At 33.3% G+C, this 72089-nt stretch overlaps 1 protein-coding gene across 2 annotated transcripts; it reads right to left on the bottom strand.

Annotated features, from left to right (window-relative positions):
* Nucleotides 1–16290: 16290 nt before the first annotated feature.
* OSTM1 (osteoclastogenesis associated transmembrane protein 1) lies at nt 16291–39868 on the bottom strand. Of its 2 annotated transcripts, XR_004233639.1 has the most exons (7): nt 39313–39868; nt 33110–33224; nt 31693–31790; nt 26486–26653; nt 24951–25116; nt 19917–20057; nt 16291–16417 (listed from the first exon to the last, which is right to left on the bottom strand). XR_004233639.1 is itself a non-coding variant. In XM_031964458.1 (6 exons), exons 1-6 carry the CDS (start codon nt 39733–39735, stop codon nt 20002–20004), a joined length of 1026 nt encoding a protein of 341 aa, XP_031820318.1. In that variant the 5' UTR covers nt 39736–39868; the 3' UTR covers nt 17938–20001. The 2 variants fall into 2 exon arrangements, 1 of the variants encoding a protein (XP_031820318.1); XM_031964458.1 differs by lacking the exon at nt 16291–16417 and having other exon boundaries at nt 17938–20057.
* Between the last annotated feature and the right edge of the window lie 32221 nt (nt 39869–72089).

The following is a 72089-nucleotide window of genomic DNA, read 5'->3' as shown; positions in this document are numbered from 1 at the left end:
AAAACAAATCCCCATGTTGGCCATATCCAAAAGTGTATGTCTTGTTCAGCATTTTAATTCCATCTCCTTTCTGGTAGGAGGTGGGAACCGTGCTTCATCTTGGACCCTCTGGAATCCTAGTTTGCCATTGCATCATAATTCTACCATCTTTCAAGGTTGTTTTTCTTTATAATTTTGTTTTCATATAAATTATTCTCCTAGTGCTCATTTCCTTCCGCATCAGAAAGGTCTTCCTACTTTGCCCTGAAACTGCAAGTGTTTCTTATGCCTGCATTTTGCTGACTAAGCTGCTAGAAAAATGGTAGATATGGCTTCTCACTTAAAGAAATTCTAACCCAAGAGGTTAATGCTTAAGTCTTATTTCAAAAACAATGAATAAACTCACCATTGGCTCTCCAAAAGAAATATATAGCCCATTTGTCTAGGACCAAAGCATGGGTTTAGATGGACTGGGTTAAAATTAGGAAGCTTTGCATAAATAATTCTCTTTGTCTCCTCTCCCACTCTCTAGGAACATAAGAATTTATTTCATGTCTAGGTCTCTACAATGAAAGAAAGTGGATCCTCAGTTTTTATGCAAGCACTCAGGCTAATAAGACTTTTAAATATGTGATAAGCTTTATTTCATCTGTCAGAAAATGAAAAGAACACATTCTCAAGCTCTTAAATCATGAAGACAACTTTTCTTCCTCCTCTTGGGGGGTGGGGAGTGGGGCTCTACTTTCTTCTCCACCAGGTAAGTTTTCCAATTTACATATGGATCATAGGATTGAGCAGTAGCTAGAGTCAATACCTCTCCTGGTGAATTTCAATTTTTCCAGGGACCTCTAAATTCATATTCAGGATTGTATGATTTCCATAGTTCGGGACCTAGTCTCTCACCAAGGCCAACAGAAAGTCAAACATCCTGCTTGCTAGTGAGCTCAGCTTCTCCAGGGACCTATATAATAATTTCAGACTTATAGCACTATCCTGAATCTAGAACCATCCCCTAGTATCAGTATTCAATCTCCCTTCTGGACCTGTATTGTCCTCATAGACTTATGATACCAATGAGAAATAAAATCCAAATTTACTTGTGGACAATACTGAATAGGGGAGAAAGAGGGAAGGAATATGGTTTTTAAAAATATAGATTGCTATAGTTACCCAGTGATTGTGGGGTGTAATGGGCTGAGGCTTGAGTTGATGCACTGAGGTCCCAAGCACGTGAGGCTAAATAGTAATTGGACTGTATTAATATACATGCTTGGAGAAAGAATGGCCCCTGCCCACTCTCTGTGCAAGTCCTGAAGTGTTGTATAGGAAATGACGGTTTTGGTGGGTGGAGGCAGGGAGACAGGAAGAGAGGCTGAGAGAGATTGCTGCCTGGGTTGGGTTCTGGTAGCTGCTGGTTTCGTGGCTTCTAGTCTTGCTAGCTTCTTGACTCAGCTGCTGACATTGCTATTGCCGATTTCCTTCTACCTCTGACCTTTCTTCATTTCTGCTAAGAATAAAGATTGACGATTTTCCCCTAACCTGAATTCCTGACTCCGGCTGATTTTAAAATACGTGGTCATCACAGTGGGGGAAAGATAACTGGGGAAAACAAATTCACTCTTCCCTTTATTGAAACAAAACTGGAACATAATTTTTAAAACTATTAATTTTTATTTAATTCAAATTAGAATTCAAATTAAATACAGTGTCCCTAATCACAAAGGATTAATTCCATTGAGAAATGAATAGTAGAGTCTCACATTTGAACAAGGGAAGAATTGGCTTTCTGTTTATTGGTGAATGGTCTAGTAAATTTGTGTTTTTCTCAGGACATGGAATATTGCACATGCATGAATAGGGAGCTCTAGTTTCCTCTGAGTTCATACATATCAAAAAATGTTCTTGGCAAATTTTTGATTGTGTTCATTTTTTTAAAAAAGTCTATTGGAATGCAAAAATTATATATATATATATATATACACATATACATATATACATACACATATATATACACATATACATATACATATGTACACACACACACACACATATATTATCTGGTTTGTTCCCCAACACCCAATACTGTGGCCCTGTATCTTATTTTCCATGATTCTGGCTCCTGCTTAATCCTATGTGCCATTAAGATTAAGAACAGGTGAGGCTTGACTAACTTAATTTCCTTTTTGACATGACTTGAGTGTAAGATAAGAGAGATTACTAAATAGTAGATCAGGGAAATGCCACAGATACAGTTTACCTGTTTATTAGCAAAGCATTTAACAAAACCTTTCACACTATTCTTATGGAACAGATAACCATACCCTGCTGAACTGAAATCTTTCAGATTTGGAACTCCCACCCTGGGACTTCCAGAATTTGATTGATGAGGGAGGGCTAACCACACTTCCCTTTACTTCAGCAAAGTCTTTTTACAGACCTTGCTTCTAGTTGTCTTATCTAACTCCAAGCAACCAATTTCATCCAGTTCTGGAGCCACAATTACATCAATAATGCCATTGCTACTAGAAAAGGCTTGTCATTCTATTGCTTCACACAATGGCTTCACTCAAAATCCCTAAAAATTTCCAAACTAAAATAAGCCTTCTAAAGCAATACTCCTTTATATCTGTATGTATCAGAATGAAAGATCTTTGAAGATAAGGACTGTTTTTGTTTTTGTTTTGTATTTCCTACACTTAGCTTACACCTTAGCATGAAGTAAGCCCTTAACAATTTTTTCTGTTTTTTTAATCATTCATTCATTAATGACTTTTTTACATCTATTTATATAATCAATTATATGATACATTAAGTTTTTTTAGCTAATATGCTATTATTATTCTGATAGTTTTTCTGTTATCAAACTAGCCTTATTTGCCTGAAATAAAGCCTTTTTATTTAGATGAATATTTTTCTTTCAGTATTAATGTTCTATTGATTATTATCTATAGTATTTTTGCATCTAGATCTAATAGAAAAAATATCATTTTTGTGTTATCTTTGGTTTTAAAAATAAATGCCACTAAATATATGACTTTTTTCTTTATTTATGAACAATTTAGGTAATAAGACTGAAAAGATTAAAATGAAAGAATTCCACAATAAATTCATTTAAACAAAGTGGGGATTTTTTTTTTGTTTGCTTTGAAAGAAAAAAGGGTAATTCTACAATGTTTTATTTTGCCCTTTAGTATTAGTCTCTTTAAATTAATTATTCATTTCCTTTTGTGTCAGTTTTAGCTGTTTTTAATTATGTAGATAGATACTCTATTTCAAATTCTTAATAATATGTTTTAATATGTATTGATGTTCCAATTTTCCCACATTCCCTCCAACATTTATCACTATCTTTTTCTTAGCCAATCTTAGTCATCTTTAGCCAATCTGAAAGGTGTGAAGTGGTGTCTCAGTATTGTCTTAATTTGTATTTTCCTAATCAATAGTGTTTTAGAGCATTTTTTCATGGTTTTAATTTTTTCATCTGAAAAATTGTCTATTCATATCTTTTGACTATTTATCAATTGGGGAATGGCTTGCATTCTTATAAATGTGAATCAATTCTCTATATATTTCAGAAATGAGGCCTTTATCAGAACCCTTGGATGTAAAATTTTTTCCCCAGCTTTTGACTTTTCTTCTAATCTTGGCTGCATTGGTTTTATTTGTACAAAATCTTTTTAATTTAATGTAATTAAATTTATCCATTTTGCATTTCATAATGTTGTAATTATGGCCATAAATTTCTCCCTATTCCACAGGTCTGAGAGGTAGACTATCCCTTGTTCTCCAAATAAGCTTGTAATATCACTCTATATGTCTAAATCATGAAGCCATTTCAACCTTTTCTTGGTATATGGTGTTAGATGTTGCTTGGTGCTTAGTTTCTGCCATAATATTTTCCAGTTTTCCCAGCAATTTTTGTCAAATAGTGAGTTTTTATCCCAGAAGCAGGAGTCTTTGGGTTTATCAAACACTAGACTATGATAATCATTGTCTATTGTGTCTTCTGTTCCTAAACTATTCCATTATTCCACTACTCTATTTCCTAACCAATACCAAATGGTTTTCAAGAGATCATTATATACGTCAACAACGATACTGTATGAAGATGTAATCTGATGGAAGTGGATTTCTTTGACAAAGAGACCTAATTCAGTTTCAACTGATCAATGATGGACAGAAGCAGCTACACCCAAAGAAAAAACACGGGGAAATGAATGTAAACTGCTTGCATTTTTGTTTTTCTTCCCGGGTTATTTTTACCTTCTGAATCCAATTCTCCCTGTGCAACAAGAAAACTGGATCTGCACACATACATTGTATCTAGGATATACTAGGACATATTCAACATATATAGGACTGCTTGCCATCTAGGAGAGGGGGTGGAGGGTGGGAGGGAAAAATCGGAACAGAAGTGAGTGCAAGGGATAATGTTGTAAAAAAAAAAAAATTACCCTGGCATGGATTCTGTCAATAAAAAGTTACTATAATAATAAAAATTAAAAAAAATAAAAAAAAATACCAAATGGTTTTGATGATCACTGCTTATAAGAAAGTTTTAGGTATAGTATGCTAGGTCCCCTTCCTTCACATTTTTTCCCATTAATTCCCTTGAAATTCTTCACCTTTTGTTCTTCCAGATGAATTTTGTTATTATTTTTTCTAGCTGTATAAAGTAATTTTTTGGTATGGCACTGAATAAGTAGATTAATTTAGGTAGAATTGTCATTTTTATTATAGTAACTAGCCTATCCATGAGCACTTGTTTGGATATTTTGGATATTTGGATATTTTTCCACTTGTTTAGATCTAATTTTATTTGTGTGAAAAATGTTTGTACTTGTGTTCATATAGTCCCTGGCTTTGTCTTGGTAGGCAGACTTCCAAATATTTTATATTATCTATAGTTATTTTAAATGGAATTTCTCTTTCTATCTCTTGCCGCTGCACTTTGTTGGTAACATATGGAAATGGTGATGATTTATGTGGGTTTATTTTGTATCCTGCACTTTGCTAAAGTTGCTCCTTGTTTCTAGTAGTTTTTAAATTGATTTTCTAGGATTCTTTAAGAATACCATTATATCATCTGCAAAGAGTGATCCTTTTGTTTCCTCATTGCCTACTCTAATTCCTTCAGCTTCTTTTTCTTCTCTTTTTGCTAAAGGTAACATGTCTAATAGTAATGGTGATAGTGGGTAACTTTGTTTCACCCCTGATATCATTAGGAATGCTTCTAGTTTATCCCTGTTACATATAATGTTTGCTGATGGTTTTAGATTGATGCTATTTATCATTTTAAGGAAAACTTCATTTATTCCTTTGGTATCTAATGTTTTTAAATAGGAATGGGTATTTTGTCAAATATTTTTTCTGCATCTATTGATATAATCATATGATTTCTGTTAGTTTGATTATTGATATGGTCAAGTATGCTGATAGTTTTCCTGATATTGAATCAGCCATCCATTCCTGGTATAAATCCCACTTGGTCATAATGTATTATCCTGGTGATAAATTGGTATAATGTCTTTGCTAATATGTTATTTAATATTTTTACACCAATATTATTTAGGGAAATTGGTCTATAATTTTCTTTCTTTGTTTTGGCCCTTTGTGGTTTAGGTATCAGCATATCTCCCATAAAAGGAATTTGGTAGGATTCCTTCTTCCCCTATTTTTCCAAATAGTTTATATAGTATCGGAATTCATTGTTCTTTAAATCTTTGATAGAATTCACTTGTAAATCTATCTGGCTCTGGAAATTTTTTCTTAGGGAGTTCACTAATGGCTTGTTCAATTTCTTTTTCTAAAATGGTACTATTTAAGTAACTGATTTTCTCTTCTGTTAATCTGAGTAATCTATATTTTTCTAAGTATTCATTCAATTCACTTAGATTATCAGTTTTATTGGCACAAAATTAGGCAAAATGGCTCCTAATTATTGCTTTGATTTTCGCTGAGAAAAGGGTATATTCCTTTCTATCCCCATTCAATTGTCTACAAAAGTCTATCATACCTAACTTTTCTAAATTCACTCTTTTCATTTTTGGTAATGGTAATTTGGTTTTCTTCTTTCCTTTCTCTAATCATTTAACCAAAGATGTATCTATTTTGTTGTTTTTCTTTTCATAAAAATCAACTCTTAGTTTTATTAGTTCAATATTTTTCCTTCTTTCAATTTTATTAACTTCTCCTTTGATTTTCAGAATTTCTAATTTAATTTGTTGTTTTTCTAGCTTTTCTAGTTACATGCCAAATTCATTGATTTTCTTTCTCTATTTTATTCATATAAGCATCTAGAGATATGAAATTTCCCCTAAGAACTGCTTTGGCTACATCCCATAAGTTTTGGTATATTGTCTCATTATTGTCACTCTCTTGGATGAGATTATTGATTGTTTCTATGATTTGTTGTTAGACCTATTCATTCTTTAGGATTAGATTATTTAGTTTCCAATTAATTTTTGGTCTATTTTTCTATGGCTCTTTACTACCCATAATTTTTATTGCATCATGATCTAAAAAGTGCGCATTTATTATTGTGAAGTTTTTACACTCTAATACATGGTTAATTTTTGTGTAGGTGCCACATACTGCTGAGAAAAAGGTATATTCCTTTCTATCCCCATTCAATTGTCTACAAAGGTCTATCACACTTAACTTTTCTAAAATTCTATTCACCTGCTTAATTTTTTTCTTATTTTATGGTTATATTTATCCAGTTCTGAAAGAGGGAGGTTAAGATCCCCCACTAGTGTAGTTTTGTTGTCTATTTCTTCTTTTAACTCATTTAACTTTTCCTCTAAGAATTTGGATGTTATAGCACCTAGTATAAACGTGTTTAGTATTGATATTTCTTCATTATATATGGTACCCTTTAGGAAAATGTAGTTTCTTTTCTTATCTCTTTTAATTAGATCTATTTTTGCTTTTGTTTGATCTGAGATTAGGATTGCTACCCCTACTTCTTACTTCAGTAGAAGCATAATAGATTCTGCTCCAATCTTTTACCTTTACTCTATATGTATCTGCTTCAAATGTGTTTCTTGTAAAGAACATATTGTAGAATTATGGCTTTTTTTTTTTATTCTTAAATTTTCTTCTTTAATTTTTCCAAATGGTTTACATAGTAATAGCATTAATTGTTTTTTTTTTAAATAGCCTTTTATTTACAGGATATATGCATGGGTAACTTTACAGCATTAACAATTGCCAAACCTCTTGTTCCAATTTTTCACCTCTTACCCCCCCCCCCCCCCCCCCCCAAGGTGGCCAGTAGATGTTTAATATATTAAAATATAAATTAGATACACAATAAGTATACATGACCAAAATGTTATTTTGCTGTACAAAAAGAATCAGACTCTGAAATATTGCACAATTAGCTTGTGAAGGAAATCAAAAATGCAGGTGTGCATAAATATAGGGATTGGGAATTCAATGTAATGGTTTTTAGTCATCTCCGAGAGTTCTTTTTCTGGGCATAGCTGGTTCAGTTCATTACTGCTCCATTGGAAATGATTTAGTTGATCTCGTTGCTGAGGATGGCCTGGTCCATCAGAACTGGTCATCATATAGTATTGTTGTTGAAGTATATAATGATCTCCTGGTCCTGCTCATTTCACTCAGCATCAGTGAATTATGGCTTTTAATATAGTCTGCTATTCACTTCTTTTTTATGAGAATCCATCCCATTCACATTCACAATTAAGATTACTGTGTATTTCCAATCATCCTTTTTTTCCTGTTATATTTTTCCTTTTCTTTTCACCTTTTCCCTCCTCACCAGTGTTTTTCTTCTGACCATCATCTTCCTCAATCTGTCCTCCCTTTTTTTCAGCTCCCCCTTTCTTATCCCTTTCCTCTCTACTTCTGCCCTCCCTCCTATTAGCTTTTTTTTTTTTTCCTTTCTCCTTTCCCCTCCTACTACTCTACAGGATGAGACAAATTTCTATACCAAACTAAGTAGAAATGCTATTCCCTCTCTGAGTCAAATCAAACAAGATTTAGGTTCAAACAATGTTTACCCCCTCTCTTCTTTTCCTCAACTGTATTAGATCTTTTGTACCTCTTCATGTGATGTAATTTACCTCATTTTACCTCCCCTTTCCTCTTCTCCCAGTACAATTCCTTTCACTCCAATTTCTTTTTTATATCATCACATTAAAGTCAATTTTACACCTAAACCCTCTAAGTATACCCTTTCTAACTACTGTGACAAAGATACAATTCTCAAGAGTTATACATATCATCTTCCCATGTAGGAATGTAAACATTTTTACCTTTAAAAAACATAGTTTTTTTTCTTCCCTTTACCTTTTTATATTTCTCTTGAGTCCTGTATTTGGAGATCAAATTCTCTGTTCCACTCTGATCTTTTCATTAGGAATGATTGAAAATCCTCTATATTTCCCCTTTATTTTCTTCTGAAAAGATAATTTTGCTGGATAGTTGATTCTTGGTTGTAGTCCTAGCTCCTTTGTCTTTTGGAATATATTCCAGGCCCTCTGATCCTTTAATGTGGAAGCTCTTAGGTAATTTTGGGTAATCCTAATTGTAGCTCTTTGATATTTCAATTATTTCTTTCTGGCTGCTTGCAGTATTTTCTCCTTGATCTGATAAATCTGGAATTTAGCTATAATATTCTTTGGCATTTTCATTTTGGGGATCTCTTTCAGGAGGAATTCAGTAGATTCATTCAATAACTATTTTGCCCTCTAGGGTAGTTTTCCTTGATGATTTCTTAAAACATGTTGTCCAGGCTCTTTTTTTTTTTTTTTATCAGGCTTTCAGATCATCTAATAATTCTTAGATTCTTTCTCCTGGATCTATTTTCCAGGTCAGCTGTTTTTCTAATGAGGTGTCTTACAATTTCTTCTATTTTTTTCATTATTTAAAAATTTTGTTTGACTGATTCTTTTTATCTCATTGAATCATTCAATTCCATTTTTCTGATTCTAATTTTTAATTATTTTCTTCAGTTTTTTTAAATCTCTTTTTGCATTTGGCCAATTGTACTTTAAAGGACTTGTTTTGTTCAATGGATTTTTTTTTGGTTCATCAATTCTATTTTTTAAAGAATTGTTTTCTTTTTCCATTTTGTTAAATTTATTTTTTTAAGGAGTTGTTCTCTTCATTCAATTTCTGTGCTTTCTTTTCCAAGGTGTTGACTTTTCCCCAAAACTTTTATAATTCTCCTGCGAAGCTCTCATTTCTTTTCCCCATTTTTCTTCTATCTCTCTTTTGAGATTCTTTTTGAAATGGAGAGCCTTTTGAACTGGAGACCAATTCACATCCCACTTTGAGACTTCACCTGAAGGCATTTTGCTTTTGCTATCCTCTTCTAGGTTTGTGTTCTGATCTTTCCCATCTCCATAATAATTCTCTATGGTCAGAGTTCTTTTTGCTTTTTGTTCATTTTTAAAGCTTGAGGTCTGCTGTTAGGACAAAAGGAAGATTGTCTAGAGCTTTTTCTGGAGAGCTGCAGGGGCTTCTCATTAATTGCACTGGGAGGGGCAGCTAGATGTCGAAGTAGATAGAGCACCAGTCCTGAAGTCAGGAGGACCTTAGTTCAAATCCAACTTTAGATACTCTCCACTCACTGGCTGTATGACCCTGAGCAAATCACTTAATCCCAATTGCCTCATAAAAAAAAAAATTGCCCTGGGGTTAGTACTGTAGGCTTTCCCACTGCAGTTGAATGGCTGAATGGCCAACAACCACCTCTTATCTTGGGGTTCAGGAGTTCACAATTTGCTTTGAACCAGGAAAGAGTAGCTAATGCTGCTGTGGTTTGGCTGAGGGCTTCCCACTAGATTCCCTGCACTGGGCCTCCCTAGCTGAGCCTGCCTGCACTGCACTTGTGTTGGGCCACGTTCCTCCCTGCCTAATTAAGATAGACTTTTCCTGAGGTCCTTCCAAGATATCTTAAGCTAGAAAATTATTACACTTTGAATGTTTGAGGGTTCTGTCACTCCAAAATCCATTCAGAGGCTTGATCTGATATTGATTCTGAGGAAAGCTGTGAAGAGCTCAGGCAATGAACTATCTACTCATCACCATCTTGGCTTCATCTCATCCTAGAGATTTTAAAACATAATATTGTAACTATTGTTTTTTAAATACTCCATAATTTTTTCTCTCATTTCTTCTCTAATTCAGCCATTATTGAACAGATTATTTTTAGGTTTCCAAGTAATTTTGTAACTTTTGAAAATATGACCATTGTTGAATTGTAATTTTATTACTGAAACTGAAAGGGAGTGGAGTGTCTAGAGAGAGTTGCTGTTAATGCCAGGAAGATCCAGTTTTAAGTTTTAACTCATATATTATGACTAATATAAGCTGCAGAGTAAGTGCTAAGAGATGCAAAGGTATTTTCTTTATCTGGATGTCCCTTAGGTAATGAAATCATAGGCTTGCCTATTCTTTATGATCCAGTTCAATATAATTAGTTATTAGATTTTAAAATTTTTATTTTATAATTAGTTATTAGATTTTTAAAACTAATATAATTGTACTATTGTACAATTAGTATAATTTCTACCTTTTTGAATTTATGTAATTTTTCTATAACTAAGTTTGGTAAATTAAGTGAGTTTTATCCCAACTTAGTCTCAAGGATATCTGGAATTTGTGTCCTTGTATTAGGACAACTAGATGGATATTTATCTAGTGGATAGAGTGCTAGGCTTTGGAGTCAGGAAGAATCAACTTAAGGAATTAAAATCTCATCTCAGACACTTTTTAGTTGTATAGCCCTGGGCAAGCCACTTAACCCTGTTTGCCTCAGTTTCCTCAACTGTAAAATTAGCTGGACCAAAAAAAAAAAAAAAATGGTAAACTAATACAATACCTCTACAAAGTCCCAAATGGGTCATGAAAAGTCAGATATGATTGAATAACAAACAACAGTTGGGACTATTAGTTAACCTTGTACAAAGTCAGACTTTGTAATTTGTATATAGACATCTAAGACCAATGGATTTTATTACCAGTTTTCCTCAGTGAATTTCTGGCCCTTGACACTGATTTTTTTGTATATTGTACATTCTTCACTTTGTGATGCCCAGTTTGCCAGAAATATTTGGGCAGTTTCTTTCTTTCCTATTTCAGATTAAAACATCTTTGTTCACATCTGCAAAATTTCAGACATATACATTTTTACTAGCCTTTGTCAAGAGGCCATTATTCCTAGATTTTATGAGGTTTGTGGCCTTTTATTTTCCATATACAAATAAGAAAAAGAAATAAGCAATTGTATAGGACTATGTTCCAGAAGTCATGTTAAACACTTTAAAAATGTTTCATTTGATCTTCGCAACAACTCTGTGAGCTAGCTGCTATTATCCCCATTTTTACAGTTGAGGAAAATGAGAGAGAAGTTAAGCTATTTACCTAGGATCGTACAGTTAGTCCTGCCAAAGCCAAATTTGAAATCGGGTCTTTCTGAGTCCAGACCTAGTATTCTACCCTCTATACTATTTAACCGCCCATCTCTTCTTTGTTATTAATTATGTTGTTATGTTCTTAATTATGTTTTGTTATTAATACATTCATATTAATCGTGTCCTACTCTTTGTGACCCAATTTGGGTTTTTTTTGGCCATAATACTGAGTGGTTTTCCATTTTCCCCTCCAATTCTTTTTATAGATGAGGAAACTGAGGCAAACAGGGTTAAGTGATTTGCGCAGGACCACACAGCTAGTGTCTGAGTAGATTTGAACTCGTTTCCAACTCCAGACTCAGTGCTCTATCCACTGTGTCACCTCCATCTCCTGTCTACCTCATCTACCAATATAATATTTGATCCTAGTGGTCCTTATGCCTTTCTTCTGTGAAAGAGTAGCTATCGTTCACTCTCTTTTCAAGAATGATCATTAATTTTGACATCATTCAGCATTGGACTACCTTTTACTGATCTTGTCATTGCCACCAGTATAGTTTTTGTTCTCTTGGTTCTACTTATCTCTCTGCCCACTTTAGATAAATCTTACATGTCTCTAAATTCATATTAATGATTTTTTGTTACAAAATAATATTCAATTACATTCACTTACTAGTTATTTTCAGTCACTCATCAATTAATGGGTTACAACTTTGTTCCAGCTCTTTGGTTACCACAAAGAGTGCTAACATGACTATTTTGCTATATATTGAACTTTTGTTTTTAAATCTTTGGCTTCCTAACAGTATATCCCCAGTTGCTAGGTCATTTAAATGGTTTTGCAGTAATTCTTTGATAATCTGCTAACTCTTTAGATCCTAAAAAACTGCTTTTCTTCGAAAGAAATTTAAGGGAATATTTCTAAATTTCTAAATAAATTTATCTCTGATAAAATGCCTTACAGTTCAATATATACAGATCTCTCTAGGCTCTGTCCCAGTTTGACACTGAATTGTCCCTGATGTAAGTATAGATCTACAATTTAGTATTGACATTTGCTCTAGAGATATCCAATTATCTGCTTTTTTCTCTTATATTTGCATGCCACTACTACATTTTGATGTACTGCAAGTTTGAAAAAATGTATTTTTAAAATAAACAAGAAAAATAGCATTTGGATAAACCAGTTCTTCTAGAATAATTTGACAAAAGTAAATATTACACATCTGGATACCTTTTAACTATGGTACCAGAAATAACTTTATATACTTTAAAGTAACATAATGCAAATAAATATTTACTTCAATATTGTTAAGTACTCATGATTTTATGAAAATTTTCCCATCATCATAGTTTATAAACACCTTTTTTGTTTTCTGGAGGTGCTAGACTGAAAAAAACAAACCCTCTTTTCTATTCTTAAAAGATTACAGACTTGGAGCTGAAAAGGATCTTAGAGGTCATCCAGCCCAACCCTTTCTTTTTTCTATGTCCCAGAGAAATTAAATGACTTTACTGAAGTGCTCAGAGAAAACGCAGTTTATTACTGAGATGATAACTGAAACTTTTCCTGTTTAGTAGTATCTAAGAAACTTTATACACCACTGACATAGACTGAAAGAACATGAGTTACCTCTTATGAAAACAGCATTATTGTAGGGGTTTAGTGGAAGATACAATACACAGTGATGAGCAAATAAATGCTGGATAAAAGATTAAACAATTTATAATATGAATTTTTAAATTAAATACAATAGTGATAATAAAAAAAAATATGTGCACTATAGAGCCCTCACTTTTCTTTTGATATCTTTCATGGGGCTTGATATGTCATTTTCTGATAATCTTCCTCCCCTTCCTCATGTTCCCATAGACCTTTTTTTTTTTTTACAATAATTTTTTACTTTAAAAATACATGCAAAGATAGTTTTCATCAGTCACCCTTGCAAAACTTTGTGATCCAAATTTTTCTTCCTCCCCTCTCCCCATGCTACTTCCCTAGACAATTCAATACATGTTAAACATGTTCAATTCTTCTATACATATTTCCATACTTATGCTGCACAAAAAAAAAATCAAATCAAAAAAAAAAATCAAGCAAACAACAATTTTTAAAAAGTTGAAAATACTTTTTGTGATCCACATTCAGTCCCCATAGTTCTCTCTCTGGATGCAGATGGCTCTTTGCATCACAAGTCTATAGAAATTGGCCTTAATTACCTTTGTGGAAAAGAGCCATGTCCATCAGAATTGATCATCTTATAATTTTGTTGTACAATGTTCTCACTTAACTTAGCATAAGTCTTTCCAGGCCTCTCTGAAATCATCCTGCTGATGGTTTCTTATAGAACAATAATATCCCATAATATTCATAAACCAAAACTTATTCAGCCATTCTCCAACTGAGGGGCATCACTCAGTTTCCGGTGTCTAGCCACTACAAAAAGGGCTGCCACAAACATTTTTGTACATACGGGTCCTTTTCCCTTCTTTAAGATCTCTTTGGGATACAGGCACAATAGAGACAACGCTGAATCAATGGATGTGCACAGTTTGATAGGCCTTTGGGCATAGTTCCAAATTACTTTCCAGAATGGTTAGATCAGTTCACAACTCCACCAACAATGTATCAGTGTCCCAGTTTTCCCACATTCCCTCCAACATTCATCATTATCTTTTCCTGTCATCTTAGACAATCTGAGAAGGGTGTAGTGGTACCTCAAGAGTGTCTTAATTTGCATTTCTCTAATCAATAATGAGAGCATTTTTTTCATATGAATAGAACTGGCTTTAATTTCATCTGAAAATTGTCTCTTCATATCCCTTTGACCATTTATCAATTAGGGAATGATTTGTATTCTTATAAATTTGAGTCAAAAATCTCCATATATTTTAGAAATGAAGCCTTTATCAGAACCCTTGGATGTAAAAATTTTCCCCTAGTTTTCTGTTCCCCTTCTAATCTTTTCTGCATTAGTTTTGTTTGTACAAATTTTTTTTATTTAATCAAATTTATCCATTTTGCATTTCATAATGTTCTCTAGTTTTCTTTAGCCACATGAACCCATTTTGACCTGTTAATATAGGGTATTAGGTGTTGATCAATGCCTAGTTTCTGCCATACTATTTTCCTATTTTCCCAGCAATTTTTGTCAAATAGTGAGTTCTTATTCCAGAAGCTGAAGTCTTTGTATTTATTAAACAGTAGATTACTATAGCCATTGACTATTGTGTCTTATGAACCTAACCTATTCCACTGATTAATTATTTCTTAGCCAGTACTAAATGGTTTCAATGATTACCTTTTTATAATTTTAGGTCTGGTATAGGTAGGTGACCTTCATTTGCATTTTTTCATTAATTGTCTTGAAATTCTTGATCTTTTTTTCCAAATGAATATTTTATTTCTTGGCAATTTAATTTGTATAGCATTGAATAAACAAATTTAGATGGAATGGTTATTTTTACTACATTAGCTTGGCCTATCTATGAACACTTGATATTCTTCCAGTTGTTTAGGTCTAACTTTGTGTGGAAAGTGTTTTGTAATTTGTGTTTATATAGTTCCTGGCTTTGTTTGAAAGACTCCCAAATAATATATCTAATTATTTTAAATGTAATTTCTCTGTGTCTCTTGTTGCTGGATTTTGTTGTAACATAGCCACAGACCTTCTTTTAACAAAGAAAACTATGTAAGATGACAGTATAACAAAATATGACACCCAAAGACCTTCCCTTTATTGAGATTGGTGGTATTTATCTACTTTCCAGAACTAAAACTCTCCTGACCTGAGTTTTATCTTTTAGTGATGCTCTTTTATATTATTGTAGTTTTGTGTACATTATTTCCTAGTTCTTCTGCATCACTCCCAATATTTCTAATGAATTACTCACTTATTCTTTACAAAATATTTCATTTATACACTTCTCCCATGCACATTCATATGGCTTTTTTTTTGCTATGTTAGAAAAAATAAGAGAAACAAAACTGTTCCACCAAATATGCACAGTCAAAACAAATTATCATTATTGGCTATATCCAGAAATGTATGCCTTGTTCTGTACATTTAGCACATTTCTGTGTCAGGAGATAGCTCATCATCAATCCTCTGAAATCATGCATGGATCAGAGTTCTTAAGTTTTTCAAAATTGTTCTTTTTTGCAATGTTGTAATTGTATAAATTGTTATCTGGACTCTATCAATTCACTTTGATTCAGTTCATACAAGTTTCATCATTTCTAAGAGCACAGAAATATTCAGTGACATTCACATATCATCATTTGTTCAGTCAATTCATACCCTCTTGACTTCTAGGTTTTTTTTGCCACCACAAAAAGAAGTACTATAAATATTTTTAAGATATGAGTCCCTTTTCTCTTTTAGTTCTTTAGGGTATAGGCCTGGTGATGATATTGTTGATTCAAGTTGTTTTCCAGAATGATTGGACTAATTAATTTATAGCTCTACCAGCAAAATATTAATATGTGCCTGGGTTCCTACCTCCAACACTCCAACACCTCCAACAATAACTGAATCTGTTTTTTATTTGTTTTTCTGATCATCTTTGACAATTTGATCAGCCTCTTTTTCCAAGTTTCCCATTTCAAATTAAAATTCAACAACTATCAATCATAGTATATAACAGAAATAAATTCAGTGTAGACCTGTTTTTAATCAATTTACTGTCTAAAAGTGAGGGTAAGCCTGAGACAGGGTAGTGTAATAGAAAGGACTCTTATCTATAGTCAAAACATCTGCATTAAAGTCTTGATTATTTCCTATGTGGGGAAAAAAAGACAATCTCACCAGAAGTGTTTTCTCATCCATAAAATGAGCTAAATCTTGGTTCTAAATACACAAATGACTATGACATAAGAAGAAGTGAAATGTATGAAGGAGAGGTGAAGAAAGTACTTCATAAATCTGAGGAAGGAAAAAGCATTTTTAATTGCAAGTAGTGAGGGGAAAGGTAGAAAAAGTTACAGAAGACTCTATGGATGAAATGACTCCTGAATTCAGCCTTGGACAAAGAGGCCAGACAATTAGGACCTAGAAATGAATATTAAAAGAAAATAGAATTCAGATCAAATACAAATTTTTGTTGGTTCCAGATCATTGATGTTAAAGCACATTTCTTTCCCTTATAGTAAGAGTAAAACACATTTCTTCTCTAAGAAGAAAAAATAAACTAAATGCAGAATGTTACATGTTCTATTTTTCACAATCACTATATGAGTTTTGCTTAACTTTTTTTTTTTCTCCAGGCAAAGACTTATGTGGGAGGAGGTAGTGGGATGGGATCATTGTGGCAAAACAAAATATATTAATAAATTTTAAAAAATAAGATGTGATGGCCCATCTAAGTCCTTTGTCCCACTCCACCCCCACAAAACCTTACAAATTCTAAGCCAACAGAAATTGTTAAACATTTATTATAGCTATCATATTAGTTTTAGATACATCACATTTATGATACAATTGTCTTTCTAATATGGTACATATACAATTCAGTGTAATATTGACGCTCCTTGATTTATCTCTGTTTATTAAAACATACATATTGGGGCAGCTAGGTGGCACAGGGGATAGAGTACCAGCCTTGAAGTTCAACTTGAACAATCTGAGTTCAAATCTGGTCTCAGACACTTAACACTTCCTAGCTGTGTGACCCTGGGTAAGTCACTTAACCCCAATTGCCTCAGAAAAAAGAGACAACAACAACAAAAAAAAAAAACAACAAACAACAACAACAACAAAAACCATATATGTAACTGGCAGTATGGTATAGTGAGCTTAATGTGCCCTTAGGCAAAGTCGTCTTTCTTATCCCTCTGGGCCTAATTTTTTCTTCTGTAAAATGAGGGGGTTAGTTCAGTTAATCTCTAAAATTCATTGCAATCCTTAAATTCTATAACTTGGAGCATAATTTTATTATGTTCTTAAAGATATTTGCTATTGTTATTATCTGCTCTACTGACATATTGTTCATCATGTATGATCCTTGGCCTGGAACAGGACTAGCAATTTTAATGTTATTCCTAGGGAAAATGGATTAAGGATGATGGAATGAGAAGGGACTTCTGAGGTGATCTTGTCAAAGTTTCTATTTATAGAAAGAAATTAAGTATTTGTCTAAGGTCGTACAGGTAGTATTTGCAATTTAGCAGAGCCAGAATTTGAGTCCAGCATCTCTGTTCACTCAGCATTGTTCCATGTAGTTTTAAGAAGTATAATAGGAAATGTAAACTGCCCATATGCTAATACAAAAACATTGGTTCTATTAGAATTAAGTTACTAAACAGAGATCAGATTCAGCAGAAATAAGTTACTAAACAGAGATCAGATTCAGCTACATTGATATGCATAATATTTCAGTTTTACATATAATTTTATCTTATTTATATTTGGGTTAAAATGTTAACCCAAAATTTAAATGCCTTTTATTTTAGTTGGAATACAAATAATTAATATTCAAAGAAGGCTCTGAAAAGTCAATAAGGTACATTATGAAATTACAACCTGGAAAAATGGTATTTTTTTAAAAAATCAAAAGCAATACTAAAATTTTCTTAAGGTAATTTATTTTTAAACCTACTACGTTAAAACAAATTAATATATTTTAGGAGCACATATGTATATTATGTTTCCAGAATATAGAACTATGCAATGATTATACAATAATTAAATATTTAAACAGGATTATTTTTGGTTTGTTGCAAATGCCATTTCGAAACTCACATGAGTCAGTCAAAAGAAAAATGAAGGCTGTTCTTTCATTTTTAAAGTGCTTATTTACCATATCCAAAAGTAATGACTTTCATGACTACTTAGCTCGGAAGCCACTACTTAGAGTATCAAAGCTGTCATTCTCTAACTTTGGAAATGTAAACTGGTTTTATTAGGATTAATAAAAGATGCTTTCAACAGTGTTCAATCATATGATTCTTCAAATCAAGATAATGCTATTAGGAACAGCATGGAAGGTGGCAGCTGAACAAATCCAGAAAGTTTAGGAATAGAGCCCAGGCAAGAACAAATACTTGTTTTCTGTTCAACAGCCAAGAATCAGCCTTCTCTCATATACCATACATATAACTTAGACATGAAAATGAAATTTCTTACTGTTTTACCAAAAATGAATTTCTACAAAGAACAATTATTTTCATATTTTCTTAAGTCAAACAATAGCAAAATTTTAAAAAAGCATTAATAAAATACTCTAACTCTAAAAAGCTGAGAATAGCTGCCAAATACTAACACTGAACTATTTTTTTTTAATTAAACTGAACATTAGAAAATAGGATTAAAATTAAACTTGGTGAGAATGTCTAACTTCATTTCAATCACATCATATACATTTAAACAGAATTATGAAAATTAAAGTATTATGTTAATATACTACTTGTTTTGAGTCATTTAGTTTTGTGCCATCAAGCATTAGTTGTTTAATAACAGAGTAAATTAAATATTCCTACTGAGTCACTAAAGTGGCTTGGATTTCCCTTGTCTTATTACCTTCTCCTCTCCAAACCCTGAACATACATCTATCTACTAGTCTGGATGTAAAGCTACAATTTTTAGAACATAATAATTATGGTTTTTATTTGAATTAATGCTGTAATAAATCAATAAGGTGACAGACAGTAAAATTTGATTAAAAATACAGTTGCCTTATAGCAAAGAACTTCTTTTTGCCCTGGATTATTAAAACTTAAATTACAGTAGTTGGGCAATACCAATTTGTTTTAAAATAAAGACAAAAACACAACATTAATACTATTTTTAAAAGGCAAGTAAGAACAAGGCAATTACCATAAATCTTTTCCTTGATTTACATACTAATATGACTTATTGTCTTTTATAAATTATTGGAAAAGCTTAAAGTTAAGAAGTTTCAAAAATTACTTTAATAAAAATAGAAATTTTAATTAAATATTGTATGCAGATGTCCAAGAAATTAGATATATCTTAGTAAATGTTGAATAGTACTACAGTGGAGGGTACTTAAATCTTTTGCTGAATTCCATTACAGTAAATGTGAAATAGTGGGAACACTTATTCTTCTTAGTGTTTAACTGAAGGAATTCTTAATCCTTATATTAAAAGGGAGCATATTTCCTTTTCTAAATCTTGGATACAAATCATTAAGATCAACAAATAAAAGATTTGCTAATTATAAATCAAATATCTAGATTTTAAAATTGTTTGTTTTCCTGTTTGAGATATTTGGCCTATAAAAGGTTAAGTAGGAACCATCTGCCTTTAAACAAAGACTACTTTTACATTTTATTTATGTTACTTTGCAAAAACATTGTAAGGTAGATAACCATTGCCACATATGTAAATACAAAAATCTTAACCCAAAAAAGAGACTCCAAAATAAATACCAAAAACTATGGGAAGAATTTAGTCTCATTTTAAAATGAGCTTAAAATCCCCATATAGCTCCACAGTCAAGAATTTGACCTATTAGAACTTTTAGCTAATTCATTTGGCAGTCAATAATAGTTCAATAATGGTTCAATAGTTAATAATGGTTCAAACATACATGGACTTGTTATCTTCTTTCTGCGTGGGTTGTTTCCTCTTCTACTTACTCATGGGATATAATTTCAGTTCCACTTTTTTTGGTTTTAGTTTGAATTTTCTTGAAAGGTAACAAAGCTGGAACTGGATTTAAGACGCTTAGCTAAAAGAATTAAAAAATAAAAGTTAAAGTCTATTCAATCTGATTACCAAATACATTTAAGAAAATGTCTATACTTTAAATTGGAATGCAAATACTGCAAGTTCAAAAATGCATAATGAATCTAATTTCTTCATCCTCATCAACTTCTAAAAACATTTAACTGTCAATGCCTTGCTAGAAACAAAAAAACCAAGACAAATAAAAACAAAAAATGAATTAAGCAGGCACAATTTCTGTCTTCATGGATCATACAATGAAAGACAGTCATACCAACATCACCAAATACTTCAAAACTCATAGAACTGTTATTTCATTACATGGGTACTACTTCCAAGCAGAATGTTCATCTTTCCCATCTCTGTTTGTCTTCTCTAACTTCATTTCTGCTAATAAACTCTTCCCAAAGGTCTAACCAAATGTGCAAAGTGTCTCTTCCTATATCTCCTAACATTACATATATACTAGGCCATCAGTCTATGTATCCCTTGCTCTCTCTGACTAGTCTACCTTTTTTTTTTTTTTGATACATCTCTTTAATAGTATTTTTATGTCTTTTGCATATATTCTTAACCAATAATGCTATAACCTATTCATTCCTATCATATCTCTCCATTGATTTTTTTTTTAACTGGCTAACTGATTTCTTGAACTCCTTGAATTTGTACCCATATAATATCATCAGATCAAAAGGATTTGTTTTTCAGAAAAATTGTAGAACAATTGAAAAGTGTTAAACAAGTTGCTCAATGCTCTCTTCCTCTTATTTAATTCTGGGCTCATCAATTATCTCATCAAGATATATTCATGGATAACTCTGTATAGTTCATCCAACTATTGTGGAGTTAGGCCAAAATCTTTAAATTAATTAGGGTCTCATTTAGGAAGTTCTACAATGTTGAGTGTTTTCAAATCCAGTTCAGCTGCAAACATGAGCATCTAGAAGTCTGTATCATTGAAAGGAAATCACTCTTCCATCTAGAATCTGCGTTGATATCATCTATGGCTACTATGATTATGACAAACATTTTTAATGAGTATCTATCTCATTTTATGCCCTACTTGGCATTAATAAAAAATTAACCAAAGTTTTCTCTGGCACCAGTCACTATGTATTAGGCACTGTACTCAATACTGGAACACACAAAAAAAAAAAAAGCAAAAGAGAGCTTTCTCAAGGAGCTCACTGTCTAATGGGGAAGACAACATGCAAATAATTATATACAAACTAACTATATACAGGATAAAATGGAAATAATTATTAGAAAAAAACATTCAAATAAGGCAGATCAGAAAAAGTTTCCTGTAGAAGGTAAGATTTTAGTTGGTACTTGAAGGAAGCCAGAGAAACCAAAAGAATAAACAAGGGGGAAAACCTTTCCAGGGATGGGGGGTAGCCAATAAAAATACAGAGTCGAAAGGACTTTTTTTTTAGAACAGCAAGAAGGCCAAAATCAGTGAATTATAAATATGTGGAAGAATATAAAATTTTAAGAAGACTGGAAAGTTTGGGGAAAGAAGGAGGACTTGAAAAATCAAAGAAATCTTGTAAGATGCTAATACACACACACACACACACACACACATATATATACACATATGCACACACATATATACATTCAGATTTATATATTTTATGTATGCATATAAATGAGAGACAGAGTGGAAGGCTACATTTGCTTTATTGAATTGAATGCTTATTTAGTCAATAAATAGTAAATACAATTGGATTTTATATTCTCTACATCTTTTAGTCAATGAAATGACTATAAAAACATGATCTACGATAGAATGCCATTTGTGAAAGCCTGCTTATTTGTTTGCTCCTTCTATTTTTATCAAGGATGTCCTGGACTCTCATATAAATTGATTAGAAAAAAAGATTTTGCAAAAAAAAAAAAGTAGGCATACGGTTCAAAAGTTATTCACATCTCAAATTTTTTGGTACTAATTTGTGTTTATTTTTCCAAATAAGTATGTCTTTCAAATATTTCTCAGAATCAATGCCCCAATGCCCACAAAATTCTGTTATCTCCAGCACAGAACTAAATTGTTTATATTTAACCCTATTCTAGGCTTTTTCCATATTTGAGAAAATATAACCCTAATATCTAGGGGGGAAAAAAAAATATATATATATATATAGCATATTGCAAAAGAGGTTAAATGTAATTCCTTCACTGTAATTAATGAAAAAAAATTGCTAGAAAAATTATGGCAGATATTTTCCATTTATCAACTATTATCCTCCTTTTAATTTCATCCTCAAATGCTCTTGAAAATGTCTAGATTAACTGGAATTTGTATAAAGCTTTCTGTAAACTTACTGCTTCTCACAATTTAATGAAGGAGCACCACTCATAATCTTTCCCATCCTTCCTTATATAATTTTGTCAATAAGTTTATGGTGGAAAATAGGTATGGCCCTTGGTTGCCATATCTCTAGCAGATCAGGAAATCAACTAGCTGAAGTGATTTTTCTCTCTTCAATAAAGTGACTACTTTTATAGGATCATAGATCTAAAACTTTTAGAGAACTCAGAAATCTAGATATTAGTTAGACTCCTGAGGAAAATAGTGACAGTCTAGGTTAGTACTCTCTTTAGACATTTCCCATTTTTTACATTAATAAATTGCTTAAGTAGCTCTTTTCATTTCTTACTCTTTCATCTAATGTAGTGTTGACTTTAACTTTTGATAATAAGCCAGTGCTTTAGTGGTACATGAGGAACTGATTCAGAAATGATTGCTAGCTACACAGATAACAAGTCAATTCAATTCTTTCAAGATATAGTCAATTTTATTTTTGTGATTTTATTTGATGATTCCCATGTCCAATACCCCACTCCCAACAAGTCCATTCTTTTGATATTTTAAGTTGATGGCTCTTTTCAAATTAAAATATGATGATTTATCTTGAAAACACGGAAAGAGTGCTCCACTTAGGAATCAAAAAAACTTATCTTTAATTCCATCTTTGACACTTACTGGCTATGTGACTTTGCCTCTCTATACTTTAGTTTCTTCCTCTCTAAAATAGATAATAATCCTAGGTACCTATCTCACAGGACTGTTGTAAAGATCAAATAGAAAAAAAAATAAGTAGAGTGTTGTGCAAATTGAAAAGTACTATATATAAATTGAGTACTCCTAAAACAAGATCTGTGTATTATGGACCCCTCTGGAGGTCTGAGGAAGTCTAAAAACATATTCTCAGACAGTTTTTAAATGAATAAAATAAAATGTATGAGATCACCAAGGAAACTCATGATATTTAAATAGCTATCAAAATTCTGAAAAAAAAATTCGTGGACCTGAGTCAAGAATTCTTGCCCCCACAAAACTGCCAAACCATGCTACCTGAAACCTCTTAATTGACATATGGCTTTTTCTCAACACTTATCCTTTTTTACCTCTATGTAATTTTTGAAAATGTCGATCACCCTCTTCTCTTTGACATTTTTCATGACAGTGTTTTCTCCTGGTTCTCCTCCTACCTCTCTAATTGGTCTTTTTTGTCTCTTTTGCCGAGTCTTCATTCACACCACTCCCATTAATATTTGTCTTTTCTTTGTCTTTTATATTATTGATCCCAATAGCTCCCAGGAGTTCAAATATATTCCCTCTGCAGATGATTAACAGATCTACTTGTCCAGTCCTAACTTTTCTCCCACCCTTTAGTTTTCCTTTTCCAACTGTCTTTTTGGAAATTCGGAAATGGATATCCCAGTCATCTTAAATTCAACATGTCCAAAAACTGAATTCATTATCTTCCCATTCTTCCTAATTTCCTTATTACTATTGAAAGCAGTGTCATCTTCTAGTCACCCAGGCTAGGTATTATCCTCAATTCCTCATTCTTTCTCACCCTTCCATTTCTGATCAGTTTCCAAGTCCTATGGTTCCCACATTTTGTACCATCTCTCATACGTTCCCCTTTTCTCTTCTAACCCTGTAATCACCCAGGTAGAAACCCTCATGGATATAGGACCTCATTCCTAAATAGCCTGCCAGTTGGTCTCCCTGCCTTAAATCTCTCACCATTCCAACTCCTATTCAAATTGATCTTAAATTGCTGATCTGACTACATCTCTTCATTTAATAAATTCCAGTAGGCTCCCTATTACCTCCAGGATCAAACATAAAATCCTTTTATTGGCATTTAGATCCATTAACAACTTGGCTCCTTCTTTTGTAGTTGTTTTATACCATACTCCCCACCAAATGATGCAGTTGGTCTATCTGATCACTCCATCTCCCTATTCCAAGCATTTTCCCTGGCTGTCCCTCATATCTAGAACTACTCCCTTCTTATCTCTGTCTCCTGGTTTTCATGGTTTATTTCCACTTTTCAGCTACAATCACACCACTTTTCCCAGTCCTCCTTAATCTTAATGCCCTAACTAATGCCCTCAATGTACTCTATATATCTTGTTTGCATGTTGTCTCCTACCTTAGACTATGTATTTCTTGACAAGAGAGACCATTTTAATTTTTTTTTCTTAGTGCAGTGCCTGGCACACAGTAGGAACTTAATAAATTTCTAAATGAATTAACTGCTTATACATCCTCATCATCCCCTCCCACTGGAAATCAGGCAGAGTCCACCTTTGTAACCCTTGGTTCTTATATATGATTTCACCTTATCTCACCCCAAACCAAGCCAGCACACTGCTTGCCAAACATTTTTCAAACCATGACACTAGATGTCCTCCCTCTTCCCTCAATCTCCCTTTTATTTATTTTCCCCATTAACATATAAAATATATAAAATAAAATATAAACTCCTTGAGACAATTTGCTTGCTTGTATCTGTATTCCCACTTTTTAGCAGAGTGCCTATCATATAATAAGTGCTTAAGAAATGTTTATTAATTTATTCTTTGTGCTACTTACGCAGAATGAGTTTTCTTTTCTTTTGCTCCGAGTGAAGAAAGCTACTAAGATAGAAAACTACTGGTAAAAAGAGAATGAATACTGAAACAGCAATTACAGGAACTGTATCACTGCAGGGCACTGTACAGTTGAAAGTTCGACTCCAAAGTTTTCGAGTAATATTCATCTGAAATTTTTAAAAATATTAATATGAAACCACAGTAAATATTAACAGACATCATTCATGCACTCTTGGAATTTTTTTTGTTTTGATCTTATTTGCAACCTACAAATTTATTGACAAATAAAATTTAACCTAAAACTTGATTTCTCTTTTAAGTTATTTTATTCTTGCTATCATAAAGAAATTTCAGTGTCCCAAGTTTAAAATAAGGATCAAAACATCGTAATCCTAGTCATACCTTTTTAAAGACTTCAGGTTTCAAATGGAGCTAAATAAAACTGGATAATAATACACATATTTCCTGGTTTTTCAGGGGGGTGTTAACCTTCATCAGAGGGTAATTTTATCAATTTAAGTATCCAAAGTCTCCTAAATAATATCTTCTACATTTCACTTTCCCTTCCTTGATATTACATTCTTCACATCAGTTTCAGTCACTTTTTTTCAATTTCAGTTGGCGTTCACCATAAACTCTGTCATAAATCAAAGCTCCATGAAACCAACTTTGTATTTATCCCAGGGCTTACCAGAAAGATGTGCACATAGTAGGCACTCAGGTATTTGCACTAATTGATAAAGTAACCCTTTACTAATGCACATGCACCATCTAGTGGCAGAATGTAATCAAGTTTTCCATTGTCCGAAAAAATTTGTTTTTAGTTTGTAAATCACCTAATTTCATGGGAGGTATTGTGGACAAAAAAAAAAAAAAAAAAATTTGGGACTATATCAACTTTAAGTATGCTGGAAACAAAAATAAAACTACACAAAATCATTAGTAAAAATATCATGTATTTCAAAAGAAAAACAAATAATATTATTAAGTATAGGTATAAAACTCATTGCCCATAAAATTCTAGAAAGGAACCAGATTAAAATATAAGTTGGAAATATTTAACAAAATAATTAAAAATATGATAAAATACATATGTTAATTTCTAGTTTTCTAAGTCGATATGGGCCTGCAAAGATCTGCTTCTATTTGAATTTTATAGCTCTCTTTAAGAAAGGATACTGAGTTTAAGAATAAGCTCTGCTAATGTGAAACTAACTGCAGAGAAGATATTGAACTTCTCTGGGAACTTTAGTTTTTTCATATGTAAAATATAGGTAATAATATTTTAATTACACTTCAGGGATTATTGGGAGGAAAGCCCTTTATAAACTAAATAAATTTTATTATAAATAAAATAATATATATATTATGCAAATAATAAAATAAAATAAATTTTTACTGTGAGATGAATCACTGCATAAATGAGCTATTATCCTAGCAACATGAATTTAAACAATATGGACAGTACTGATTAGAAGGGGATCCAGAATCTACATTAAAGCCATTTCTTTTATATAACAGAAGTAAAACACTTACTGCATCTTCCACATCAATGCATAGATGTGTTTGAAAGTCAGCCTTATTCTCGAGGTCATTCATTTTTTGTATCTCACTATACAATGTACTCAGGGATTTGTATATTTCCTGGCAGTTTTTGCACACTTCTGTGTAATTTCTTTGCTGGAGAAAATTGGTCAAATCTCCCTAAATAGAGCACACATTATATATAAAATACATGTTAAAACTTTAAACACCTGTAATTTCACTAGTATTATCCTCTAAATTGAAAAAAAATGCAACTATTCTATACTTTAGTACATGGTTAATTGCTATGTGCACCTTATAATCAATGTTTCAGTGACAAATGTCTGCAAAATCAGCTAGATTGGTTCTTGAACAGAGTCCTACAGTTTTTGAGGCAATCCTTTGGAGTAAAAGGAAAAACTCCGGTTTTCCTTTAAGAGCCCAGAGTCACTTCTATACACACACACACAAAAAAAAAAAAAAAAACTTACTTCTTTGAAAAATTGGCCTTATTTTAATAAATTCATTTGGGTTCATTTGTTTATAAAGAATATTCAAAAGTCAAACGGATTATAAATTAGCAATTTCCTTTTCAATTAGAGGAAAAGAATATAAGTAATAAAGGATATAAGAAATGCTTATTTTAAGCATTTCTCTCCTTGCTACCTGAAAACTTTCTCCTTGCTACATCCTTTCCCTTCTCTCCCCTCCCTCCACCTGCTTTTTTTGTGGTTTCTTTTTTTTTTTTATTAAAGCTTTTTATTTTCCAAACATATGCATGGTGGCAGCTAGGTGGCAGAGTGGATAGAGCACCAGCTCTAAAGTCAGGAGGACCTGAGTTCAAATTTGGCCTCAGATACTTAACACTTCCTAGCTGTCTGACTCTAGGCAAGTCACTTAACCCCAAATGCCTCAAAAAAAATATATGCATGGATAATTTTTCAACATTAATCCTTGCAAAACCTTGTGTTCCAATTTTCCTTCCCCTTTCCCCACCTCCTCCCCTAGATAGAAAGTAGTCCAATATAGGTTAAACATGATAGAAATATATGCTAAATCCAATATATGCATACATATTTATACAATTATCTTGCTGCACAAGAAAAATCAAATCAAACAGGAAAGAAAATAAAATGCAATAAAACAACAATAAAAAGAGTGAAAATGCTATGTTGTGATCCACACTCAGTTCCTACACTCCTCTCTCTGGGTGTAGATAGCTTTCTTCATCACAAGATCATTGGAACTAGTCTGAATCATCTCACTATTGAAGAAAGCCACGTCCATTAGAGTTGATGATCATATAATCTTGTTGCTGTGTACAATGATTTCCTGGTTCTGCTCACTTCACTCAGCATCAGTTCATATCAGACCTCTTTGAAATCATCCTGCTGATTGTTTCTTATAGAAAATAATATTCCATAACATTCATATATCCTAATTTATTCAGCCAATTTCCAGCTGATGGGCATCCACTCAGTTTCCAGTTTCTTGCAATGACAAAAAGGGTTGCTACAAACATTTTTGCACATGAGGGTCCCTTTCTCCATCTGCTTTTTTGACATATCTCCTCTTCAGGTACCTAAATCCTACTACTACTATATGGTTGAAGAAGAAGATAACAGTGGCTTTTCTCTCTACTACCCTGACTACATACTGGAAAAGGCCTCAGTTGGTATTTAACACTCAGAGCAAGATGTGAAATGGCAGAGCCACTACAGTCCCTGGTAGGTGGCAGAACAAGAGTGGTTTTTATGTTACTATTCCACAGGCAATAGGAGCAGTCACACTTAGGAAAGACATAAAATATAGAACAAAGCAACACAAAAGGATGACTTCCAATCCTACATATAAAACAATATTAAAAGATAGTGTTCTACAATATAGATAGTAACACTGAGTACATACTGATGTGAAACTCTTATTTTAGTTAATGATAACATATGCACCAAATCAAGGGATTTTTGTTCATTTAAATCTTCAAGAAATCAGCAATCACAAAACACATCCAGCCTAGGACTTGGTGTTTTATGTCCTTCACAACCAACCACCAAGCAGAAGAATAAGTTGAACAATATTGTTCTTAAGAAGTAAAAAATGATGACTAAATTATAGGCAATATATAGTAGAATCCTCACAACAGGACATTGAACCTTTCAATAACCATGAAAATCAAAGAAAAAGAACTAAAAAGGGAGAAAAACAATTATTTACTAATAATTGAGGCTTTAACAAATTTTCCTTTATGTGTGTGTGTGTGTGTGTGTGTGTGTGTGTGTGTGTGTGTTTTATGAATGGTTTGTGCTTGCCAAGCCATTTAGTGGTACAGCAGCCTCAAAACCATAGATTGTTTTGTATGTATGCTCTGTGTATTCTCTATAATCTCATAGATTAACTGAGAAGTGTCTGCTCTCCAGAGTTACTTTTGTTATTTTTCAAAATCAAAGGCATTTTCTGGGTCCTTATCTATCCTTTTTAATATTTCCAAAGAATCTATTATTGTTGCCTACCTTTTCTTGGGTTATCTTTCTCAGCATTTTTGTGGCACTGCTATCTTTTGGTTCTTGCCCCACCTGTCTGACCACTACTTGGTATCGTCTATTGGATGATCATCCAGAACCCTCCTCATAACTGTGGACATACCCCAAAACTCAGTCCTGTATTTTCTCTATTTACATGCTCTAGGTGATCTCATCAACTTCAATGTGATTATTTTTATGTAGATGACTCTTGGGTCTATATATTAAGCCACAGATTCATTTTCACCTGAGCTATAATCACATATCACAACCAACCTCTTTGTGTATATGTGTATGTAAGTGTGTGTGTTTGTGTACATCCTCTTTAAGGAACCTCTTTAGGGAAATTTCAAATTAGGAATCCCATACACATTTCAAACTCAACTTGGTCTAAAGAGAACTCTTTAGCTTTCTCCCAAATCCATCCTTCTTCCTTCCTTCTCTATTTCTATCAAGGGTACCACCATCATTCCCATCTGCCAGATTCACAGCTTGATAATTCTTGATTTCTCAATCTTACTCTCCCCTACATATCCAATCAAAATGGGATAGAATGGTAAATAAAATGCAATGTGTAAGTAATAGAGAGCAAGTCAGTATGACTGGATGATATCATGAAAAGGGGAGTAATATAAACCAAATCCTGGAATAATCATGTGACTGCTAATTTCTTGAAGATTTATATTGTGTCCTCAACAGAAATAGGAAAATTTAGTAGAAGGGTAGGCTTCAGAAATAGAGAAAATAACAAATTGTACTTTAGACTTGTTGAATGTGAGATATCTCTGGGATGCCCAGTTTGAAATTGACTAAAGAAGATAATATCATCAAGAGAAAAAGTTAAGATATAAGAGAAGCACACCCGCAACAGGGGACGTGTCCTAGAGCAAAGAAGAATGAGAGCAGTGTAAGGAAATTTTATAACAGTAACAAATACTGAAGAAAGATCAAGAAAGATAAGGATCTATAAAAAGCCATCAGACAACTCTGGAAAAAATAAATTCGGATTAATGATGAACTTGGAAACCAGACTGAAAACAGAGGTGAGGAATAAGTGTGACCAGAGGTGGAAGCAGTGAGGGTAGATAGTTTTTTCTAAGAGTTTGGCTGAGAAAGGGAAAGACAATAGACAATAGCTTGAGGGGAAAGATAAGATTTCCTTTTTATAAAGACTGGGATAGAGACAGCTGGACATTTCAGAAGGCAGAAGTAAAAATAGCAATAGAGATATTAAAAATTAGAGACGATAAGTAAGAGGGCAATCTACTGGAAAAGATGGGAGGGTAAAAGAGCAAAAGCACATGTAGAGGGGTGGATGTTGGCCAAGAAAAGGCCACTTCATTGTTAAAACTGGGGAAAGGAGAAGAGAGTGGAGGGTAATTTCAAAAGGTTTAAGGATATAGAGAAGGGGGAAAAGAGAGTTATTGGCCTCAATTTCCACAGAAAAGTAAGAGGTAAGGTCCTCAACTAAAACGGATGGGGGGGGGGGGCGAAGAGGGGAAGGAGAGATGTGAAAATCTTATGAGAGAAGAAAAGTTTGGAGTAGTATCTATGAGGAGTTTAACAGGATATCAATTAGGGATAAATACCTGATTGAGGGTCTAGATGATACTAAACAATATTAATTTGTAGTGTGCCCAGTGGGCTCAGTTATATTTATGTTGCATATATTTTATATGTATTTGTTTTCTTTAGACATTAGAATGTAAGCTTTTTGCCAGCAAGAACTGTTTCTTTGTATTTGTGTCCCCATAATACTTAGTATAGTATCAGGCACAAAGTAGGCACTTAATACTTATTGATTATTGTTAGAATGTAATATAATAAATTTTTATCATGAAAGTTATTGGGGGAATATTCTTATAGGCATATCTTAACCTATTTTGCAAAACAAGCTGTGAACTCTACAAATTTATCATTCCACATATAAAACTTGCCCTAGCCTGTGCTAATTCAAACCCAAATACTCTTGATCAGAGCTAAAAAAGATTCAAATATATTAGTGCTACATTAAATATAACCTATCTTTCCCCCCAAGTAAAAAGTGATAAAAATTCTATCATCTACTATTAATACACATATAAAAGATGATGCTAAATAAAGGATGCTTAAAATTCAAAAGGTAAATATTAAATGTGAAAACATAAATTCTATTAATCCTCTTATCTTTTCTGTTCCCTAGATTGATGCTTTTTCTTCACAAGTTCAATGTTGTTGAATCCAGTCGGTTCAAGCATCTGATTCCTACTCCTTTAATTCCTTTATTTGACTAGAGGATCAGAAAAGATTGTAAATTTAGAGGTAGAAGGAACCCTAGAGTATTCTAGTTCAGTGTCCCTTCATGTTATAGAAGAGGAAACAGAGGACCCCAAAAGTTTCAAAGTCACAACACAAATTAAGCCTTAGAGAAGTGACATCCACTAACTAAAAGAGCATAAGGTTTATAGTTCAAATGCCATCTCCATGAAGCTTTCCCTGAACTCTCTTAACTGAATGTAATTCTCTGAATCCCCAAAGACACATGACACATATTAACATTATGTAAAATGGGAACTGTTTCCAAAACCATGTCAGAGAGAGTTATTAAAACAAAGAAAATAATTCATTTACTAAACAATTTAACAAATATACCTAATACATATACACTGAAGTTACTATGTAGTGGGCTGAATCTTATCTTCAGTAAAAAGTTAAAAATACCTGAAGGTTATGCTCAAAGCATGTCAAAGTATGATTGAATAGTTCAAGGAACTTAATTGTGCTATTTGATAGTTCTTCCCTGTCATTCGTTAAACAATCTGTATTAAAAAAAAAAAGGGGGGGGGGAACAAGGTACATTATTTTCATATTTTATTATACAAAAATTATTTAGCCAGTTGTCACAAGGTTGGTATATATAATCACAAAATATTCTGAATTGTTTTATATTAAAGTAACTACTTAAATACCGGATGTCATTAAGGAATAATATATTTTACACAATGAATTTTCTTGGTAACTTTCCCTTTCAACAGCAACAATTTCTACCTAACCACTTTTAATATAAATCTTTCTAATATACATATTTCTTACACACTTCTTTGCTTATAAAAGCAGAATATTATAAAGTTTAAGCAGTTCTTTAAAATTCAGGGTTACTATGAACATTAATTATTCTACTCTATTTTGCTGCTTTGAGAATGTAAAGTTCTAATTACCATTCAAAACTTTTCTCTTTTTTATGATGTTTCTATTCCTTCTCCACTAGCTGTCATTTTTTTTGCTGCTGTCAATGTACCTGTTTCAAGTATTAACTCCACTTTTAATTAACTTGGAAATCAGATTATTTGGCACATGACTTGAACTGAAAAGGCTAATTAGAAATATGTTTAAATAAGAAAAAAAAGACCCTTGATAAGGATCTAAGGGACTTTGCTAAATGTATGATTTTCATGCATGCCATTTAGCTGCTCAAACACTTAACTATGATTCTCATTTGTATTCTAGATCAACCAGATAAATGATTTCCAAATAAGCAATGTATTATTCTGTCTTACATAAATGGGTATTATGTGTAAATAAGTAGTTTTATACTTTTCCCTCCTTTTCTCTCTATTAACTCCATCATTCTAGTCCATTTAAAACCCAAACAAGTACTTTGAAATCCATTTAACATTTTAAGAATTTCATATTTATTTTGTAATTACATTTAAATTTTACATTTTACACTTTTTGAAGCACTTTTTCATTTAGTTCTCTGATTACCTTTGGGCACATCACTTATACTCTCTAAGACCTAATAGCCTAACAAATAATCATGTGACATCAGTAAACTAGATGATTGAGATGCTGTTCAACTCTAACATGCTGATATATGATAATTATCCTTACAATTTACTTGCCTGCAAAGTAGGTAAAATATGATAACCTACTTCTGACAGATGAGGAAATGGAGGCATAAAGATTTGCCTAAGGTTGTAATTTAACTATTTAGTGACCCTCCTAACTTCGATTTTTTGCATTGAACTATATTGTTAACTCTTTAGTAGTTATAATAAGAACAAGTCAATTAAGTAGTTCCAAATAATTAAGTAAAACTTGTTATTTACGATTCAGAATCATGATAACAATTACTTACTTGCACAATTTGCTTCCAGCCATGTGGCATTAAAAAATTCAGATAGAACCACCACAATTTGCACCCTGTCTGACATCAAGAGATTTTTGGCACAATTATGGCTCTCTGACATATTCTAGAATGAAGAAAAAAGGGGAAACAGTAAAGTAGAACAATATATTCTTTTCATTTAAAAATATACACACACAATATTTTTAGCTTAACCAAATAAGATAACTGGGGTACCATTTTTTATATAAATGCTAAACAATTATTAATGATCATTTATTAAAATGCCTTTGCATTATGTTTTCCAGTTTTAAAAAATGTTTTCCTCAAAACCATCCTGTAAGCATTAGAACAAAAGTATTTCAACTACCATTATATGAGATAATAAAACTGGCTCAGAAAAGATAGATGATTTATCCAGGTATAATTCAACTTTTTACCAACTGTCACATTTGTAGAACAACAAATATAAGTAGCCATTTAGTGGGAGAAAGGACATTAAATGTAATAACCAATTGTTTAAGTAAATAGAGAAGGAATGGGGGGGAAAGCATTAAAACAATGCATAAGTAACAAAGTAATCTGATTTTGTTCAAAGAATGGAAATCAAATCCATTAGTTCTTTGATCACAGAATTTTACTTCAACAAACATTTATTACATAATAATTATTAATGATAAATTGTATCATAAGAGATTACAAAATTTGAAAGATGAGCCCAAGCAACACAAAATTAAACAAATCTCAGAAAGCAGAGAAATATAAGACTATAACAATGCTCTACAGGAACATTTTCTTAAAATGTTTGAAAAACAATGAAAAACCCAATCCAACTATCTTTTACATTTTATAAGCTGCTCTCCTTTTTTAGTATGGAGTAGCCCATACAAAAATAGCATTATTTAAATTGGTAGTGCATTAAGAAGGCTGTTTTTAAAACACCATTTTCTAAAGGGTTTCTTTTAAAGATTAAAAGCACAGAAGCTTGTATAAAAAAAAAAGATTTTGCTTCTCAAAAGTATTGTTACTTCTATATGTCAATACCAAAATATAATTAAAATGTGGTGACTGAAAAAAATATGGTGACTGAGTTATCACAAAAATGACTTTAAAAAAGGCATGTGTTTTCATCTTCAATGTCAAGATCTGCTTTTTGTTCTGTCACATGAACCAAAAGAAAATATGATGCAGTTTTACCTAACTAGATTTTAAAAGTTTTTCCACAGAACATTTTAATAATAATGGAAACAAACTGTGCAGATAGTTATAATTTCCTAAATTACTTCGAACTTGACTCTATGCTCATCTTAATCCTATGTCATTAAGTCTTTTAAGATTCTTCCTTAGTAAAACCTCTTATGGGTATAACTTTCTTTCTACTCTAGCGTTATGATCCAGAGGCCCTTCACACTCCAGACTTTGAATTATGTCATTAGTCTCCTAACTGATCTCCCTGCCCTAATATATTTTACTCAGTGTCAGTTTAGTCTTTCTAAAATATAGTTTTGCATGGCAATCCTTGCCCAAAATCATTTGGTATGTGTATTAGAGAACCAAATGAAGTCTATACTCCTTGGTCTCATACTCAAGGTGCTTTATAATCTAGCATCAAGCTAATGTTTTGAAATATAGGATTTGGAACCAAGAATTTGGGTTCTACATACTACCCGTCATACCTAAGGTGTCATACCTAATCTTTCTGAGCCTCAGTTTCTTAATTTGTAAAATACAGTAGTAATGGGGGCAGCTAGTTGGTGTACTGGATAGAGCTCTGAAGTCAGGAGGACCTGAATTCAAATTTGACCTCAGGCACTTAACACTTCCTGGCTATATAACCCTGGGCAAGTCACTTAACTCCAATTGCCTCAACAAAAATAAAATAAAATAAAATAACACAGTAGTAATGTAGGAATAGATTTTTGCTAAGGTCTCTCTTTGGTTCAGAATTTATATCCTAGTTACACTTCCCCCCATGTTAACAGATGACTATGGTAGTAAGAGCACTAGACTGGTAATCATAAGAGAACTGTGTTCAAATCTCTCCATCCAAAATTAGCTAAAGGATCCTGAATATCAGAATGAGTTTCTTCAAGCATAAAAGAAGATAATAATACTTGAAATACTTACCACTTCTTAGGGTTTTTGTAAAGAACAAATGAGATCATATAAAGTAAAAATGTTAAAATTCTAAATAACGTTAGTTACTATTATTATGAATTATCTTCAACTCTAGTCAAATTAGTCTACTCATATGCCCTGACTATGTCATTTGTATTTCTCTATCTTTATACTTACTACTTTTCCTTGAAAGACCACTCCTTCAACTTCTTGCTCTCGTATCTAAATCTTTATTTCTTTTAAGGTAAATCCTATCTTCTCTGAGAAGCCTCCCCTGACTATCTCAGTTCATAGTTCTTTTTCTTATTTCCTTGCCCTTACATAAATTATTTTTATGGGAAAATGAGATTTGATTCATAGACCCTTACAAGAATGAATAATAGCAGCCATCAATATCTATATAACACTTTAATGTTGGCAGTGAACTTTACACATATTTTCTGATTTGATCTCCAAATTTTCTGAGGTAGGCATTATAGGCATTATTCCCATTTCTCACTATTTCTTCCACATGACATCCCCTCTCTCATCTCCCTGTCTTTGTAGAAATTATTCCCTATGAATGGATTACATTTTATTCTCGCCTCCCTCTCTTAAAATTCCTAGGTTCCTTCCAGGTGCAGTTGAAGTGCTATTTCCTACATAAGACTTTTCATGATACCCCTAGCTATTACAATATTTCTCTAAAATTTAACTCATATTTATTTCTATATACTTCTATGCAAGCAAGCTGTACACATTCTATTCCCTGTCAAACATAAGCTTCCCAAAGGCAGGGACTGTTTCATTTTTCACTCTATCCCCCTTGCTCAGTACAGTATTTGGCATACAGTAAAGGGTTTACTAAATGCTTGTCTACTGATCTTGCAAATGGAGGAATTAAGGCCTAGAGAGGTGAAATTATTCATAGTCATATGACTAGTAAGGCTGGCTAGTAAGACAAAACCCAAGTCTCTCCTGACTCCAAGACCAGTATTCCTTTCATTACAAAACAACTTCCATAATAAAAATAAGTGCCACAGCTGCCTTTAGAGGCAGAAGTGATGGTGGCTCCCATGGTCTAAGTGAAGAGCTGTAGGAAATTAAATGCTAGAGCTAGAATGATATATGAGATGAAAAAATAATAAGGGACCTTAGATGAGTAATAGAATGGGAAAGGTATGTGTATATATGGAGTGACATGTAAGGAATGGCAGGATTTGTCCCCCTCCTTTACCTTGTAATATATGGGAAGGATTCTCTGGGATTGAGGGTGATAAAGAACATGAGGCAAGAGGATATGGGAAAGAAGAGCAGAAAAAAGGGTTCTTACTCTAAAACCCACCAACCCATAAATCAGAAATAGGTGTAAGGCAAGAATCTGGGATCTCCAACTAAGGAAGGAGGGTAGACTAACTATTGGGAAGAGAACAGAAAGGAAAAGTATACATAAATTGCATATAAACTTAACATTTTTGTGTGTCAATTGAATCACTTCAGCTACATTGGTTTTGCTTATTTTTTTAAAAATTTTAATGGTGGGGGCAGGGCAGCTAAATAACACAGTGGATAGAACACTGGCCCTAAAGTCAGGAGCACTTGAGTTCAAATCCGGCCTCAGACATTTAATACTGCCTAGCTGTATGACCCTGGGCAAGTCACTTAACCCCAATTGCCTCCCCCCAAAAAATCAACATTTTAATGGGAATTTTTAATTTTCTCTTTAATAATCACATCTATTCTTTATTATCTCCCAGCTGTACTTGAGAAATACCTCCTTTTCCTCTTTATTTATGATGTGGCCTTTTTATATTTAAGCCAAGAATGCATTTAGAATTTAGCATTATATAAGGTGCTGATCCAAACCTACTTTATTATGAAAAGTATTATATTTATTACTTTATAGGTTTACCAGAAGTTCTAATCATATAGAGTATCTTTCCTAAAGTAGATTATATTCTTGGATTTATAAGTTGTTTCTGATTCTTGCTGTTTCACACACATGACATTCCATCTTGTGTTTTTGCAAACTGTGCCCTATGAATGAAATTCACTCTGTCCTTACCTCTACCTCTTAGAGTCCCTAAATTTCTTTAAAGCTCATTTCAAGTTCATTTCCAAAATAAGTCACTTGTGCTAATCTACTTACCTATTTTAAAAGCAGTACCAAATAATTTTAGTAATTATAGCTTCATAAAATTTTGAGGTATAGAAGTGACTTCTTTCTTGAAAAAATATTATTTCTCTTGTGATCAAAAACCTTTTGTTCTCCAAATGAATTCTGTTATTTTGTTCAGTTTTATTAAGTAATCCTTAAAATAATTTCATGATGATTCATTTGATAAAGCCAATAACCTCCCAGCAAACAATCTATCTTTACCATAAATAGTCATGTATGCTCTTTTTATTTAAAACATTATACACAAATTTACTGTCAAGCAATTCAATAATCCTCCTCTGTCCCTTAGTGTGTGACCTTAGAGATAGCTAGGTTGCATAGTGGATAGAAATATGGCCTTGGAATGGGGAGGATTTGAGTTCAAATTTTGCCTCAGACACTTACTACGTGATCCTGGGCAAGTCACTTCTGTCTACCTCATATTTTTCATTTACAAAATGAGGATAATAGATTATTGTATGGATAATGTGAAACAATAATAGGTAAAGCATTTTATAATGCTCAAAGCACTCTATATATATTAACTATTATTAGGCAAGTCACTTACATTCTTCAAGTCTCAGTTCCTCATCTGTAAAATGAGGAAACTGGAGTAGATAGCTTCTAAGGTCCCTTCTAAATCTATGATCCTATGACCTAAGGGGAAGGAGTTGTAATGATTGACTAATAACAAACATTTTAGTTCACAGTGGGATTCAGAGCCTATTTTTCTAGACATTGGGAGTTGGAGTCAAAGTATCCTCTAAAAGTCTACCAGCCAACTGTTCTTCTCTCGAAATGTTCTAAACTCTCCCTCTCTATGCTTTCGAACCAGCTAGCTGTTTTCTCATGTTTAGAAAGCATTCTCTCATTACTTCTGCCTCTTGGAATCCTTATAAGGAGCCTTTTTAGGTTCTTACTCCCTTCCCTCTGAAATTACCTTCCACCTACTTATTTTCATTCAGTGTGTGTATTTGTGTACCTATATACACACATATATATGTACATATACATAAATCTACACTTTCTATATACTTCTATTGAATAAACAGTAATTCTATTGAATTACACATTCTCTCCCCTGGTCCAATATAAACTTCCCCAAAGCAGGGACTGTTTCGTTTTTTTCTATATACCCCTAGTGCCCAGTGCAGTACTTGGCCCTGAAGTCAGGAGCACCTGAGTTCAAATCGGGCCTCAGACATTTAATATGTCCTAGCTGTATGACCCTGGGCAAGTCACTTAACCCCAATTGCCTCCCCCCAAAAAATCAAAATTTCTTTTGACTTCCATAAGAGTTCAATAAATACTTTTCTATTGATTTTATAGCTGAGGAAATTAAGGCCCAGAGAGGCAAAATCAGTCGTGGTCACATGACTACTAAGACCAGACTCAAATCGCAAGCACATGTACACAGAGACGGGGGGTGGGGGGTGGGGGTGGTAGAGATACTTCGCGTGTATGTGTGATTCACACACAAATCACTTGTGTATAAACAATTGTTTGCAAATTGTCTCCCCAGTCAGAATGTGAGCTCTCCGAAGCCAGGAGCTGTACTTTTTGCCTTTTTCTGTATCCCCAGCTGCTCAGGACTGATGGAACACATGAGGAGTTAATACTTTTTGCCTGGCTCACGCACCACTTTTTAAATGGGGCCTTTACTATTCGACCCAGCCAGCAAGGTGGTAGTGCCTTCTCACCTAAAACTACCTACTGTTCACCTTAGGTATATTACGTGGTTCTGGATGTTCTGGGCCCCCGTAGGCAGTAAGTTCCTTAAGGGCAGGGGGCGTTTTCCTTCGGGTCTTGGTAGCCAGAGGCTGAGACAGTGGCAAGTTTTAAATAAAGGCTAGTGGCGGAGAGAGGTCCCCGAGTTAGGGTGAGCCCCAGACCCCGCGGGCTCCCTGCTGCCGCCCGGCCGGCACGCCCCGCCCCGCCCCCGGACGGCTCCTCTACCCACCCCGACCGCTCGGCTGATGTTGTCCACCTTGCTGGCGACTTGCTGAAAGAGCGGGAAGCAGCTCTGGCAGAGGCGCACGGGCCGGGCGCTGCGCACCAGGCATCCCGTCAGCTCCGCGCTGCTGCTGGCGAAGTCCAGCAGCAGCTCCCGGCACTCGGGCTCCAGGTCGGGCAGATCAGGGGGCAGCGGCAGCGACAGCGGGCCCAGCCCCTGGCCCCGCAGCAGCTGCAGGGACAGGTCCCGCGCCTCCAGGACCTGCGGCTCCGACAGCAGAACCGGGCGGCGGCGGAGGTCCAGCGCGGGCGTTACCGAGTCCGGGCCACCGCCGCCGTCGGCGGGGAAGAAGGGGCCCTGGCCCAGGCAGATGCCCGGCAGGAGCGCGATCAGCAACCGCCTCCACAGCGGCGCTCCTCTCCAGCCCATGGCCGGGGAGTCCGAGCACGCGTGCGAGCGGCAACGACGACCCCCTCAGTGAGTCCCAGCTGAAGACTTCTGACAGCCGTCCTCACTTCCGGTCCCGGACTGCCCCCGCTCGAGTCACGAGGGCGGAGCGTCAGCGCCAATCTCGCCCCAAGTGCCTCGGCTCCCGTGGCCCAATCAGGAAGGGGCTGCGAGGAGGAGGGACAGGAATGGGGTGGGGCGCTGCGTTTGGTGTACGCATGCGCAGGCAGAGGGGCGGGCTCCGGGGCGCGAAGGAAACGTGGAGGAGGCTCGTGGAGGACGAGGCTGTGTTGTAGGGACTGTACGTTTTACAGGTGATTCTGTAAAACCCTGACCTATGGGAAGGGGAGAAGCCCAGCAGCTTCCCTTTCGTATATCAACAGCTAATTCTCGTTAACCTCTCCAGAGGGCTTCTTGAGAAAGCTTCCCCGGGCAGCCTTTGTTTCTGGAGCTCGGGTAGCGGGGGAGAAAGGAGATTGTGAGAGAAAATTACTTCTCGCGCAGCAGCAAAACAGTAATAACAATAGTAACAACAATAATATTCGACATTCACACGGAACTTTATATATATATATATACGTATATGTATATATGTATATGTGTATGCATATATGTATGTGTATATGTGTATATATGTATGTATATATATATATATATGTGTATATGTGTGTATATATGTATGTGTGTATATGTATATGTGTATATATATGTGTGTGTATGTATATGTGTAAGTGCATATATATGTATATGTGTATATATGCATATTATATATGTATATACGTATACGCATGTGCGTATATATGTAAATGTGTATATGTATATGTGTGTATATATGCATATATGTGCATACATGTATATGTGTATGTATATGTATGTGTGTATATATGTATATTTGTGTATATGTGTTTGTATGTGTATATGTATATGTGTATATATGTATGTATATATGTGTATATATGTATATGTGTGTATATATATGTGTATGTGTGTATATGTATATGTGTATATATGTATGTATATGTATATGTGTGTATATATATATATGTATATGTGTATATATGTATATGTGTGTATATGTGTATGTGTATGTATGTATGTATATGTATATATGTGTATATATGTATATGTGTGTATATATGTGTATATGTATATGTGTGTATATGTATATGTGTATGTATGTATGCATATGTATGTATATGTGTATTATGTATATATGTGTGTTTATGTGTACATGTGTATGTGTATATATGTATATATTGTATATGTGTGTATGTATATGTGCATTTATGTATATATGTATGTGTATATGTGTGTATGTGTTTATATGTATATATGTATACATGTGTATATGTATATGTATGTATATATGTGTGTGTATATGTGTATATATGTATGTGTATATGTGTGTATATGTGTATATGTGTGTATATGTATATGTGTATGTATATGTGTATATATGTGTACGTGTATATATGTATATGTGTATATATGCATATATGTGTATTGTGTATATGTATGTATGTGTATATGTGTATGTATATGTATATGTGTGTATGTGTATATGTATATATGTATATGTATGTGTGTATGCATGTGTATATGTATGTGTACATGTATATGTGTATATGTGCATGTATGTATATGTGTGTATTCATGTGTGTGTATATGTGTATATGTATGTGTATATATGTGTGTATATGTATATGTGTATATATATATGTATATATGCATCTTCACATTGTTGTGAGGTACATGCCATTATCCTGTTTTTTCAGATAAGAAAACTGAGGGTCATAGAGATTAATGTAATTGCACACACACACACACACACACACACACACTACTGTCAAACATCAGAATTAGAATTTGAATGCGGTCCTGTGGCCGGTGACTTGATCTTGCAGACTCCCAAGGTAGGTCTTCTTCTGGGGGCACAAATAAATGATGTTCCCCAACTAACAACCTTCAAACAAGTATATCTACGGACATATCAGAAACATTGCAAGTTTAGTTCCAGACCACCCCAATATATTGGATATCTGTCAATAAAGTGAGTCACATGATTTTTTTCTTATAAAAATTAATAGGTATACTGTGTTGTCTATTAAGCATGCAATAGTATTGTGTCTTTAGAAGGATAACCAACAAGGCTGTTTTCAACAATGAGTTGATTCAGGCCAATTCCAATAGACTTGTGATTGAGAGAGCCATCTGCATCCAGAGAGGACTATGGGGACTGAATGTTGATCACAACATAGTATTTTCACCTTTTTGTTGTTGTTATTGTTTGCTTTTTTTCTTTCTCATTTTTCCCCTTTTTGATCTGATTTTTCTTGATCTTGATCTTTCTTCGGAAGTGAAGAAAAGGTAACAATTATAGAAAGCTTTTTCCAGTAGTTTGACTCTAGCACTGTTGTTTGTATTTGTGATCTTTACTTAGATAATTGTAGAAATATGTATAGAAGAATTGCTCATGTTTAATATTTATTGGATTACTTGCTGTCTAGGAAGGGGAGGAAGAAAGGGAGAAAAATGTGGAACACAAGTTTTTTTGCAGAGTGAATGTTAAAAACTATCTTTACATATATTTTGAAAATAGAAAGCTATTATTAAAAAAAGAAATGTAGATAACTTAATTTTAAAATATTGCTTTAAAATCTTAACCATCTTGTGAGCCTCCAATGAGTTAGTATTTTTGCTGGTGGAAAGTCTTCTCTGAGTTGATAGCTGCTGACTGATGAGGGTGGTAGTTGCTTATGGTTGGGGTGGCTGTGAAAATTTCATTTAAAATAAGCATCAATGAAATTAGCCACATTGATTTATTCTTCTTTTCACTTGAATACTTAGAGGCTGCTGTGGGATCTGACCTAACTTCAATATTGTTGGTATCTCAGGAAACAGGGAAGGTTGAGGAGAGGTATAGAGAGAAGGGGAAGGTGGATTGGTGAAGCAATGAACTCATTTATTGATTGAGTTTGCCATCATATATGGGCTCAGCTCATGCTACCCCCAAACAGTTATAACAGTAACATCCAAGATCACTGATCACAGATCACAAACTACAAATATAATAATAATGATAATGAAAAAGTTTGAAATATTGTGAGAATTATAAAAATGTGGCATGGAAACATGCCATGAGATGGAAAAATGATGCTGATAGACTTACTCCGGACAGGATTGTCACAAACCTTCAATTTGTAAAAACAAATAAACAACAACAACAAAAACATCCACCATCTTCTAAACACAATAAAGTGAAATACAATAAAATTGAGGTATGCCAATATCTTCTTTAGGTTTGGTTTTCTCATTCAACTCAATTCAATGGGCATTAAGTATTTACCATGTGTCCTGGATGATAGGTGCTGGACATAAAAATATAAAAGTTTCTACCTTCAAGAAGCTTATGTTCTTCATTCATCTTAAAATGAAAGGTTGTTATGAAATAATCCCTGAGATCTTTTCAGATAATCTGATGAATTTGAAATCAATATTTGTGGCTGTGTGTGTTTTAGGGACAAGGGAAGTAATTGCAAGAAATATACTAAGCCTTGGAGATATTATCTTAAAAATTAAAGTTCCTTTTATAATTTAGTATGAGGAGATATGTACATAGCTAGGAAGTAGAAACTCCTTAATGAAATGCTTTTACCAATTCAGGTCTATAACTTTTCTGCAGCTTGATCCAAAAGTTGTCAAGAGCACAAAGGTTAAGTGATTTGCATTGAATCACATTATATGTATCAAGAGATGGAAATTAAACATAGATCTTCCTGGCTCCAAGGCCAGCTTTCCACTATACCACACTACCTCTTAAACATATACAAATACATACGTATGCATATATATAATGGATATAAGATGATTTTTGTGGGAAGGCACTAATGATTGGGAGGAAAGTGTTGAGAAAGACCTATCGAGAAAAAGAGGCTTGAGCTAAGGTGTTCAACAGTGGCAAATAATAGATCACTTATGGCTTAGAAAAAGGCAATTTCATTTGAATGATGATGTAAAAAGCCAGAGTGTAGAGGATATGGGGAAAAAAAGGCAGAAGTGAAGAAAAGGTAACAATTATATATAGCTTTTTCAAGAAGTTTGAATCTAGCACTGTGTTGATTGTATTTGTGATCTTTACATAGCCAAATTAACCACCAGGATAGTGAAGGGCCTTGAAATTATGCTACAATTGTAGGAACTGGGGACATTAAACTTGGAGAAGACAATCATCCACTGCATCCCAGACCATTGCTAGTCATCCAGACTTTTGTCTTGCCACTGGACTTCAGTAACTCTGAAAGAGAATATGGCTGACAACTTTAAACCATACCTCACTTAAATCCAATTCACAATCAAGTCAAGACATCAATTCATGATGTCATTGGTCCTTTGGTCCTCCTTGAAAAGGACAAACATCAGTTGGGAGATAGGCAGGCAGATTAGATAGACAAGGGAGATAGGCATTAGAGAAGCAGATAGGGAGAAACATTTATTAAGAATTTACTGTGTACAAGATACTGTCTCAAGTGTTGGGAACATAAAAACAAGCACATAATAACAGTTTCTACTCTCTTAGAGTTTACATTTCAATGGAGGAGAAAGAGATCAAAGAAAGAGGCAAATGTACTGAAATCTAACAGCTTTTTTTATGTGTTGGTAAAACGCTGGAAACTTAAAGGGATACTCGTCAATTCAAGAAAGGCTGAACAAATTAAAGTATATGAATGCAATGGGTTCAAAGAAACTTAAGAAGACTGAGTAGAACTAGGAAAGCAAATTATATTATGGCAGCATTGTAAAAAATAACTTTCAAAGACATAATAACTCTGATCAATACAATGATCAGGCATGATTCCAGAATACCAGTGATAATAAATGTTACCTCCTAAAAGAGGAGTGATGGACTAAATAAATGTACAGAATTCGACACAGATTTTTGGACATAACTAAATGTAAGAATTTGTTTTACTTGACTATATTTGTTACAAGTTTTTTGTGTTTTTCTTTTCTTTTTCCTTTGGATGAGGGTAGGCTAAAGGGAAGGAAAACAAATATTTAATTGCAAAAATAAAAAAAATTTTCCATTAAAATTTTAAAAAGTTTAATGGGGAAGACAATATGTAAATGTGAAATATAAAGCAAGAGAATGCTTTGAATCTTGACCTGAAAAATAAAGCAGAGCCAGGATGGTTCCAAGAGCAGAATCCAGTGTTTTATTTGAACAGGAAGTAAAGATGATGACTTGAGTGAAGAACATATGACATGATAGCTTTCTTCAGATATTTGGAGGACCACCTATGGAAAAGGAATTAGAGTTGCTCTGCTATCCTCAAAGGATAGAACTAGAAGTGATGTAACAGAGAACAATATTTGTATAGAAGAATAAAGTTCTAGATCTATAGGCAAAGAATCTAAGTTCAAATCTCATCTGTACCACTTCTTCTTAGACCTGGGACAAGTTATTTAACCTCTCAAGGATCTTAATTTTTCTGACTCTAAAATGGATGAGTTGGACTACATTACTTCAGAGTGCCTTCCAGCTTTTAATTTATGATTAAAGTTAGAAGCAGATTTAGGCTTGCTGTAAGGAAAATTTCCTAAAAATTATGGTTATTCAAGAATATAATACATTTTTGTAATGGTTTAGTTTGACTGAACTGATATATATGTAAAGACTCATAATTTTGTAATAAAGTTGGAAAGGTAAATCAAGGCCAAGTTGCAAAGTGCTTTAAATGTCAAACAAAGTAATCTATATGTAATCTTTTAGTTAATAAACACTAAAATTTATTGTTTAGGGCAGTGACATGGTCAGATTTGTGTTCTAAAAAATATAATTTGGCAGTTGTATGAAGGATAGATTAGAGAGGGGAAATATTTTGTAAGGAGATCAATGAGATTATTGCAGTACTTCAGTAGAAAAGTGATAGGGCTATATTGTTAACTCCAACCTAATTAATTCATGGATCTGTGATCTCAGTAGTGTGGATACTCTTTGGACCAATACAAAATTTATTATCTTTATATCTCATACTATATAATTTAATATTATGGGGGAAGGGTAGCACCATACCTAATACTTGATACATTACTAGTTCACTCACATTTCTGGTCATATACATCCTGAATAATAATTCACCCAATGTTTGAAAAATGTATACTGTAGTCTCTAGGCATACCCATCTATTGTGATAAAAATTTACAATGAAGAGAAACTGAGGTGCAAAAGTCCAAGCATAATCTATTTATTGGCAAGACTATTTCCAATAATAGAGGTCAGTGATGCTTCAAGGATCAAAGATATACATAACAATCAGATCCACTTTTTACACAGTTTGGTTACTTGTATTCATTATTCAAGATCCACTGATTCCAGCTAACCTAAGATTGTGATTAGTTCATAATTACACTGACTTGCAAAGGTGTGTGTGTGGCGGGGGGATCGGATCACCAGAATCCATAATAACAGGGAAAATACAAGAATTAAACATTATCTGGAAAGTCCCCAACCAAATCCATTCCTCTCCCATACCAGAAAAATCCAGAGCTAGGAAAAACATTTTCTGACCAGGATGAATCATCTTCCATTCATCTCTGTTATCTCCCTCAAGAGGCAGGTCCAGTCTCCTATAAAGTCTCTCTCGAACTTTTCTACCAAAGATTATACAAAATAAATCAAGATTTAGGTCATAAATTGGTTACAGTGCATCCCTAATTCTCAATGCAGTGCAAGATAGTAGTAAGGATGTAAATACATTTTCATTCATTCATTTATTCACAGATCTGACCAGTAGTTTCATTCCTTTTGTCTAGGAATAAATTGCAGCAAATTTGATAACTATTTTTGAAATACCAGTAAATTGATACCAGTAAAAAAAAAACCCTAATATTTTAATTTTAATAATGCTTTAATCCTAAATTTACCAAAGTCTCCCTGTAACTCTCCCACCTAAGACATCTTTCTCAGAAACACCGGGTTATAGAATTTCAGTGTAGGAAGGGACATATAAGCCATATATGACAGAGAATCCTTTCTATGACATCCCTGACAAGTCATTATCCAGCCTTTGGTTGAACTTCAAGTGAAAGAGAAATTAATCCCTGCCATGGCAGCCTATTCTATTTTGACAGAGTTCTTATCATCAAGAAGGTTTTCCTTATTACCAAAAAGGTTAGGTATTAAACCTAACTCTGCTTACTTCAGCCTCTACTCATTACCTCTAGGTCTGATCTCTAAAGTCAAGTAGAACAAATGTAATCTACCTCACCTCAAATACTTAAAGACATTTAGGTTATCCTTTCAAGTTTCCCCTTTCCTCTGTTAAACATCAGCAATTCCTTTAGCCATCATTTAGCCAACATAATCTTAAGGCTCTTCAATATGCTAGCCACTCTTTTCTGTATACTTGCAAAATTTTCAGTGCTCTTAGTGAAAAATGGCACCCATAACTAAATATAATGTTTAAAGTATAATCTGACTGGGCAGAGTATAGTGAAATTATTGTCTCTGTTTTCTTGTGAATTTCAGCCATCTTTTCTACTTAAAAATCTTTTTTGTAATTCATACATTCCTTTCTTAATAGATTGACTACTATTTGAACCTACAATCCTCTTTTTTCAGGTCATCATTGACAATGGTCATTTGAATTGATTTTTACCTGAGACTATCTTTTAACTTACTGTTAAAATACAGGTTGCTCTAAAGAACTTCAGGTTTATGGGCAAAATACTGCAATACTTCATCACTAATTGTGTTATCTCTAACCCCAATCTTGTTCTAATGGGGCATATTTACCTACTTCACTTTTTCTTTTTTCTGTTTTCCAAGAGGGACTCAAGAACTAGAGGAATAAGCATAGGCAAAGAATAAACAAAATTATGATGTTTAAGAGGTGATATGATAATCCAGAAAAATTGTGTCAAACTGAATGAGAAAATCATTCATAAGGATCCTTACAGGCAGCCTACAGGCAGCCTCTTGATTTAGTTTTAAATATAATGTTATCTATCTTTTGTTGTATTTTTATTTATTTTTAAAAAAAATATTTCTCAATTATATTTTAATTTGGTTTCTGCAGTGTGGAGCTAGCTGTTGACTTCTTTGACACCATTGGTCCAGAGTCAACCAAAATTAATTGAAACAACAACAATTAATTTAGCAAAGGAGCAGGATACAAAATGAACTTACACTATCATCAGCCTTTTTTGTATATTATCAGCAAAACCCAGCAGGAAGAAATATAAAGAGAAATTTAATTCAAAATACATAATGTCTGAAATATATAGGATTCTATCCACCAAGGCAAATATAAGAACTATATGAATACTATAACAAAATACTCTGTATGAAATATAGACTTAAATGGATATTTACTTGTTCATAGTTTGACATATGTAATATGATAAAAATTATAATGTTATCTAAATTAATTTACTAATAAGACCAAACCAACTAGGATTACTTTGTAGAAAAAAAAATAAAATTCATCTGGAGGAACAAAACATTTCAAAGGAAATAGCGGGGAGAAATAGAAAGAAGGAGTCTGGCAGTAATAGTTCCCAAACAATACTACAAAGCAGTAACCATTAAAATTATCTGGTATGGTTAAAAAAATAGAAAAGCCAATCAGTGGAACAGTTTAGGTACAAGACATACAATTTTTCAGTTTTTCAGTCATGTCTGACTCTTCATGATCCTATTTGGTATTTTCTTGGAGTGGTTAGTCATTTTCTTCTCCAGCTCTTTTTATAGAAGAGGAAACTGAGACAAATAGGATTAAGTGAATTGCCCACAGTCGCACAGCTAATGTCTGAGGTCATATTTTAAGAGGAGTCTTCCTAATTCCAGGTCTAGCACTCTATTCACTGTGTCACTTATCTGTCCCAACAAGGTAATAATGCACAATAAACCCCAAAACACCTAATTACTACAGTGAGGACTTACTGAATGACAAAATTTCTTGGAAAACTGGAACACAGTCGAAATTCAAGCTTTAGACCAAGTTTTCACACCAGCTCTAACAGACCAAGATCTTCACACCAGGTCACACCACAGACAAATTGAGGAACAACAAAGACTATACCTTTTAAAACTGAAGATAAAAGAAGTGTTAATGACTGGACAAAGAATAATAGAAAAAATTGTAGAAGATAAAACACAATTTTAATTAAATAAAATTCTTTTTTTTTTTTTTTGCAAAAACAATACAAATGCAATTAAAATTAAGAGGGGAAAGAATTGAGAAAAAATTTGCAGAAACTTTCTCTGATAAAGTCTGATATCCAAGATATATTAGGAAATGATTCAAATACGTGATATTGACAGGCTTTCCTCAATAAATAAATGATGGAAGGATATAAATAGTTCTCAAAAGAAGAAAGCAAAGATATCAACAACTATATGGAAAAATATTCCAAAAATAAATACAAATTAGACCAAATCTGAGTTCCATCTATAAGATTTGAAATCTATAAGATTTCAAAGGAAGAAAGTAACAAATGCTGGAAGATTCTGGGGGTTGGGGGGAATGCAGTTGTATATTGCTAGTAAAAATATGAATTGATCCAAATATTCTAAAAAGTCATTTGGAACTATGCCCAATTGTAATGCTGGAGAAACTGAGGCAAGACAGAGATTAGAGTTTTTAATATTTTATTAATGGAGAGCTTTGACTAGTCAGCTGGATTGGACTTCTGTCAAAGCATCCAGCCATGAGCAAGTAATTCTAGAGACTTTTATAGGGCTCCAGCTATTAGGTAAACAAAGACGAGGAGGGGTGGAGCAGAGGAAGGATCATAAATTCTGATAAGAAGGTGATCCAGCAGGAGACAGGAAGTCTGAGCCAAAAGATGCCCAGGCATTTGAGATAAGCCATCTGAAGTTTTATGACTCTTTGGAATACCAGAGTGGCCAGAGCTCTGCAGCCCTAATTATCTCAGTCTTAATGGCCAGGAAGGGGGAGGGAGGTTGCCACCAGGGAAGCCGAGGCAGAGCAACTCAGGGAAACTGAGGCAAGAAAACAGGTATTCAGGGAAACTGAGGCATAACACAATATTACTACTAGACTTACATTGCAAAAGATCAAAAAAAGGAGCTAGTGAGAATGTTGCCCTCCCCTACTCTTCAAAAAGATAACCAAGCCCTTCATTGAAGCACTTTAAAAATGCATAGAATAGAAGAAAACACAAACAGGATAGCTTTAAAAGTAATAGGTTGAATTTATTATATGCTCACTTAAAAGGCAAACTAAACACAAAGATTTGCATTTTCATGTATACTACTTCTTTTTCTGTATTTCTTTTTATATGCCGTGTGTGTGTGTGTGTGTGTGTGTGAAACTAAGCATTTAGTGATACAAAATTTCATTTCCTCCCTCACTCCCATCTTGTTGTTCTATTAAGTTGTTCTGAATTCAACCTAAGACTATCTTCTTTATTTGACTTCTATATCATAATGTTGACTCATATGGAATTTTTAATCCATTAAAAATGTTGGTTCTTTCTTTTTTGCATAAATTGCTGTCTGGCCATATTGCTCCCATATTATACTAGTAAAATTAAAAATATATGCCCCAATAAAAGACTAATTTTACACTGATCTCTATTTAATTTGTTATTATTTAGTTAGGTGGAGTTGTAGAAGGGGAAAAGGAGCCATTTTCAGACAAACACAAATGGAGAGAAGAATCAGCACAGAAAAAGGAACCATAATGTACAGAAGCAATGTAGATCCAACTTTTTATTAGTATTATGAATAATATGAATTACATAAATCTTAAGACATACTAAAGGTAAGAGTTGCTAAATTTCATAACAAATCCAAGTTTTTACTTACAAAAGGAGTCTACCCAGTTTAATAATAAACATCAGAATGACTTTTGAGTAACCATGGGTCTTACCCAGAGGATGAGTGCTTTACTCTCTAATAATCCCAAAGGTTTTTTTTTTCCCCATTTCTTGGGAAGTAGGAGCCAGACACACACACATCTATATATAGTAGAATTATGTAACATTGTCTGTGTCCCTGAGGAAATGATTCACAAAAGGAAAGCAGAATTTTATGACTATTTATGGACCTCTGTATGAATCCTTTACATTTTTAATTTGTGTTAAATAGAATTTGTCCTATAGTCAATGATTAGTTAGCCTGAGTGTTTGCATAGAAACTGAGGGTTCTTCTAGACATGAACTAAATTTTCATGTTTCTGGAGGAAAATCTGGGTTCTTAGGAAAAGGCAAAATGAGTAAAATTATGGCTTGGAAGAGATAGCTAACACATTGGATAACAAAGTAAAAACTCAAAAAATTTTGACAGGCCTAAACCCTGAACCAAATCTAATAAGATAAATTTCAATAAGAATCAATTTAAAGTTTTATACTTGAGTTCAAAAAGCCAACTGCATGAGTAATAAAGCATAGTAGCCTGCATAAAAATGTCATGGGGGAAAAAAGGAATTAATGATATTGTTGTACTTTGCCCTTGTTAGAACAAATCTGAAGTTTAGTTATGCTACATTTTAAGGTCATTACTAAACTGGATCACATGCTAAAAAGATAATAGGCCTTGAATAATGGAACCTGAGCAGAAAAGACATCCTCTTTATACTTCAAGTGTTTAAAGGCAGTCTTGTGGAAGAGGGAATAGATTTGTTCTGCTCGACCCTGAAAGAAAGAGCTAGGAACAAATGATAGGAATTGCAAAGAGGCAAAATTTAAACTTAAGATAAGGAAGGAGTTCATTATTATTTTTGTTGTTGTACCTCTCATTAGAAATCTTCAAGCAAAGGTTGAATAATTCCTCTTTATATATGGATTAGATTAACTAGCCTTTGAGTTTCCTTCCAGTTTTGAGATGTGATTCCCAAGGGCAATCAAGCCAAAGAGTATGATTAGAAGCTTCTAAAATATGAATTCATATCACTATAAGTTCAGAGCTGCTTTGGTCCATGGTCCATATTATCGATAATACATGGGTAACATATTTGGGAGAGATAGTTAACTACTGAACAGAAAAATAAGAATTCCCAATTCAGATGCTATCTCCTCTGAAGAATGTCTGTTCCATAATGAACAAACTTTCTTTCATCTTACTCTTACCCTTTAACTGTCATTCTTTCATCTTCCAGGACTCACTGAGTCCTGGCTTCCTTCTGATGACATTGCTTCCCTTGAAATTTTCTCTAGGACTAGTTATACTTTTTCTAACATCTTTCAATTCACTGGTCACCATGGAGGAGTCAGAATTACTCCTTGCTTTCCATTGCTATTCCTAGACTCTCTCTATCACTCTTGTCTCTTAACCTGTCTTCCTTTGAGGTTCACACTATCTAAATTTATCAACTAATCCATATTCTAGTAGCCATTATCTATTAGACTTTAAGATACTCTCCTTACTTTCTCAATGAGTTCAGTACTTGATGCAGTCTTTCTCACCTTCATAATTCTGACTCTAATTTTAGGGGACTTCAGGATAGATAGATAGATGGATAGATAGATAGAGGTACTCTGCCCAGTATCCTAACTTCCTAGTTTCTCAAACTATGCAATTCTCAAGACCTCCTCCTTCATTCCACCTCAGCTATATAAATTTTTTTTATCTTTGAAACCATCATCCACAAGTGTTCTAAGTCTCTGTTCATGATCTCTGAAATTCCTTTATCTGGTAATAATCTTTTATCATTCCATTTTTCCCTTTGCCTTATAATGTCTAATTCTGTTCTTTGTCTTAACCATAACCTTTCATCTGTCCCTCTTGCCATCACTCATTCAGTGGCTATATTCTTACTCTTTCTATCTCTACCCCCTTCCTGAGCTGCTTCAACTCTACACATTTTCTACACTTAAGTCCCTTACTGATCAGGCCTTCCACTCCTCCCACTAATTGTCTTTACTCCTGGAGAAAATCATAAAATCAATTCTTCTGATAAGGACTCCTGTAAATTTATATTACATAATTTCATCTGGGTCCTTTTTGCAGCAAGGCAATTCTTTTACATTTCCTAATATATTCACTAGGCCACTCATCATAGCAGCTGTTTCAAATCTTTTCAACTCTCCCATAGCTCCTCACCCCCTCCCCTTCTCCCATCTCAGGTGAGGATCTTGCCTCCAACTACACAGAAAATATTAAGGCCATTCTCTAAGCTCTCCCTCTTAGGCTTCCTCCTCATTTAGATGTCTCCTCCCACTATCTTCTCCTTTATAGTTTTTTTTTTCTTTTCCATGAAAAGTTGATCCTTCTCCTTCCATAGGTGAATACATGTATCCTTGATCCCATCCCATCTCATCTTCTTCAGAAGATTAACCTTTTCTATTATCTCTACATGTTCATAATCTTTCCTGGTTCCTGTTGTCTCCAACATGTTCATGTTTCTTTCCACTCAATCCAACCATCCCTTTTAGGTATTCTATTCTCTCTCTCTCTCTCTCTCTCTCTCTCTCTCTCTCTCTCTCTCTCTCTCTCTCTCTCTCTCTTCTCTCTCTCTCTTTCTCTCTCTCTGTATATATATATATATATATATATATATATATATATATACCAGTAGAATCTTTCTATTTTCACTCTTCCTTCTGATTCTAAAAGATCTAGACAGTTTCTTTTGTGTTTTTGAATTCTTGAAATATTATATTCAGGATCTTGTTTTGGTCATTGTCTTCAGGCAATCCAATGATGCTTAAAATTAGCTCTCCTTAATTTGTTTTCTAGGTCATTTTATGTGTGTGTGTATACACATATATGTATATATGAAATATCCTAAATATTCAATTTTCAGTCCTTAGATTTTATTTTAATGTTTCTTGCCTCATGGAATCATTAACTTCTGTTTGATCTATCCTAATTTTCAGGGAATCTGTTACTTGGATAAGGTTTTGTACCTTTTGTACCTTTGTACGCTCAAATTAGTCACACAATCCAGGTCTCCTCCTTCTCAATCCAAGAATCCAGGACTATATTATTTTTCTTCTTTAAAATGTTTTCCCCAGTGAGAAATCAGAGAAATTTTTTCTTTTTGTACTTTTTAAGGAAATAAGACATGCATACTACTGGGATTATATCCCAAAGAGATTATAAAGAAGGGAAAGGGACCTGTATGTGCACGAATGTTTGTGGCAGCCCTTTTTGTAGTGGCTAAAAACTGGAAACTGAATGGATGTCCATCAGTTGGAGAATGGCTGAATAAATTGTGGTATATGAAAATTATGGAATATTACTGTTCTGTAAGAAATGACCAACAGGATAATTTCAGAAAGGCCTGGAGAGACTTACATGAACTGATGCTGAGTGAAATGAGCAGGACCAGGAGATCATTATATACTTCAACAACAATACTATATGATGACCAGTTCTGATGGATCAGGCCCTCCTCAGCTACGAGATCAACCAAATCATTTCTAATGGAGCAGTAATGAACTGAACTAGCTATGCCCAGAAAAAGAACTCTGGGAGATGACTAAAAACCATTACATTGAATTCCCAATCCCTATATTTATGCACACCTGCATTTTGATTTCCTTCACAAGCTAATTGTACAATATTTCAGAGTCTGATTCTCTTTCTACAGCAAAATAACGTTTTGGTCAGGTATACTTATTGTGTATCTAATTTATATTTTAATATATTTAACATCTACTGGTCATCCTGCCATCTAGGGGAGGGGGTGGGGGTGGGGTAAGAGGTGAAAAATTGGAACAAGAGGTTTGGCAATTGTTAATGCTGTAAAGTTACCCATGTATATATCCTGTAAATAAAAGGCTATTAAATTAAAAAAAAAAAAAAAAGGAAATAAGACATGCAGCAAATGAAACTCTACCTGAGATGATATAACTTAAAGTACTTAAAAGCCTGAATGTTCCTATTGTAGCACTTGCAAAAGGCCATATACACAACCCCTCATGGGAATACTAATTTGTGTTCATTTTTAAAGTCTCCCTGGCAGTACTAGGCACTCCCTTACTCTCCTCCTTCCTCCCCCCAAAAAATGATCATCTATTTAACAACCTTTCTGAACCCAGTTCTTTCTGTTTCTAAAGCCTATTTCCACTATACCACAGACCCTCTTGTTCTCTCTCCCCTACCCTACCCTGGCCCCAACAAATCAGCAAGCTGCTTTTTCAATACAATATACTTTTAAAAATTTTAATGTTCTTTGTAAGATATGTTTTTCTGTACACTTGGCAATAGAGGACAGAGGGCAGGAAAATGTTATTGGCAACAAAATATGCTCTATGTTCATGATTGTATAGCTCAGGAAAGGTGAATGTCCTCCAATTTGCTTAAGGCAACAAAACCCTTAGAGCTAACATTTTGAGCAAGTGCCTCTTGTCATCTTTCCCTCTGCACTTACTTGAAGACAGCTCATCTTAAGACATTTACTTCTTTTATAACTCCACATTTCATTTTCGTTCCAATTCTAATTCAGTCCAATTGCTCTATTCAAACAAAGTCACTTAATCTTCTCTGTTCTGATTGATATTTTAATTATCTAGTCCTTTCCAGCTGAGTCCACCTCAGTTTTTATGCTGTCTGAAGAGAACCATGCTTTTTTTTTTTTTTTTTTTTTTTGTATATGAATGATGAACTCATTGACAGAGACATTTTTCTCTCCAAAGACTAAGAAATAAATTATCCACTCCTGAACTATCCTGAAACATGATTTACCCATCAGTTGTTTTTATTGGTCTGTTCATATCTTAAATACAAATGCTAGCATGAATATAATAAGTGAACCTACTATTTATTTTTGTGGCTAGGAATGTATTCTAAAAACTCACACTAATATACGTCGATCTTAAATGGCAAGGACAAATCATAAACATAACTCCTAACAGTATCATAGTATCTGACATTTAAAAAAAAACATTTTAGATATCTCATTTGATTTTTAAAATTATAAGTATTATATACCCTTTCAGGTATTACCTACAAGCTCAGAGAAGTTGAAGCTTGCCCATAGTCATCTAGCTAATATATATTGGAGTTGGGATACAATCCCAAAGTTCTCCTAAGTACAATTCTCTTTCAACATACTAGCTGCTTCTCAGTCCATTTTGTCTGAGGTCATCTTTTTCACTATCTAAATGAAATATTTCATTTAAGACTTAACACTGAACACCAATGCAAAAATTTTTTTTCTTAGTAATAAATTACATTTAAATTAATTAATTTCAACATAAAATCATTTCCTCTTCAAAAAAAAGTTTTTTTGTCATCTTTATTGACTTTTCTAACTATGTTATGGTGTATTGTACCTACTTCTGGTTTTTTCTTTTTGAATTAATTCACCAAAAGCTTTCCAGATTTGTTTTCATACTTTTCAGTCATAAGTAAGTTATAATAGTATCACAGAATATCAATGGACTAATAAAATTTATTTAACCATTACATCTTATTGGATACACAGACTTTTATTTTTATTTTGCAAATAAATACAAGTTGTTATGATAGTATCTAACAGATAGTTCTTTCTAAAATGCAAATACATACAAAAAATTTCTATATATTTTCTTTAAAAAAATTGGTCAAAGCGTATGATTCATTTTTGCTTTATTCTGCCATATTGCACTCCAAAAAAAATTTTACAAACTTGCAATTCTATATCTAGAACCATCGTTAAAAAAACAGAATTTATTATTTTCTGTCCAGGAGCAGATTCCCCCCAATTCAACTGAATAATTACTCAATGTGCTGGAAAAAAATAAATTAAGGAAATAGATCAGTATGGCAGGATTCCAGCTTTTAAGCATAGGCTCTATTAGAGAGACAAGCTATCCAGATAAATATATAAGACAGATTTTAGTATGGTAAGTTGATAAGAATACAAAGTACCTATCAAGTCATAGATCATAGCATTTAGAACTGAAAGAGCTTAAATATTTGTACTGAGAGCTACTTTTTTCCAAATCTCTTCACTGAACCATGATATTTAGTGAAATTATTTCTATGTGGAAAAATTGCTGAATTGAAATGAATTGGACTTTGATAAGGTAGGCCTTGAGTGACAGATAGAGATGGCAACAGGTGAAGATCAGGATAGACCTTGGTAAATTGTATGGTCCAAATGACCAAATTCAAGAGAGTATTGATTTCACCCACAAATAAAATATATAAGAATCAATGTTTTACATATAATATGCCCTTAATGCATTATTCAATTTAATACTTATACTTTTTCGGTGAATCCTTTAGAATTAGGATAACTAAATATTATGTATATATGTATTATAGAAGCTTATTTTTTTAATGTAATTATAAAACTTTAAATATTAGGAAATAATATTTCTGCAGCCTTTCCAGATTTTTCCCTTTTAAAAAGTGGATAAAGCAAAAGCTAAGTTCTTTCTTTGGGAAATAGATTAATAACGATATCAGCCTTAATTCTTATCTAGATAAAATCATCGCTTTTCATCACCCAGTTGGGGACGATGTTTTCTCTATTTAAATTCCAGGTCAAGATAATTGGTCACAGGAAGGAACTACTATCCACGAAAGAACATTAGGCCAAAATACATTTAATCTTTTTTTGTCTCCAAGATTCCTATAATGTTATCCCAAAATTGTCCTGGGGTAGAGTCACATAGGAGGGCATGGGAAACTATGCCAGTAAATAACCCATGTTAGAATGGTTCTGATATAGATTAAAATTAAATGTAATAAAATTGTTTCTGGCAGATTTGAGTTTAAAAAGCAGAGTCCATTACTAGTATTCTTTTTTTTTCTTTTGAATTCTGGCTATTTTGCACTCCAAAATTACATCTAAATTTTAAAATCCCTAGTTTCCTTCAAAGCTCAGCTAAAGCACAGTCTTTTTAAATAAGACTTTCCCTAATATCTCCTACCTTTTAGTGTATCCTGGCCTTCCCAAAATTACCTTTTATTTACTTTGTATATAGTTTGCATTTGCATATACTTTTATGTGTACATGTTGCTTTGTCCAAAAGAATGTAAGCTCCTTGGGGTCAAAAGCATTCATGTTAACAGGCACTTCATAAATCTGTGCTGGTATATTAAGGGAAATTAAGTGCTTTCCTGCCATTTCATCATTTCTCTTAACTTTCAGCCTCCTGGCTTTCTCAAGGTCTTAGGCTGATTCCTCATGACTTTTTGTATGATCTTACCATAGTCATACTCTTCAATCTTCTCAAACCCTGCAGAAACTTGTTTTCCACCTCCCTGTCTTCTCCAGTTCTGATCGATGAATCTTTTTCCTTATTTTGCTGAAGTTCAGGCCTTCACAGAACTCATAGGCTGCCTGCCCCCCAAGCTCTCCAGCATCACTTTATAGTTTGTCTTCTTCATTAGAATGTAAATTCTTTGAAAATAGGAATGTCTTACTTGCTTAATTTTGTATCTATATTAACACAGTTCCTAGCCCACATAATAAACTTTTAACTTTATCTTTATCATCATGGAATAGACAAGGCCTGTGTGTGAATTTGTTTTGCTTGACTAAGCTATTTGTCATAAAGATTTTAATTTTGTTTTTCCTTTTTTTCTTTTCAATAATGGAAGGGGTAAGAAGAAAATAAAATTGATTTTTGAATTTAAAAAGACCTGGCAAACACCAAATTATAATTTCAAAAATGAATTGGTTTAAAATAAATAAATAAATAATAAAAAATGAATTGGTTTTAAATATAGATTTGCTATAGAACAAGTTTACAATTATTTCCATTGAAACTGAATGGATGTCCATCAGTTGGAGAATGGTTGAATAAATTGTGGTATATGAAAATTATGGAATATTACTGTTCTGTAAGAAATGACCAACAGGATAATTTCAGAAAGGCCTGGAGAGACTTACATGAACTGATGCTGAGTGAAATGAGCAGGACCAGGAGATCATTATATACTTCAACAACAATACTATATGATGACCAGTTCTGATGGACCAGGCCATCCTCAGCAACGAGATCAACCAAATCATTTCTAATGGAGCAGTAATGAACTGAACTAGCTATACCCAGAAAAAGAACTCTGGGAGATGACTAAAAACCATTACATTGAATTCCCAATCCCTATATTTATGCACACCTGCATTTTTGATTTCCTTCACAAGCTAATTGTACAATATTTCAGAGTCTGATTCTTTTTCTACAGCAAAATAACGTTTTGGTCAGGTATACTTATTGTGTATCTAATTTATATTTTAATATATTTAACATCTACTGGTCATCCTGACATCTAGGGGAGGGGGTGGGGGTAGGGGGTAAGAGGTGAAGAATTGGAACAAGAGGTTTGGCAATTGTTAATGCTGTAACGTTACCCATGTATATATCCTGTAAATAAAAGGCTATTAAATTAAAAAAACAAACAAACAATTATTTCCATTGTAGATCTAAATAATTAAGGGTTTTCCAATTATTAGCTTCTTGAGTGGGGGGAATTTTTGGTTTGGACAAATAAAGAAAAAACAGAAAGGTAGAGACTGAGCTTCTTTTCTCAAATACTTTCACTTCCAAACTAATAAAGGCTGCCATGGTAGTAAAGCATATATAAAAAATGAAATCTCATTTCTATCTGGGGATAAAAAGTGAAAAAGACGCTTGAATCTTTTGCTTCCAGGTCATGCTGTGTCTCTCATATCAAATTAGTAAGGAAGGAATCATATCCTAGATTGAGCCAATGGAGCCACATGGCTGTCTGGTAGAATGCCATGAACTTTCCTGTCACGGTGACTTCTAGACAAGTTTTTTATTCCTTTTCCAAATCAGGTACACTGACACCATGACCTGAAATGGCATGGTCATGAAGTATCCTTTGATGATTATCTTCATCCCTTATACCATAACTAAAAGCCAGTATATTGCAAGAGATTATTTTATTTTCTAATGAGCTATGAGTTCAAATTCATGACTTTCTTATCACTGCTATTCTCTTGAGAAGGGAAGGAATCAGCCTTCAACTTCATCTTCTTGAGTTTTTTTGACCAATGAATATGAATTTTGAATGAAAGTGAACTTATCAAGATTAAACAAGTATTAAAGCATTCTTGTTTTAATATATCTGGGCTTAATTGAAGAGTGATTAGACTTTATACCTTTCTTCTTTCCATCTAATCTATTGCCAAAGCCAGAGAAGGCTCACAATCATAGATCTCCAACATACCAACTATGGTCAGCTTCAGAACTGATCATCTCTAACCATTACATTGAATTCCCAGTCCCTATATTTATGCACACCTGCATCTTTGATTTCCTTCACAAGCTAATTGTACAATAATTCAGAGTCTGATTCTTTTTGTACAGCAAAATAATGTTTTGGTCATGTATACTTATTGTGTATCTAAGTTATATTTTAATATATTTAACATCTACTGGTCATCCTGCCATTTAGGGGAGGGGGTGGGGGGGGGGGTAAGAGGTGAAAAATTGGAACAAGAGGTTTGGCAATTGTTAATGCTGTAAAGTTACCCATGTATATATATCCTGTAAATTAAAGGCTATTAAATAAAAAAAAAAAAAAAAAAAAAAAAAAAAGAACTGATCATCTCTTCATCCTGGAAGTCGCCATTCATTTAACATTCTATGATAAAAAAAAAATAACATTATCTGGTTTTGCCTCCATGGTCTGCAATTCATAAGTATTTTCAGTGCAGTTTATTGTAATCATATCTCCAATAATTAGATAGAAAAAGTTTCTTAAAGTCCTCTCAATTTGGATGAATTGAATGACTTTTCTCACCGATGATACCTTTAAAGCATTTATTTTTGGAAGAGAGATTTTTTTGCAAAGCAATGCTTAAAAAAAAAGAAAAAAAAACTTGAGGGACAGCTAGGTGGTGCAGTGGATAGAGCATCAGCCCTGAAGTCAGGAGGAGTTGAGTTCAAGTCTGGTCTCAGACACTTAACACTTCCTAGCTATGTGATCTTGAACAAGTCACTTAACCCCAATTGCCTTAAGGGAAAAAAACAAAACAAAACTTGAGAGCACTTTGAGAAACTGTCTTAAATGGTGGGTATATGAAGAAAAGCAAAAGAAAATCTTTATTCTCAAGTAGCTTATAGTCTTGCAAACCACTATGTACAAACAAATTTTCTCCAGGAAGGAAGCAGAATTAAGGGAGATCAGGAAGGACTTTCTGAAGAAGGTAAAAATTTAGCTGAGACTTGAAGGGAGCCAGGAAAGCCAGGAAGTAGAAATGAGGAGAGAGAGCATAGCATGAATAGGATGGGAAGGTATAGCTAATTTGTAGTCAGGATTGTTGAAGACAATCCTACCCAACTTGACAAGATCATGAATTTACTAGTGTACAGGTAAGATACCCAGATCATGAATAAGTAAGTTTTGATAAATATTTTTAATATAAAATGTCCTAAAAGATAGAAGTTAAATGTTGGACCCAAACCTCTTCAAATATCTATAAATACTGACTCTAAACAAATTTTAGAGTGGCAGAACCAACAAAAAAGATAGTGTAAAGCAATAATCTACCCCATGACAAGTTAAAAGGTTGGTAGAAAAGGACTATTGTGCCAGAGTGACAGTGGAGTGCAATGCAGTGCAAGCCAAGCCAGTGTGGACCAGGCCCCAGCAAACCAGTACTAGGCCCTGGGGTGACTGAATCAGTAGCAAGAGCAACGGTAGTTTCCAGACCTCTCAGCCCCCAAATGCCAAAGACAGCTTAGAAGGTCAGCAAGAAAGATGTATTACAACAGGATGAAATCAGGAAAGTAATAATCACTTCTACTTACCTCATCCCACCTTGGAAGAATCAAAACCTTATAGGTTCCTAGAAGTATCTCTGATATACAAAATCCTTCAAGTTTGAGACAGGGCACCCTTTATCCTGGAAGAAGAGCCCTAATTTTACAAAGAGTTAAAAATAAATTAATAGGCTGAGAAAACGAGCAAACAAAAGAAAAACATTGTAACCCTAGAAAGTTACTATGATGATAAGGAAGATCAAAATACACATTTAAAAGAAGATAAGAAAGTCAAAGTTCCTATATCTAGAGCCTCCAAGAAAAATATGAATTGGTCTCAGTCTATGGAAGAGTTCAAAAAGGATTTTGGAAATCAAATAAAAGAGGTAAAAGAAAAAATGAGAAGAGAAATGAGAGTGATGCAAGAAAATCATTAAAAATTAAGTCAACAGACTGATAAAGGAGACAAAAAAATACTGAAGAAAATATACCTTTAAAAATAGACAAGACCAAAAGAGGTACAAAAAGCCAGTGAGGAGAATACTTCAAAAAGCAGAATTGGCCAACTGAAAGGAGAAGCACAAAAATTCACTGAAGAAAAAAACTTCTTTAAAAGTAGATTTGGACAAATGGAAAAATATGTATAAAAGCTCCCTGAAGAAAATAATTCCTTAAAATTTAGAATTGAGCAAATGGGAGCTAATGACTTTATGAAAAATGAAGAAACTATCAAACAAAAATAAAAGAATGGAAAAATAGAAGACAATGCGAAATATCTCATTGGAAAAACAACTGACCAGAAAAATAGATCCAGGAGAGATAATTTTAAAATTATTGGACAACCTGAAAGCCATAATCAAAAAAAAGAGCCTAGACATCATCTTTCAAGAAATTTTCAAGGAATAATTCCATGATATCTTAGAACCAGAGGGTAAAAAAGAATTTGAAAGAATCCGCCAATTACCTCTTGAAAGAAATCCCAAAATGAAAACTCCAAGCAATATTATAGCCAAATTCCAGAACTCCGAGGTCAAGGAGAAAATATTGCAAGTAGCCTGAAAGAAACAATTCAAATATCCTGGAGCCATAGTCAAGAAAAAATAATATTTGATTATAATGGAGAGTACTATTCTTCTATAGAAAATAATGAGCAGAATGCTCTCAGAAAAACCTGGACTTAAATGAGCTGATGCAAAGTGGAATGTACTGTGTACAAAGTAACAGCAATACTGTGAACAACTTAGCTATTTTCAGCAATATAATGATCCAAGACAACTCTGAAGGATCCAATGATGAAAAATGCTATCCATCCCCATACAATCTAAATACATATTGAAACAAACTTTTTTTTAACTTTACTTTTCTTGAGATTTGTTTTTGGATTTTTGTTTGTTTGTTTTTTGTCTATGTTTTCTTTTACAACAAATCTATTCTGGAAATGTTTTGCATGACTATACATGTATAATTTATATTGGATTGCTTACTTTCTCAATAAGGAGGTGGAGTTGAGAGGGAGGAAGAGAGAGAACGTTAAAAATTTATTTTACGTGTATTTGGGGAAAACTACAATACTAAATACTTTTTTAAAAAGAGAAAATAATATTAGGTGTGGTGCTTCCTTGGATATCTAAAAATTAACATTAATTTTTACATGCATTTATATTCTTTCACTCCTACACTGACCATGCCTGAAAACAGATTTTTCTCTCTGCATTTTAAGTTCATTACCCTAGCAGAAGGTAAGTGGTATATTGTACCTTCAGTCTTCAGAACTCATGGTTTTTCATTGTTTTGATCAGAATTTGTATTGTCTTGCCTTGATCAGAATTCTAAAATCAAAGTTGTTTTTCTCTATAATGTTGTCATTATATGAATTATTTTCCCATTTCTGTTCCCTTCTCTCTACATTAGTCAATAAAGACCTTCAGAGTTTCCTCTGAAGTTATCTATCTTGTCACTTCTTATGAAACAATAATATTCTATTACATTCATATACTATTTGCTTAACCATTCCTTGTAGAACTTCCTTGTTTCTAACTTTTGACTGCTAAGAAAAGAATTACTATAAGTATTTTTATACATGTATATCCTTTACCTAGCTTTGATTACTTAAAGATATAGGCCTAATTAGTAGTAGAATCTACTGGTTTACTCAAAAGAGCAACCAAATAGTTCCAAATTGCTTTCTAAGATGGCTGGACCAATTCAGAGCTTCAGCAACAAAGGATTGTCCACTCCAACAATTGTCATTTTTCTTTTTTGCCATCTTTTCCAGTGTGATAGACATGAAATGGAATTTCAAGTTTTGGTTGCATTTTTTTTTACTACTGATTTAGAGTATTTTTCACATGAATGTTGATAGCCTGGATTTCTTCCTTTGAAAACTACCTGTTCATATTCTGAGTTATAGATTTGATACCATCAATAATTGAAATCACCAGCTTTCACAAACATCACAAGAAGGGAAAACTCTTCTTTAATATTTTATTCTTCAAACTTAAAGCCTCTAGGATTAGATATGAAGAGGGAAAAAAAGGTTCCATGAATCAAATCTCTCAATTCAGAGATTAGAGAACAGACTCTCAAAAACTTCCATATCTTTATGAAGTATTACACATATTACAATATAACTGAACTTACAGGTGCAAAGACATTCACTAAATAGCACTTCACATTCCCTATGGAATTACTTAAGGCTCTTTGGGATCCCAGAACTCCCTTTTCCTGACAGAATAACCATGCAATCTAAAAATTCAAACATTTTTTTCTTTCCAGCACCCAACATTAATTCTGGCTCAAATGTAAAAAATGTCACTTTAGTATCTCCTTTAAACTTATATCAAAATAAGAAAAAATTATAAGCTACAATACTTTTCATAGGATACAAGTTCACACATAAACTATTCTATCTACAAGTTTTATTTTCCTCTTAAAAGTATATATTTGTCCAACATCTATCAATACATGATAAAGCCCTTCCAAATAGGCCTCTTTGTGAAGCTATTTTTAAAAAAGAGTTGCAGGTAAGACACATTAATAGACCATATGGTCTCTTTCTCGCTCATAAATGCTTCCACTCTATGTATGTTCTTTGTGAATTAGATGGAGTGAAAAAGCTCCCTTTCTTCCCTGATGCATCTGTGTGCACCTTTCTCCTCCAAATAAAATGGGCTTTTTAGGTAGAAGCATGGTTAGGGAACAGTTCATATAATAAGCAATCATCTTATTTTTTTAAAAGACATCTCAATTTAAGTTTAAGAGCTGAAGTATCTTTTAAGTTGAGTTACAACATGTGAGCAATTTAATAGTATAACATTTTGTTTATAGGTTCAGAGTAGCTTTCAATTTCTTTACCAGTGTGCTTCTAATTAAATCATAATTGTACCATTCACAATGGAATGAAAGAAAAGCTGTTATACTGGTTATTTTTCATGAAAGCAAAACAAGATGACCCCCCAAAAGTAACCAATTCACAAAAGAAGAATACCAGCATATGAAAAGGGTACATAAAAATAAAACACCTAAATTACACTACAACATTTAAAATTATATAACTGTAAAATTGTCGTATCATTTATTGATAGACTCAGATTATTAAAATATATGTACTTAATTATAATCAGTAAAAAAAAAACAAAGATTATTAAGAACTGTGTAGATGCAATCTCTGTTCAGAATTTTATATTTAAGAATTCATATTTTTGTCACCTTAAAATTATTTTTAAAAAAAAGTTTGTCCTTATGGTAAAATTAACAACTTTTCATTATATATATATATATTTTATTTGTGCGAGGAAAAATAAACAAAATATTGCATTCTCTCTTTTTTTTCAAATGCCTTCTCTTCATTAGCAGAGGAGTTTTAATTGAATGGTTGGAATTTTCTCACACCTCCCCTTCATAATCTCATGTTATTTACATTGCAACTCAGAATAAAACTGTTTTTAAAAATAAGCTAATTCCCCACCATGTCACCACCATTTTTTATTCTTACTGACTGTTGATTCAATATTCTAGAGATACACAATAAGTTTATAGTGTAAGGTATTGAAATTAGCTCTTTTCCATTATACCATTTGGCTAGCCCTATATCAATGACTTTTAAGTGACCATTTAATAACTGAATCTACTGGTTTAAAAAAAAAAAGCAACATTTGGGACATAGTTCTATATTGCTACCATTCTGTGGAACTGATACTAGAGAAAATAATGTAATTTATTTACAACAAATAAAACATATATTCCTTTGAATAAAAAACCATTAGATTTGGTTTGAGCGGTTAAAAAGAAGCTTTGTGCTTTCTCACTGCTTTGTGCATGATATTCTTCTTTAAAACAATAACTTTTTAGGGGTAGCTAGTTATTGTAGTGTATATAGCGCCAGCACTGAAGTCAGGAGAACCTGAGTTCAGATCAGACTTAACATTTCCTGGCCGTGTGACCCTGAGCAAGTCACTTAACCCCAATTGCCTGGAAGGGGGAGGGGGGGGAGAGACCTTTTTTTTAACCAAATAATTTGAGACCAGTACTTTTTTTTGTCATCTGTTTTATGATTAGTTTTAATTATATGGTATATATTAATATATAATAATATAATTATTTATAATAATAATTTCCAGGATTTGTATTAAGTAAAGACTTTTTATTACCTTAATAAGTTATTAAATAAGCATTTATTAAGCACCTATTATGTGTTAATCCAAGGTCATTTCCAGTCATCTTGATCTATATTTTGCCACTTGATCCAGATTTCTCTGAAGGAGTAAATGGAGCTGGTAACTTGGCAATGTGAAAGGAAGGAGATAAAAAAAATGGGAGTAAAATTTCTCTCTCCACTTTTTTAAAAAAATTAAAAGATAACTGAAGATAGGTCAAAAGGATTCATCACATACAAGGAAAATTGCATTTTTAATTTAATATATATTCAAAAAGAAAAGCAAACAAAGATGTTATTGATTTACATATGATCTTCATTTTCTTTTTCATACTTACATTTATTTATTTATTTTAAACTTAAATAGAAAATAAGAAAAAAATTTGTCATGTGCACAGTAGAACATAAAAGAGAATTAAAAATATAAAGCAATAAACTTTCATTTCAAAAAAGCCTGTACAATAAATTCTACACATTGTGTTTAGGGTTGACTATCTTTTCTTGCTTCCTTGTAGGTTTTCTTTTCTTGTCTTTATTCTTTGTTTTCCCCTTCCTCTCCCCTATCCCTTGGAGAAGACTACAATTAAATGAGAATATATACGTATACACACCCACAAATAGATATATACAGAGCATATATATATATACACACACACATACACACATATACAAACATATATACATATATGAATATAGATATCTATAGTCATACATATATACACACACATACACACATCTATGTTCATATGCATCCATGTAAGACTGGACTATGCTTGTTTGTCTTCTGTTTCTCTAAAAGCGAATAATATCTTCCTTTAAAAGTCCAAATCTCAATATTTTTCTAAATGATCATTTTTTTATACCACCACAATATCCCAAACCTTATATTGTCTAGTTATTTTAAATAGTCTAAAACAGTATTGGTTAATATCGCCAACATAATGTAGTTCCCTATTTTTCTCTTTTGATTAAACATATTTTAGTTTTAACTTTAAGATCATGATTACCAACCCCCTTTTTTTACATAATAAATTCTACTCTTGATCTTTATTTTATGTTTATGTGTGTCTCTTATTTTTTTTATCCCTCCTTTGCCCTCCTATTACTTAACCTACCCCTCCCTCCAAGGATCCCTCCCTTATCCTTCTTTAACCCAATCTTGTTAATCCTTTTATATCCCATCTTATCCTATTCCCTCATTCTCTTATTTTTTTATAAAATTTTTATTTTGTATGTATATAATATATATATAAATTTTTTTATAAATTTAGAAGATTTTTATTCCCTTCCAAATGTATATGTTGTTTTCTCCTTACCCCTCATCTGATTTGAAGAGTTCCTTCTAAAAATACCTTCCTTAATTCTATTTAAAATAACTATCAATAGTATAAAATATTTGGGAATCTATCTGTCAAGATAAAGTCAAAAACTATAGGAACACAACTACAAAACACTTTCCACACAAATGAAATCAGACCTAATCAGTTGGAAAAATATCAAGTGCTCATGGGTAGGCCAAGGGAATATAATAAAATTGACAATACTACCTAGATTAATCTACCTATTTAGTGCCATACCAATCAAGCTCCTAAGAAATTATTTTATAGATCTAGAAAAAATAGTAACAAAGTTCATCTGGAAGAACAAAAGTCCAAGAATTTCAAGGGAATTAATGAAAAAAATGCTAATGAAGGTGGCCTAACTGTGCCAGACCTAAAACTATATTATAAAGCAGTGATCATCAAAACCATTTGTACTGGCTAAGAAATAGAGTAGTGAATCAGTGGAATAGATTAGGATCACAAGACAAAATATTATTGACGATATTGACTATTTTGTCCTGTGACCCTAACCTATTCTAGGATCTAGACTATAGCAATCTAGTTTTTGACAAACCCAAAGACCCCTGTTTTGGGGATAAGAACTCACTATGTGACAAAAATTGCTGGGAAAATTAGAAACTAGTATGGAAGAAACTAGGCATTGATCCACACCTAACACCACATACTAAGATCTAAATGGATTCATGATTTAAACATAAAGAGTGATATTATAAGCAAATTAGAAGTACATAGGATAGTTTACCTCTCAGATATGTGGAGAAGGAAGGAATTTGTGTCCAAAGAACTAGAACTCATCATTGAATACCAGATAGATAATTTTGATTATATTAAGTTAAAAAGATTTTGTATAAACAAACTAATGTAGATAAGATCAGAAGGGAAGCATTAAATTGGGAAATCATTTTTACATTTAAGGGTTCTGATAAAAACCTCTTTTATAAAACATATAGAGAATTGACTCAAATTTATAAGAATCCAAGCCATTCTCCAATTGATAAATAGAGGATATGAACAGATAATTTTCAAATGAAGAAATTAAAACTATTTCTAATCATGAGAAGGTGCTCTAAATCACTATTAATCAGAGAAATTCAAATTAAGACAACTCTGAGATAACTACTACACATCACATCTCTCAGATGTATAGTAGTATCTCAGGCTAAGATGACAGGAAAAGATAATGATGAATGTTGGAGGGGATGTGGAAAAACTGGGACATTAAGACATTGTTGGTGGAATTGTGAACAGATCTTCTCATTCTGGAGAACAATTTGGAACTATGTTCAAAAAGTTATCAAACTGTGTATACCCTTTGATCCAGCAGTTGGGTCAAATTTGGGCCTGTATCCCAAAGAGATCTTAAAAGAAGAAAAGGGACTTGTATGTGCAAAAGTGTTTGTGGCAGCCCTTTTCATAGTGGCAAGAAACTGGAAACTGAGTGTATGCCCATGTTCTGTAAGAAATGACCCACAGGATGATTTCAGAAAGGCCTGCAGAGACTTAAATAAACTGATGGTAAGTGAAATTGACTGAACCAGGAGATCACTGTACACAAGAACATCAATATGATATGACAATCAATTCTGACGAACATGACTCTTTCCAACAATGATGCCAGTTCCAATGATCTTGTGATGAAGAGAGCCATCTTCCATCAGAGAGAGGACTGAAGAAACTGAATGTGGATCACATCATAACATTCTCACTCTTTTTGTTGTTGTTCACTTGCATTTTGTTTTCTTACTCATTTACTTTCTTTTTTTGATCTGATTTCTCTTGTGCAGCAAGAGAATTATATAAATGTTTATACATAAAAAAATAAAAATAAAAATCCCTTCCTTATCTTCTCCCCTCTCCTTATTCTTTTAGCCTCTTATTTTTTTTAATTTTGAATACTTTTATACGTACATATGAGTATATATATATATATATGTGTGTGTGTATGTATATATATATATACATATATATGTATGTATGCCCCCCCTTTAACCCATTTCTGATGAGAATAGAATTGCTAGCCATCTTTCCCTATCTAATTCCTTTGTGCCAGTTCTTCCTCATCACACCTCATTAGTATGAGCTAATTTCTTTTGACCTTTTCCTATATGGTTTTGCTTTTTAGAAAAACATCATACTCATCTCTACCCTCAATTTTTCTTTCAAACTACTCAATTACTAATAACAATTTTAAACATATAGCATACATTTCCACGTATAAACGTAAACAATTTGTCTTTATTGAGTCCCTTGCAATTAGTCTTTGATGTGCATTTTATATTTCTCTTGGACCTTATATGTCAAATATTCTATTAAGTTCAGTTATTTTTGCAACAAAATCCTGAGTCTCTCAATTTATTGAATATCCTTTTTTTTGTTGCAACTCCAGTTCTTTTGCTCTTCAATATATAATGTTCTAAGACCTACAGTCTTTAAGAGTAGATTCTAATTGTGACTCCATCATATATTAATTGGTTTTTTTCTTGTTGATTGTAATAGTTTCTTCTTAACCTGGCCTGTGCTTTAATTACTTAAAGTGACCCTCAGGGCTCACTGCTTATTGTTTAGTGGTATCAACCTAGAGATGTTTATACTACATAAAGGTCAAACCATTATTCTGGTATCTTTCTTCTGTATCTTCTCTGACTGTCTCAGGAAAACCACTGTTCTACCCCAAATCTTGTTTATTTTTACTATTCTATTCTATGTTCAGTCTGAGGAGTTATGTTGTCTTGTTTGGAATGGAGATATGGAAAGTTTGGTAATTTTTGTCCTATTCCAACATCTTTTCAGAATCCCCTCAATCCTCAATTTCTGTTTCATAAGTACAAGAAAATCTTTTTTATTTAAGTTCAAGGTTTTGGTTTTTTTTAATGGGGGGGGAGTCTCAGGATGACATAACAATGGTTTTTAAGTGCTTGAAGGGATATTATATAGAGGAGAAATCAGATTATACTACTTGGCCCCAAAGAGCAAAACCAAAACAATTGGGTAGAAGCTGAAAAGAGGAAAATTTAAACTTGATGCCAACAAAAACTTCCTAAAAATTCGAGTTTCCCTAAAGTGGAATGGGCTCCTCCTTGGAGATCTTCAGATTGAGACTTGATAAATACAAGCCATATGTGGTATAGCTAGGGTTCTGTTAATGTATGGGATGAATTTAATAACTGTTAGAGTCTCTTGCAACTCTCAGTTTGGGGGATTGAGAATGCATTCAGACATGGTGGGCGATTCTGTGCAAAGAAAAAAAAGGGGGGGGAACTATACATATTATATGAGGAACAGCAAATAGACTTGTCCTGCTTTAGCATAAAGGCACATTAAGGGGACTAATGGGTAAATAGGCCTAGTGAAAGCCAAATTGTGAAGGGCTGTAAGTACCAAATAGAGGAGTTTGTATTATATTTAGAGGGAATAAAGAGTTTTTGAACAAAGTGACAGGGTCAGGCTTGTACTTTAAGCACATCTGCCTGCATATTTCTCAAACTTAAATCAGGCATATTCTGGATATATTTAAAATTTTTCTCATTAAGATTTTGTAGTGATAGGAAGATAAGAAATATGGGTCAATAGTTATTAGTATTCTATTTCAATTTTTTTTTTGGCAATAAATTTGAATACTTATTAGTTAACTACTTGTTGATTTCCAGGTGTAAGATATATTCTCCTCTTTCACCTAACTTGAAAATTAAGCCTTCATTACCCTCATTACCTCAGGGCAAGATTAGCAGACAAAAAAAGGAAGCAGCAGTTCTAGCACTGAGCTAAATGGGTTTTCAACTCGCTATTAGTGGCTTGAGCCCAGCAATTGTCTACTGGTACTCGAAATGACACAAGTTCACAATTTTCTTGCTCAGATACAAATCCAGGTCTAGAATTTTGAAAGTTCACGTGAGAGGAGCAGTAATCAGACTTTGTCCTGCACCAGATCTCTTTGGGAATACTAAAACCCTGATCTGTCCCTAAAATCCTGGAATAACTCAATACTCAATATGCCAAAAAAAAAAAGCTACAGCAGGATTAGTCTACATATTATATCCATGAGTACATAGAGTCTAGCAGTTTATCCACTGCACGTACCTAGCTGCCCCAAGAATCCTTTAAAAAGCTATTATGGTGACAGGAACACTCAAAGATACAAATCCAGAAAAGAGAATGACTCCTATAAGCCAAGTTTCAAAGAAAAACACAGCTTGGATATAAATTCAACTAGAATTCCTGTAGTTATGAAGTAAGAGGGTTTTGTTTTGGTTTTTAAGGTTTAAAAATGCTCTTATAAGTGAAATGAAAGCCCTGGAGAAACATAGTGTTGGGGTGGGGGTGGAGAATGAGAGCTATGAAAGAAAGAATTGGAAAGAAAATAATAGTTTGACACAAAACTTTATCAACTTCACCAAGAAAACACCTTCCTGAAAATCAGAATGGACAAATTAATTATTGATATGAAACATCAACAAATATTTAAAACAAAATAAAAAAAACTGGGAGGGAGTATAAATAACTTATAACAAAAATAACTGATTTAGAAAACAAAAAGATAATTTAAGAATCATTGACCTACCTAAAAGCTACAACACCCTTTCCCTAATAGAGAAGAGCCTAGAAACAATATTTCAGTAAATCTTAAAAGAAAATTGTCCAGATCTTTTAAAACCAGAGTAGAACAAAGTGTAAATAGAAGGAATCCATTGGTCACCTTG

Source organism: Sarcophilus harrisii, chromosome 4, assembly GCF_902635505.1.
Source record: "Sarcophilus harrisii chromosome 4, mSarHar1.11, whole genome shotgun sequence".
Classification (NCBI taxonomy): domain Eukaryota; kingdom Metazoa; phylum Chordata; class Mammalia; order Dasyuromorphia; family Dasyuridae; genus Sarcophilus; species Sarcophilus harrisii.
Note: the sequence above shows the minus strand (reverse complement) of the source record. Positions and strands in the feature narration are given on the sequence as shown.

Excerpts from the sequence above, each read along its gene's own strand:
- OSTM1 (XM_031964458.1), bottom strand. The coding sequence starts at position 39,735 with ATGGGCTGGAGAGGAGCGCCGCTGTGGAGGCGGTTGCTGATCGCGCTC. Across the intron at positions 33,225-39,312 it reads ACATCAGCCGAGCGGTCGGG|AATATGTCAGAGAGCCATAA; the intron begins GTGGGTAGAGGA and ends TCTTCATTCTAG. Across the intron at positions 26,654-31,692 it reads GCTTTGAGCATAACCTTCAG|GGAGATTTGACCAATTTTCT; the intron begins GTATTTTTAACT and ends TGCTCTATTTAG.